At 30.5% G+C, this 72,089-nt stretch overlaps 2 protein-coding genes across 4 annotated transcripts; one reads left to right on the top strand and one right to left on the bottom strand.

Moving 5' to 3' along the window:
- Nucleotides 1-33,710: 33,710 nt before the first annotated feature.
- Nucleotides 33,711-42,988, bottom strand: Aptx (aprataxin). 2 transcript variants are annotated; one of them, XM_075369881.1, is made up of 4 exons: nt 42,207-42,988; nt 40,475-40,608; nt 38,496-38,624; nt 37,566-37,691 (listed from the first exon to the last, which is right to left on the bottom strand). In XM_075369881.1, the coding sequence occupies exons 1-3, from the start codon at nt 42,449-42,451 to the stop codon at nt 38,530-38,532; spliced, it is 474 nt and encodes a 157-aa protein (XP_075225996.1). In that variant the 5' UTR covers nt 42,452-42,988; the 3' UTR covers nt 37,566-37,691; nt 38,496-38,529. The 2 variants fall into 2 exon arrangements, with proteins under 2 accessions (XP_075225995.1, XP_075225996.1); XM_075369880.1 differs by lacking the exon at nt 38,496-38,624 and having other exon boundaries at nt 33,711-37,691; nt 42,207-42,978.
- Nucleotides 42,989-43,629: 641 nt separating this feature from the next.
- Nucleotides 43,630-71,823, top strand: LOC142327072 (putative Golgi apparatus membrane protein-like protein CG5021). Of its 2 annotated transcripts, none has more exons than XM_075369879.1 (7): nt 43,630-43,726; nt 52,387-52,463; nt 54,897-55,051; nt 58,709-58,788; nt 63,904-64,017; nt 69,107-69,238; nt 70,734-71,823. In XM_075369879.1, exons 1-7 carry the CDS (start codon nt 43,712-43,714, stop codon nt 70,800-70,802), a joined length of 642 nt encoding a protein of 213 aa, XP_075225994.1. In that variant the 5' UTR covers nt 43,630-43,711; the 3' UTR covers nt 70,803-71,823. The 2 variants fall into 2 exon arrangements, with proteins under 2 accessions (XP_075225994.1, XP_075225993.1); XM_075369878.1 differs by having other exon boundaries at nt 63,892-64,017.
- Nucleotides 71,824-72,089: the final 266 nt, after the last annotated feature.

The raw sequence follows: 72,089 nt of genomic DNA, 5'->3' as shown, positions 1-72,089 counted from the left end.
AATTATACAAAAATATTTTTAAAACAATTTGTTAAAATGTTATTCTGAATAAATTTCAAGCCTGACTGATCATGATTCAAACTCAGAACCTTCTGGAAGACATGCTACCACTCTACCGCTACCGATCTTTATTAAGTGTTAGAGTTATCTTAATATATATATTTTTTTTAATAGTTTTAAAGCAAAAAGATTTAAGTATACTAATCAATATTTTTTTTTTTCAACGTAACATATATTCTAAAATAATTTTAATGTTTCTTAAAAAATGTAGTTTGTATTCAAAAATATCATCATTCTATCTAATATTTAAAAATTTAATGAACAAACGTTTTTTACAGTAATTCGTATTCTAAGTATAGAAATATTTTAATTCGGGTAGCAAACTGTTAATAAACGTTCTTTTAACAGTATATTTTTCTTTTTTTTCGAGTGGGTGATAAATAAGGAAGAAATGTAGATACTCTTTCCTACATTATACTGACGTCAACTGAAAGGTTAATCAACCGTCTTGAAGTTGTGAAAATGACTATTTACTATTACATTCAATTTGATACAGTTAAAAAAAAGCAATTCTTTTGTTGATACAAAGTGTAAATACGACAGTAAGAATAACAAATGAACGTGTATCATTTATAATATTAAATGACAGATTATAAAAGAAAAACTTTTTTTAATTAAAAACAGGTTTTATATTTGAAAAATTTCAGTATTGCAAGTCAAGAGTATTTTTAAAAAAATAAGACTACCCAAAAAGGAGTTTAATGTATCTAGGCTGTATATATGTTTGTTCCACCGTAACAGCTCAACGGCCGAACCGATTTAGATGTAAGAAAACGTGTTGGAATCTTTATGTTACAGAAGGTGTCATAGGCTATATAAACATGTATATAGCCTATGATATATATATATATATATATATATATATATATATATATATATATATATATTGTGGCGCCAGTGGTAGCGTCTCGGCTTTTCAACCATAGGTCCTGGGTTCTAATCCTGGTCAGGCACGGGATTTTTCATACGCTAAATTTCCATATTCCACGAACAAGCTTATGTGGCGATATCATCAAGTAAAAAAAAAAAAGTAGTAGTGGAGATTTGCCCGTTGAAGCACAAACTTTAATGAATTGAATCAATAAACTGTGAACTGTGAGCCTGTAACACTGTGTTGTGTATCGATTGATTTGAACTGATTGATTCAAATCAATCGAATGAATAGTATCACAAAAATATTAGAATTAGATTTACGTTAAATAAAATAATATTAAATTGATTTCAAAAATTTATGTTCAATAATAATGGGTTTCCCGCGGGGGACTGCGTGTAAGGCAAAAGTGGTGAGGTGATGCGGGCTAGACCAATCATCATCATCAACCGCTAACGGGCGCTGTTTTGGGAGGTGAAATGGGGTGCTCTTATAATATATCTGCAAATAATCGTTCAATTTTCAAAATTAAAACGAGGTATTTGTTAGTATAATACAATATCACGATGGAACCAAACCAGAATAAAAACAGCAATGTTTTTTGAATTGGCAGTCGTGTTTTATAATTTTTATATTTATCTCTTGTTACCTGACTGTAAAATAAGAATGCTGACGTATCTGAAAGTCTTATATGTATTTATGTATATTTAATACTTCAGTAACCGATTTTTATGGAATACGAAATTATCAAACGATTTTTTTCAATTTGGCTGATAACCCTACGTATAAAATGAATTTAAAAAAAGATTTTTCTCGTCAGATACCAGTTTTTTCAAAATAAAATTTTTTGAAACCCAAGTAGATTATTGAATTTTAACCATTTAAAAGGAAGGAAAGGAACATAAATATTACAAATTTTAAAATTGAAATGATAAAATTTGATTTTCATTTTCTACCTTGTTAGTAAAAAAATAAAATTTAAAATTCAGTTAATTATGTAATTTTATGTTTTTTTACAGAATTAAATATCAATAATTTTTTCTTCGAAATAATAAATACGTGTTGATTGTTTTATTTGTAGAGAAAGCTGAACAATGTTTTACTCTTCTACATTTCGTTTTATTTTGGTTGGGACCGTGCAACAACTACCGATTTATGATAATGATAAATGAATCTTTGTAGTGAATGAAATAATGTCATGCCTGACCGGGAGTCAAAATCAGAACCCGGATTAAATGTGCATACATATATATATATATATATATATATATATATATATATATATATATACGAGGTGCGACAATAAAGTAATGAGACTGATGTGAAAAAAATGTTGCTTACCGTTTTAGTCATGTTTAGTGTTGTCTCCTTCAAAGTAGTTCCCCTCTGATTGCATACACTTATTCCAGCGCTTCTGCCATTGATGGTAGCATTTCTGGAACTCATCTTCTGTAATATCCTCCAAGACCCTCGTCACAGCTTTTTGGACATCTTGTGTTGTTTGAAATGGTGTCCCTTGACCGCCATTTTGACTCTTCGAAATAGAAAAATGTCGCACGGAGCGATATCTGGTGAATAAAGTGGCTGTGGTAGTACTGGAATTTGTTTTGAGGTTAAAAATTGCTGTACTGACAGAGCAGTATGGGATGGCGCATTATCGTGATGCAGAATCCAATTATCAGCAATGTTGGCACGGACACGAAGAACTCGTTTACGAAGTCTTTCTAAAATTTCTTTGTAGAAATATTGGTTAACTCTTTGTCTAGGAGGCACCCACTCTTTATGAACAATTCCCTTGGAATCGAAGAAGCACACAACCATGCATTTCACTTTTGACTTTGACATGCGAGCTTTTTTTGGTCTGGGTGATCCCTTTGAGCACCATTGCGAACTTTGGCGTTTTGTCTCTGGATCGTATTGAAACCAACCTTCATCACCAGTGATAACACGGCTCAACAAATCTGGATTGATTTCCGTTTGCTCTAACAGATCGGCTGCCACATTTTTCCGTGTTTCTCGCTATTGTTGTGTGAGATTTTTGGAGACCATTTTTGCACAAATCTTTCTCATACCAAGATCTTCAGTTAATATTAGACGAACCGTTTCACGATTGATGTTGAGTTCTTCTGCAATCATTTTCACGGATAATCTTCGATCAGATCGTACGATTTCACGCACCCTGGTCAAGTTGACATCTGTCCGTGAGGTTGATGGTCGTCCACTGCGGTCTTCATCTTCAACATTCGTTCTGCCTTCACTAAAAATTTTATGCCACCGAAAAACTTGAGCTCTTGACATAACCTCCTCTCCAAAAGCCTTCTGAAGCTTACCGTAAGTTGTAGTCGCGTTTTCACCCGATTTAACGCAAAAAGAAATGGCATACCGTTGCGCAATATTTTGCGGTTTCATTTCTGTGACGAAAGACACAAACACGTGTTCACTTATTACAGCACAACTCACGACTGAGCAGTTGCATCAATGTGCCGCTTGGACTAGAAGTAGCTTATAGACCAAGGTCAAAGATGGTGTGCCTATGCAAGTTGCAGGGTTGCCACATCTTGCAAAGAAAAATCAGTCTCATTACTTTATTGTCGCACCTCGTATATATATATATATATATATATATATATACATTTAATCCGGAGGTTCTGGGTTTGACTCCCGGTCAGGCGTGGCATATATATATATATATATATATATTTAATATTAAATATCTAATTTATTTTTTTTAGAAATTTAAAATAAAAAATCTAGATTGTTATTAAATGTATAATTAAACTTTAAATTTATAATCATTAAAACGTTGAAATAATAATAACTTCCTACTTTAGCCAAGTATGTAGCGTCTCGGCATTCCGTGCGGAGGTCCGAATCTCGGTCAGACATGGCATCTTTCCTTACGGTACCAATTTCCAACGGACTAATAACTACAGCTGTTGGTGCCCGATCTTTTATAATAACAATTAAAAAACATAAAAACTTTTTAAAAAATATTATGGTACTGAAAGATAAATATCGAGTTTTGTTACTTTCTAACAGCGTCAGTATGTTAAAATATTAAAATAACTAAGAATATTTTCTGTATGCCTGTATCCGCTCAACTTAATTTTAAAAATGAACCAAAAACATGCAGTAATATAATGCTACTTTTTATTTTTTATTTATTTTTTTTTTTTGTAGAGGTGGGGAATCCATTTTACAGACGCCGAAGCAGTGTCGGGTCGCTAACAGGTCCCGCAAGGTTTTAGGAAGAGCGTATGTATACACATTACCGACTAAACCTCAACCCCTGGCTATCCACCCTTCCACGCATAGTTAAAAACGCATTCCATCAGGTAGGGGGAGATCACCCACACACACACAGTCATACGTCATATAAGTTAAAAACACAAAACTTATTCTTATATGATCATTAAATAGTCAGTACAAAACACAATACAAATTATTCATGATACATGAACAAATACAGCTAACCATATTCAACAAACAACGTAAGTTGTTTTTTTTTTCTAAAAGTAAACATCATATTATCATTCAGAATAGGATACATACATGTTATATAATACCTAAAACTAAAGTATATACATACTAGAAGATAGTATATACATACTAGAAGATAAAAACAAAAATACAGAATATGTCACACCAGAAGCGCAACCCACAGAGGCTGTACACAGCTGTTACTCATTTCAAAGATACAGTAACTACCTAAAATACCAAGCCACCCAGGCTGCCATTCAACATTTGTGCGAAGTGCCCGCAGCTTCATCGCGCCAAGGCGACCCCCACGCGCCCGGCAGGCCCCCTAGGCGCTCGGACGAGGGCCTGTTCGCCCACGTGTCCTCCGACGCCTAGCTCTTATGCGGGTCTCCTCCCAGGTAATTAGGTAACGCAGGACTGTCCTAGTATAGTCAGCGACAGCCTTCCAGTTCGTCTCCGAGTGCAATAATATATCTTGCACTTCTTCTGGTGTGAACATATCCTCTTTATGTAAAACATCTAATAGATCTTTTTTCTCACGATCGTATCTTGCGCGCTTAAAAAACACATGGTAGGCGGTTTCCTCCTCGTGGCAGACATGGCATTCATCGGAATGGTCCAGGCAGAACCTGAACAGGTAGGACCTAAACCCTCCATGGCCCGTCAGGAACTGCGTTAAGTAATAATCTAGAGAGCCGTGGCGTCGGCCGCTCCATCGCTTGACGTCACCAAGCATCCGATGTGTCCACCGTCCCTCCTTGGACCGGTCCCATCTCCGCTGCCATATGATGTTCATCTCGACCGTTATGTTATTATTTTGCTGCCTTCTCTCTTCTGGTGGGAGAGCCCTTATCTTCCACATAATATAATGTTACTTAAAAAACTAATAACGAAATATCTTAATTAATATATGTATCTAATTTATTAATAAATTAGATATAAATTAATAATAACATAAATTTAGTTTCTTTTTAATATGCATATTTCAGAAAAACCGTATACAATTCATATGTTACCGTGAAAGACCGATATCTGGCAAATGTCAATGTTCTCCAATGAATGTCGCCACATACCAAATACGTCAGTGAAAGACCAAAATATTCGCTTACATTATTATATAATCGAACCTTCGCCGGTATATATGTCTACAAACAGAGATAAGCTCTGGTGGTGGTCGAAACGGTAGAGATTAAAAAAATTATCTAATACCAATATTTGGTAAATTGATTACGAGAAATTCGTAAAAAAAGGGAAGTTTAATTTTAAGCCAAATATAACCTTCACTTGCTAACCTCGTCTAATTAAAGTTAAATATATAAATTATATTTATTATTTTTCCAACGTTGGAGACGATTAATCAAATTCACCGCATATATAAAAAAATGTAATCAAATTTTCAGCATTTTATAAGTTGAAAGGGCCAATCAGGATATACAGAATATGATAACTGAATGGATGAACGATAATGATACAAATAAATGGTCAGATGGTTTGTCCTTTGTTCAGTTTTTTATAAAAAGTATATTTATTCAATTTTCACCATCAGTGCGTGCTGAATGCGGTGAATTTGATAACTTGTCTCAAGTATTGGAGAATAATATATATAATTTGTATATTTAACATTAATTAGACGAGGTTAGCGAGCGTAGATTATGTTTTGCTTAAATGTAAACGCCGTTTTTTTACGAGGGTTTCTCGTAATCTGTTTACGTTAGAGATTGGTAAAGGGTAATTTTTTTTAATTTCTAGTTATAGTTTCTATCTCCACCGATCGAAACGACATATACTGGTGAAGGTCCGAATGTATTATTATACCTTCGAATATGTTTGTCGACATATACCGGCAAAGGTCCGAATGTATATTATAAGAAAATATTTCAGTCTTTTACAGAAGTATTTGTAATGTGTCGACGACATTCACCGGAGAATATTTGACGTTCTCTAATTTCGGTCTTTCATGATAATATATAAATACTGATTTAATTTTTTTCTGATGAATTAATTCATCACAGAAGCTTATAAGGAATCTTGTACGTAAAAATTTGGAAATGGAAATTCGTAGCTTACGAAAAATGTCATGTCTTACCGGGATTCAACCCAGGACCTCCGGATGAAAGGCCGACTTCCACTTCGCCACAGATATCGGCAAAATAATTTTAAACCGAAAAAACTTTCGTTCCGCTATTCAGAATAGATTCATATAGAATATTTTTTGTTCTTCAACGACCTAACAAATATGGCATTCATTTTCCTTTAAAACATCTATAGATTTTGTAGTTTTCTTATACGTGTATGCATTTAAAAAATCTGAATTACAACGGACACGAGCTGCTTTTTCTAAGAATAGTGATGCTAACTATACAACTATATGGCGAATAGAATACAAGTTTTATAGGTAAAGCCAAATACCATCTGCATTTCGGTAGGTTTAGTTATGTGATATGCGATCGTGTATTTGGCTCAAAGAAAAAAGCTATCTGGAAATCAATTCACTTTTTATTAGTAAGCCTGGTATTGGATGCTTATAAAAAGGTATGAAATTTCTAGGAACGACTTGTTAGGATCGTTTCTGTTAGGATCGTCATGTCAGGTCGTTTACACAGCCGTTACGATTGTATCACTTAACATACACATCTACAGAGATACTGTCGACGAATGATCTAAACTTTGTTTTCAAGGCATTATCAATTCATTTTTCTAAGGATTAGAAACAAATTATTTGTTATGGAAAAAAAAAATATATATATATATACTATTAATTTTTTTCAAAAAATAAGATTGAAATTAGATAGCTAAAATTGATTTGTAAAAAATCCAAAAGTTTATATTTTTAAAATCCCAATCTAATTATTTCATTCATAAATTATAAAGTGTAGATGTCATGCATACTAATGCCCAAACCAATATTTTAAAATATTAAATAGAAATTGACCCAAGAAATTTGAAAATTAAACAATTATTTCTGTTTTTCTCTTACGATTTATTATTATCTTTTTATTGTAATTTGTAAACTATATGCGTAAACATCCTTTAACGTCAAATTTTTAAAGATTTAATTTTTCTTTATTTATTTAATTTTGAATAAACCTAATTATATATAAAATAAAGATGTTTACTTTATGGGATCGTTGGGGATTATCAATCGACCTACGCTAAAACTATAAAGACTGCTGACGTCAGAAAGATTAATTATTAATCTCTTTTTAATAGTAAAATACGTCAGAAAGATATAACTTTGTTTAAAAATTCTTTGTTATTTTCATTAATTAAAACGTGATATAAAATTAAAAAGTGAACGCTAAAAAAATTTAGGTGAAGAGTTGGCGTGAACATTCTAGCCTTTATTGGTCTATTATAAATTCATGTTGTTTACGGATAATAATAGCTATTGGCTATTTCGAGCCTTTAAAGAAAAAATAATAATGTATTTCCAGAACCCACTTAATTATCACTAAGTTAAGTTAGTTATAGCTCAGAGCTAAATTATACACCCTTACAAAAATAGTTTCATACAATAAGTATTAAGCAAATAATGAAGAGTAATGTACGGTAAGGTCCGATTACTACTACTTTCTACTTATTACATCATATTTAATGTTCGTTTACTTATTTATTTATTATTTTATCTGCCGTCTAAACTGTTCTTTTAGAATTCCGTAGTATTTTATCGGGCTAGTCTTTATGTGGATTTGTATATTTGCTTTTATAACAAATTTTTATACGCAATGAAATTATATAATTAGTTTAATAAAATTCTGTAGTTAGTTTATAGACTGAATTGTTGAAAGTATTATTTATTTTTAACCTTTTTATTCTAATCGATGCATAATATAATCCATTATATAGATAACATCAGGATTGAGTGGGTGTTCTATTCAACGCATAAAAAAAGGAAACTACTCCGGATTTTCCTGGATGGATCAAGGAGAAACCGGGATAAAACCATTAACACAAAATACACGTTAATAATAAAATAAATAATACAAGTGGTTAGAGTAGTAATAATGTAGTTAAAATAGTACTAATAATTAAAAGTAACAAATGCATGAAATAATAGTGAATTAAATAAATAAAATAATAAAAATAAATAATTCAAAAGATGTTGAAAATTACACTGGGGAACAAAAAAAAATTGTTTTGTTTCAGAAAGAAAAATATGTAATTCTGATAGTATTCTTTTCTCCTGAAATTTAAATATGATATCGGTTTTTCCTCATCACGGAAGGTTTCTGAGAGACAGGCATTTATAATTTTAAACATTTTAACACTTTCTGCATTCTTAACTACACAATATTCAAACATTTTACTCGCCTAGAAAGTAAGAAATGACGATTTTCTGCTATATTTCGCCTGTGGAGGATCCCTCTTGATGGGGTGGAGTCCAGAAACGACATAGTCATGCTTGGATACCCCGCCCTAGGGGTTATAGGCAGGCAATGAAAAAATCTAACCGGCGGACTGACCTACCGGACTAGACTTATGGCCGGCGAACGGGGAGGCCCATTTGAGTTGACAACCCCCTGGGCTGTGCTTTGTTTTCTTGTGGATCCGGCCCGGGTGGGTAGGGTGGAAATTTTTTTTTTAATTTAATTATATTGATTTACTTATAAATTATTACCCTCTGATGGTAAAAAAGTTTTTATAATAAATAATAATTCAATAATAGCAACAACAAAAAATCAGAAGTTATTAGTGATATAAAATTTTATGTAGTTTTCTAATTATTAATATATCAATATATTTAAATTAAAATAAAAGTTAAAAAAAATATATGTATATGAAGTCGGATTCGAACAGATGTATGCGTGGTTACGGATCTGACACGTTCTCACTTACACCACATAACTACTTGAACGTCCCCTTATCACGATTTGTTAATCGAGCGTAGAATTATACAAAAATTGTACGGTAACATTTCTGTATCGACAGTCCGGTCGCAAAATATAATTCCTGCTGCTCGATTCCAGAAACATCATATCATAAACCGAATTTCTCATCGTGAAATGGACGCTCAAACATCCGGTCTGGATTTTCATTCGTCCTATATCTGGTGTCGAGCGAATTAATATGCCCGGATAAATAAAACCGTGCCTCGATTTACATGAAATAGAGGATCATCGGATCTGTTTCTCCATCGATAATGTTTTTTTAAAACCCGGTCAGAATAATTAAAACTTTTCAGTTTCCTCTCAAATTTTTGAAAAATTGTTAAACGATACGATTTCAAATTTAAATCGTGAAGAATCTTAGGGCAATATCTGTATTTTATACCGCTTTGTTGTGATAACTTAAGTAAAGATTTTTTCGACCTGCAGAAATTCTTCTTGGAATATCGGCTTTTGCTTCCAGAATTCTAACGGAAGGTAACTTATTTCGTTTCATCTTATGTATAAGATTCTTAGAAACATAAAGGTAAGTCAGTTTTATTGAATTAAATCTCTTGAAGAGACTTGCAGAGGTGGATACGAAGCCGAAGAACTGCAAAGAAGACCCCTGTACCGCCGATCCGGATAATGATGTCTTCTTAAAACTAAAAGTTCAAATCAGGGTTTGCTCTTTTTTTACAATCATAGGCAATCTATTTTCATGAAACAACATGAAAATAAATTAGAGGTATAAAAACATAACAGATTTATTGCGAACATATTAAATAATTCAAATTGAAATTATTTCATACTCATAATAATCTTATTTAAAGAAACAGAAAAGAATTATAAAAACTTTTATTATATACTTTAAATAAATTTTAATATCTTATTTACTGATTTAATTCACTGATTTTGAGCTTGCCCTGATTCAAACAAAACAAAATAATGTTGCAGAAGTACAAAGATGATGATTGAAGATCGCCGAGAGGATAATAAGGGCCATGGTGGACCCCCTTTAATGAAATAGTATATATTAAAAGAAAAAATAAATTAAATAATTTTCATTAATTACACTAATTTTTTAACTATTTTCTAACTACCAATTAACTCTAATATGCAAAATCTAAATTAAAAAGACTTTAAAAAAGCAAACTTAGTATCCCTCTTAGTCTCTAAGATATGCCATGTTAAACGCCAAATATAGGGTCAAAAAACACATTTTTTTACGTTTGACGTACAATAACGTTGTTAAATTGGCAATAAATCATACATTTTTTAAATATAAATTGTAGAGAATTTAATTATAAGAAGATTGATGTAAATAATGTCAACAGAAAACAAATAAAATTTTAAACATGTCGACTTTTATTAACAACGAAAGAGATTAATTTTTAACAGATTGAAAAAACTTTTTCGTTGTGTACAGTAGAAAATAACTGGAGGAAAAAAGAATAATTACTGATTTTTTATGATAATGATAAAATTCTGCTTACAAGTATTATTTCATGTGGTTTAATAACTTTCAAAAATGCCACTGTTTTGTTCAATGCACTTTTTAACGCGTTGTACTAGATTTTGTGTTGCCAGTCTAAAGGTATTTTTGCGTTCCTTGACAATAGCTGCAGCGTTGAGAATGCGAGTTCATCGCGAGTGTCTACTTTTTGCTTGTAAACCTCATTTTTCAACCATCCCCACAAACAATAATCCAACGGAGTGAAGTCTGGGGATCTCGGTGGCTAATTAACCGGCCCTCCACGTCCTATCCATTTACCAGCAAACTTTTCATCAAGACATTGCCTTACTTCATTTGTGAAATGTGTAGGAGCTCCATCAAGTTGATAACACATTTCAATTCGTTTTGCTAAGGGGATATTTTCCAGCAGTATAATAAATTCATTACGTAAACATTTCAGATAATTTCTCCCTGTGACACGATGTTGTAGTATGAAAGGACCAATTAATTGGTCATCTATGATACCACACCAAATATTCACTGAAAATCGTGGCTGGAAATATTTTTCCAGTGTAGCAGTGTAGCATGTGGTGTTTTCTTCAGACCACCGATGCGCATTCCGTGTGTTGTTTATTCCGTTACGAGTGAAAGTAGCTTCATCCGAAAATAGTATAAATGGAATTAAATGTTGATTCCTATTAACCCATTGACAAAACTGCAGCCGGCTGGCGTAGTCATCAGGCTGGAGATGTTGCACTTTCTGAATATGAAAAGGATGCAATCCATTATTATTTAGTGTCCTCCATACTCTACTTTGTGAAATATTGAGCCGTGTTGCAATTAATTGTGTGCTCGTTGCCGGACTACGTTGAACCATCTGCAGAATGTTTTCACCTTCATCAGCATGATTTGCTTGTCGTTCAGATGAGATATGAGCGCTGGGAAATGTACCATTCTCACGAAGATTATTAAAAATTCTAATAAATACTTTACGATTTAGTACAACACGACCAGGATACCTATGTCGATATTCCGGAACCGCTGCTGCAGCACTTCCATTGCAAAATCCATAGATGAAAATCATGTCGGCATATTTTGCATTAGTGAAGATACGCGGAATTTTTCAAAACAAAACTAAACAGAATTTCACTTTTTTTAACAGACTTCACTTTTTGTGCACTACAAAATAAATACAAAATTACACTTCTTAACAGTTTTCTGAAATTTTTACGATAAGAATTCGACGTAATACTGCAAACACGATTGATCAGCGAAAGGTTATTTAACACATTACCACAATTAACTGACAACAATGTAGCATTTAAACAAATTGTGATGAAAAAAATCAGTGTTACCAACCTGTTTTCCGTAGGTCTAAAATTATTGTACCTACTAGACACATCTGTTTTCTTTTTTGTAACATTTTTTTCTAAGTTTTCGTCGGTTTTGTCGTTAATAATAGTCGACATGTTTAAAATTTTATTTGTTTTCTGTTGACATTATTTACATCAGTCTTCTTATAATTAAATTCTCTACAATTTATGTTTAAAAAATGTATGATTTATTGCCAATTTAACAACGTTATTGTATGTCAAACGTAAAATAATGTGTTTTTGACCCTATTTTTGGCGTTTAACATGGTAAATCTTAGAAACTAAGCGAGATACAGTTCTGAGACCTATTTTTTCGATTTCCCAGCTCAAAAACCATAAGAAACAATTGAATTTGCCCCTTAATTGACCTTCCCAGAATTTCAGAAAGCCTTAATTTACCCGGAGGAACTGAAACTCGAGCGAAATCTTTCACTCTGTATAACTCGCTAACGAAGCGTTTTCGGACCTATGTTTATATGAACTTTTTTCTTATTTTTAGCCTCTAGAATGAGTTGTCAAAATGTTGCCTTATCCTCCTGAATCACTCTGTATATTGTAATATAAAATATAAAAAACATGCAGTATATTGAGTGATAGTACAAACCCAAATGATATTTCATTATTTGTAAAGACAGCAATCAATATAGATTCAATTGATGTTTATTCATCAAAATATCAATTATTTTTTCATATAAAACAAAATAGTATAGTTTTAAATTGGTCGTATATAAAAATCAAAACGTTATAGTATTATTGTTTTCGATTTATTAGCGTTAAATCAAATTCCTTTACATGAATTTTCTTGGAATGAGAAACTTCAAGTATATTATAGATATCGTAAAAGTTTGTCTTTCGTACGACAGTATTACAGTAAAACACATATAATTTTTAGATGTGAAATTTAATCGTTTTTATTCAAATAATAGCGTATCGTATAATTATATAAAAACAAAAGGTTTATATAATGGTACGTGTTTTAAAAAAATTAATGCATACAAATCAGTAGATACAGATAAAAATAAATATAGAAATATAATCTCTAAAAAACACAGGAAAGTCGAAATAAGACACCAGAAAACAAATTATGTTACAAATAACTTCTAATGAAAAACAAATTTTGTGAAAACGTTATAACATTATCAATACCGGATAGTTTATTGTTTACAGATTTTAATTGATGTTAATTAGACTGTACTTAAACATTTTAACATCAATCTACTGTAACCAATAATGTATTTGATAAAAATACATTTTATATATATATATATATATAATGTATATATATATATACATATATATATAATACATAATATTATATATATATGTGTGTGTATTTAATAATCTTACACAATCAGATTTGAATGAAATTAATCAATCTAAAAATCTTTATATTTGTATATAAAGATATTGATGTTCCATATTTAGATAATGTATTAAACGGAGATTCATAACTTTGTTACATAATTGCATTGTAGTTGAAAAAGTATAAAATAAGATTTAATTGAAATAACAAAAAGTTTTATTTTTTCCGCAATTACTTTTTTAAAATGTTTTGTTAAATAGACACTTTTTTTGCTTACTTGGTCCGAATAGATTTCCTTATAATAGCAGATTTTCCTTATAATACAACTTTCTCTTTAAATTTGGAATCCAGCCTCTAGATTTCAACAAAGGATATATGCTAAAATATTTCTTTCTTTAAATAGTTTATTACACTTAATTCATGAATTTTTCCCAATTTCTTCGGTTGATCCTGCTTTCTTAGTTTAATATCAATTTGAGTGAATGAAAAGTCTTCATCGGTTGCGATTTAGCCATTTTATATGCCAGCTACCACCATGTTTTGTAATAGTATTTTCATTGGCATTCATTTTCAAAACTCATCCTTGTGTGTTCTCATAAAAATTTGTTTCCTTGTCTAGTACCTGTTACCTATTACCACTTTGTATCAGTTCTCTGAATGAATGTAGGTAAACTTGTTTCACGGCTGTATGATAGAAATTAAGAGCCATTAACATACTGTGAATGACAAGATACTGTGAACTTGAAGGTCAGTTGTCACTTCCACACTTGTTTCCGGTTGTGTCAATGAAACTTCTTTTTGTTTCTACTCTGTTCTGTACATGTATTGCTGAAGATAATCAATCTTATTTTTGGCAAATTTGATACAATCTGATTCCTTCTTGCTTATTTTTTTTGCTCATTGTTTTCTTGCTTCCTAACTACAATTTTTCTATCTGTAATGTTGTCATGAAATGATGAATTTGATTTCTGGAGGTGATCTCTCTTGTTCTGGGGACAAATTTGTATAATTTCAAGCAAAACCTAAGACCAACTGGCAAAATATTGCTATTACTACCCATATTGCTATATTCAAATGAAAATGCGGTATTGACAGCTAAGTAAAAAAGGAACAGCATTATTACTGCACTACACATTTTAAACTGTATAGAAATAATCGTGGTAATCTTCTAGACTGACTGATTTAATGAAAAACTAAAAAAACCCACAGAAGGAAGCAGCTACATTATATATTTCTTCACCAGTACTTTTTTAAAGAGAAAAAATGTTTAACTTATAAAGCATAAATGCTTCACACTTTGGTCATTAATTACTTATTTTTAATGATTTGTCTTGCCCCTGCTATCCCATTTGCACAGAAAGCAGCTAAATTTAATGTAGCTGCATTATTAAAGGCCACAACAAAATTTTTTGCCATTGTGCAAAAGGACAGTTTTTAAATTAATTTTCAAAGAATCGACGAACAATCATCTTTCTGTAACGTTATGTTCATTATGCAGTCCATCCATCATGACACAAACATTGCTACAGAACACTAAACTATTTTTTTTCAGGTTATAAGTCTTGAAAGTCTTCCTGGCAATCATGAAAGAAACATATTTCATGTCAGTTTGAAAAAGATTGCAGCCTTTCAGCCTAGATACCAAAAGTTGGCTTGTTTCTTAGAGAAATTCAAATCCTGTACAATGTCATATAACTTATTTGAGCTATCTAATAAGATTCAGGGGAAGAGGATTCTGCTTTAAAAGAAGGATTTTCTTGCTCCTCTTCTCAGACTTCAGTGGCTACCTCACATTCCGATTCATCTTCTAAAGTAAAATGTGTTGGAGGATGCAGTACTGGTAAATCCTCTCCATGAGGTGCTCTCCTAATAGCAGTTAGTGTATGTTAGCTATTCTTTTATTTTGTAAAACAGAAATAATTGTCCAACAATCTTGTAGTTCATGCCACATATCAATATGTCAAAATTCATGTGCTAATTATCCCTAGCCCAGATTGTGAGATGTTTCAAATACGGTGAATATTTATATATTCTCTGAACGCAACACACATAATACAATAACTGTAAATCACAAAATAGAATGAAACCATTGTATGTGCATAGAAAGTGAATGTTTAAACAATATAGGTGTGTTAATTGAATCACTCTGAAGACTGCACTGTACTGGTGTGTTAAAACCTACTGTACAGGAATCATCATACAAGTGCAGCTGTTACTTTCATAATATTATATTTGTATCCACCCTCAATTAGAAATCATTTGAAATATTCTTTTATGTACATAAGTACAAAAAAATACATAGAATTCCCCTTAAAAAATATGTAGAAATATATTATTTAGAAATACATAAAAAATGTTATCACATGTGGATGATGGAAAAATTCTGAGTGCGTTTCTTTAATTCAGCATAAAAATTTACATCAGAAAAACAATAAAACTTTCATTTAACGAACACTGTGTTTTTTAATGCAATTAGATCATGATAAACGTTATGTGATATTTGATTTTTTTTATTAATCATTCTGGCAAACTCTCTTAAACCATACAATATGCTACTACATTACTGTATACATTAACATATTTATCCTATGATGCATATCTCATACCTTATGTACGAAAAGACATCATTAACTATATGCACTGCTTTGACACATTATTTAATTCTAATCAACTTTTACCTAGGCATTTATGGGCTGCTTATGAGTCTCTCTGGTAGTATTTAGTGAGCAAATGTAAACTTTTATCTGAGAATTTACTTGCTAATTTCATCAATAAGTTAGTTTTCGTTCTTTACATAATGAGTTTCTTGAACTGTTAACTTACGGTTTAATTATTAGTTTTGTTATAATGATTAACAATGTTCTTTTTAATTAAGTATTTTGGATAAATGGTATTATTTTCTCAGATCAATAAATAAATAGATACACAAACTCTTTTAAGTTGCTATTGTCCTCACCTTTAAATCATAAAATTGAATTATAACATTGTTATAGAATAGCTATCAATTAGATAGTATGGTTTTTCTTAATGCTACTAAATAAATAATTTTTTGTTACTATTAGTACATGTATAATACTAACACTGTTCTTTTTATGTTTTGTTGCATGTACGACAACGATTACTTACATAGGTTAAGAATGAACAGCGTTAATGTGACTTAACTAATTAATTGTATAATAACAATTAAAGGGAGGACTACTTACGTTGTATTGGTGCTCCTTTTCCACTAGGATTAAGTTTCTTTTTCAGGTAATTATATATTCTTGTTTTCTTTTGTAAACAAAACAAAACAACATTTAGATGACATGAGTGAGTGTAATTTAAAATTTAAATTACATGAGTGTAAAACGTCATGTTCACATTTCTTTTACAAAATAAGTGAAGGGTTTCTTTTTGTAAAAGACAGATTTAATTTTTGATATCATAAATGGTAAAACAGAATGTTGCATTTGAGTTTAAATAGTTTTAAGTATAAATAACAAGTATAATTAATTAGACTTATTTATTAATAACACAGACTTGTAAAGATTTTTTACTACATGGGACATTTTATGTGTCTGAAGATGAATCAAAGGTACTAGTTTTAAATTGAATTTTTTTAATAATTATTTGTAAAGATTTTGCACAATACTATATTTTAAATGTTGTTACTGTTACCATATTTTTAGTAGTAAAAGAATTGATGCATTCACTATAGACACATTATATTAATTATTTAAGAAAGTTAAATCTGCATTTGCCAAAGTCTAGTACAAGTTTTATTTTATGTCACATTAAAGATGGGCTCTCTTTTTTTCTGTTTAGCTTTTGGAACCACCGTAAGGTATTACTTCAGAGGATGAATGAGGATGATATGTATGAATGTAAATGAAGTGTAGTCTAGTACAGTCTCAGGTCGACCATCCCGAGATGTGTGGTTAATTGAGACCCAACCACTAATGAACACCAGTATCCTCAATCTAGTATTCAAATCTGTATAAAAGTAACTTTCTTTACTAGGTTTTGAACTTTAGAACTCTCGACTTCAAAGTCAACTGCTTTGCAATGAGTTATCCACTAGACCAGCCTGGTGGGCTATTAAAGATGGGCTGCTTTCTACCAACAGCACTGTTAACCTGGTGGTAAGTTAACTGTTATTTAGCAAACTCAGTGGATTCCCTTTTATAAGTAATCTGTTTCAGTTTGCATTCTGTTACTTGAATTTTGTTTGCACGACATTGAAAACTGCTAATCTGAACAGAAGGCTGAGCAAATACTTTGGACAGTGTAACAACTTATACCAGATAGTATAAGTGGTTGTTAATCAGGTAAAGCAAAAAGAAAAATAACATTGTCCCTCTTGTTTAGAATTTTTGTTGGTATATTTTAAAATGAACTTGACAAATAAAGAAAAAGCATGGGCTTTGCATGTCTTTTGTATATCTTGTACAGAAAATTTAATATAATACAAAGGGATTCATTCATCTATGCTGTTTGGTATACAAATGGTAAGGTGAAAAACAAAATCATTTCAATTTTTTGTGTGAAAAATATCTGTAGTTAAAAAAAAAGCTATTCAGTTCATTAATCTGCCTTTGACATTAAGACCTGTGCTTCATGGACAGGATACAACTATTTTAAGACTTCAATCTGTGTTACCAGACAACTAAATTTCATCCACCTAGCATATAGAAAAAGTTGATACAATTTCTTCAACGGTCTTTGAGAATTAGAATCTATAGCCACCCAAAGATGAAGGATTTTGTACACAATTTGGGTCTTACTAAAGAAATTAATAAACTTTTAGGATCAATATTAAAAAGAAAAATATTCTAGTTTCTGGGTGAAATTTTACTGATAGAGATAATGGGAAAAATTCTAACTGTTCAGCAGATCCTTGTCTTGATCGGTTGATCATTTAGAAATAACTTTTGATCAACACATTATGTTTGTTTATTGACTCAAAATAGTCTAAGGATATTCTCCTGATGGAAACAAACTTACTTCAGTATCAACTGTGCATTCAATATCCATTAAAGAAATTTACCTTAACTGTCTTACCCCACACTGACTTGGAAAATCTACCAGGTTGTTGGATTCGCCTGGCAATGTTAAAAATTAATTTTATATTTTCCATCCTCCTAAAATACATGAAGCAATTTTTTTACTAAATTAGTTCAAATCCTCCAAAACAGAATAATAATAATTAATAACAAACTTTGAATTCTACATAGATTATTTATTACTGTAAATTATTAAAAAGAAAATTCATAATATAATTAGAAATTCTTCTTTTTTTTGCAGGATTTTAATTAACTGGATTATAATATTTTATACAATCAAGTCAGTATTTCTCTATGAAGTTTATTTAAACTTATCAAAGAATTCTTTTGTAATTTGATAAAATGTACTACTGATGGTAAGATGCAATATATGTACTGAAGAACAAAGATCACATGAGAAAAAAAAATAGTGTGGACAAACAAAACTTAGGAAGACGCATCTAAACATTAATAATTTTGTTATTAACATAAAGAATCATTCAATACGAGTATATAGAAACAAACATTTTTAGTTAAAAATATGTCTAAATAGACATATTTTTAATGTGTGTTCTTAGTTCAGGTGGGATATATTGGCTGGTTTTTCAACGTGATCGTGGTTGGTTCGCATGTGACCAGTGAGAATTTTACAGTAAAATATCGCAGGACGGCTTTAGGCTATGTACAAGCCTGTCTAGGTCCCCCATTTGTGGGCAGGCTGCAGAGGCACCTTCTGAGGAGGGTGGTCCAGTTGAATTCCAGAGTCAGCACCTGGGGAAGAAGTTAGTGGATCCTATCTCTCTGTTCTGCTGAGAGAGCACCTGGTGGATTGTTTGGAAAAACTATTCCCAAAGGCTGATTGGGTGCCTTGGCGGGAAATCGCTCTGGAAGGTACAGTGCCTCTGTTTAACTGGGATGAAGTAACAACTGCCGCTATGCACGTTAGCCCAAGAAAGAGCACTGGACTGAATGGCTTTACTGGTGATGCAGTGCAGGTCCCGGCCATCATGGTCCCACACAAGCTACAAGATGCTGCCAACTATTGCTTAGCACATGAGTTCGTGCCAGATACTTGAAGGGTTGCTCGGTTAGTTCTATTGGACAAAGGGTAGGGACCAAGAAGGTAATGTCACTGGCTACTGCCCTCTGTGCCTACTGAGTACACTGGACAAGCTGTTCAAGCACCTTCTCATGGGTAGATTGATGACCGAGTTGGATGTTGGGGTAGGTTTAAGCGATAATCAGTATGGTTTTCGCAAAGATAGGTCCACAGTGCATGCTTTCGACCGAGTAATGAAGCTGGTCGGTGAGGCTGCCACTGGTTCCTGGCATACCAGAAGGATTCGGATTGTTATCCTCCTGAATGTTGAAAATGCTTTCAATAGCCTGCCCTGACGAGTGTTTCCTGACGAACTGGAGAGACGTGGTGTGAGTGCGTATCTCCAGCGGATTGTAAATCAGTACCTATCCCGTAGGTATGTAGTTGCCAACTCGGAAGAAATGCAAATTACCCACGAGGTGTAGTGTGGTGTACTGCAGGTCTCGGTTCTCGACCCTCTGCTATAAACGTCGCATAAGATGGTGTACTGAGAATCGGGTATCTGGAAGGGGCTGTAGGCTTAGTAGATAACCTAGCCCTGGTAGTACAGAACATGAAGTAGCTGAATAAGGCAATGCAGCAATTCGCATGGCAAAGGATTTAGGATCATTCGAGTCAAATGATCCTAAATCAGCAGAACGGAATACGGTGGGAGTGGTCATGGATGGCAGAAGAAGGCTTAACTCCATCGTTTTCCGGGTCAGTGAAATTTATGTTGCGACCTCACCAAGACCCGATTCAGTGAAATTTATGTTGCGACCTTGGTGTTTGGTTGACAGGCAGGGGACTTTTCTTCAGCACATTTGAGAGACTGTTATAGTATGAGCTAGATTAAAAAAATCAAAAAACTGAACCTTCAGAATTTTTAGCTAAGTATAAACTGGTGATAGCAAGAGTGCCCAATGCTTCACTGCTGTTGGTAGGCTTGACACAGATAATCTGCTGGAGATGATGTTGACCAGTGAAATTTCATGGCAAGAAGTGGCCACCTTGGCAGAGGGTATCCTGAAAACGAAGATGGCAGAGGAATTATTGCGTGAGGGCTAGACTTCGCATGGCAGATGGTAAGGGGACAGCCTGTACAAGGAGGTGGTTGGGGGCCCCCCTGAGGTCGTCACTACTGTCAAGGTGTGCAGGACTCTCCAACCCATCTGCTTCGGGCCGATGATGACCTCTGCTTGTTTCCAGCACATCTGTAGTGTTGCTGTCATTGGACGTAGACTGTGACCTCCCCTCATTGTGGTTCTGTAGATCGAACCCCAAACCCGTACGGAACCATTTGCTCTACGGGTGAATAGTCATAGAGAGGAAGAAGTAAATGTAGGCTCCATTGACCATGTGTTTTGCCGGACCATGTGGGGTGGACGGGATAGGGATAGTCTATGCATGGAGGTGGTTAGGGGCCTTTGGGTTGCTGCCACTGGTGATATATGTGTAGGACTCTCAACACCACCCTGTGTGTCTCACGGAAGAAATAGCATGGCCTGAGTAATGCCAACAGGCGGGTATCAGAGCATGCTGTCTTAGGAGGAAATTGTTTAGCATGTCCTCATCTCTGATGGGAAACCTAACACACCCAGTGGTGTGAACTGCTGTGTGTCTGGTCGCAGATTTTCCTCCTGCAAAAAAAAAATATAAACAGGTAATCAAGGGATTTCTTTTTAAAATTCATAAAAGAAATTTTATATATATTTGTAAAATCCATTTAAAACAAGACTATTTTAATTATTAGTTGGGATTTCCAAATTAAATTATGGAATGTAAATTACATCCATGAATAGACACCGATTCTTACCACAATATATTTGTGTCTAAATTAAGGTGGGGTACATAAAAGAAATAAAAAATGGGATAATAAATACCAAAAAAAAGAATGACATGAAATAAAAATTGGGACAAACATAAGATCATAAATATTACAAGAAACAAGATTTTGCAAAAACTGAATGGATAAAATTAACAGAGGAAATAATTTTAAGCAAGAAAGTTACTTCAAATAGAAATATGTCTTAACAGGATTACATATTTTACATTCACGTTTGAAATGTTTTCCACTTAACTTTAGCAATACAACTGATAAGCATGATGAACACTTTCCTCAGGGTATGTTAGAGATGGAAACATGCTTCCAGGGAAAATTGTGCCTAAAGATGCTTCCCAATTACTGCTGGAGAATGGAATGAAAAAGGATATTCCTAAGGATGATTCAGAAGAAAACTAAAGGAAGCAGATATTAGGTAAGGTAATATCATACTTTAGGCTATATAATTTGTTAATGAGGGTTTTTTTTAATTTGGTTTCCTAAATACCCTGCCCTCCGACTTAATTTTGGTTTGCAGATTTGAAATCGCACAAATGTACTATTCACCTTTTAAATGCATATAATTGGAATAACATTTTTTTTTTTAAACTGTGGGATTGGCAAGTTGTTGATGGTTATTTGTTTTTAATTTGTGCCGACTTAAAATAGTTAAAATTTTTCTTTAAATTGAAGAATATTGTTTTTTGTTTAATTTTATTTGTATTTTTGATTGTTTATTTTATATAACCACTAGAACAGGGATGTATGTATTTAAATAATTTATAGAACTAAATATGATGTAAAATCAAGTCTGTAACACTGTTATTGAATGCTAGGATAGAAATTATTTGATTTGCACAAAAAACACCTGGTATTAAAACCATTTTTCTGTAGTGTAATTCATGGTAACATTTTTAACACTACATAGTGTTGAAGAGAGCAATTTGTGTTTTTTTTTGTGAGGAAGGGTAAATATAAATATAATTCTCTGTTTATTTAAACCAAATGTAAGATTTTTTTTTTCTGTAATGATTATTTGACTTTGTCAGGAAGAATGAATTAAGGTGATTGATATCTATTATTAAATTTCACAATATCTGACAAAAAAATTATTAACTTTTGTCGCCCTTATGCTAAGGGGTTTAATATACTTTTTTTTTATTTACAGCCATGTTTGCCATGATTTCAGCTTTTCTTGTTCATTAACTTTAGAGAGAGGAATCTGAAACAATGATTAAGAAATTTTCACCAAGTATAGTTAAATTATTTAATATTGTATGAGTTCTTGTAGAAGGCAAGTGCATCGTTCTGCAATCATAAGTAAAATATTTTTTAAATTTAGAAGGAAAAAATGTTTTATTTTTCAGTAAAATTTTTTTAAAAGTATTGTAAAATTGAAAGTTTCTCTTTGAAACCCGGTCATTGGTTAAAAATAAGTAGTCTCTCCATGTTTGTGTAGAATAGTTGTAACTAGAAATATAATGCTTATTAATAAATATTTTTTTTCTGAAGTAGTGACTAAGATTGCTAATGTTAGTGGAAATTCTTGTTAGATTTACAGTCCTTTTTCATATTTATCTTAATTGAAATCGGGAAGCTATGTATGACTTATTATTATACAAACACTATGAAGTGTTTATATAACAATTATGAATTTCTAATTTCCAGAATTCATAAAGATTCTCTTCAAACTTCAAATAAATTGAAACTCAACAATAAATATGCACAAAAGAACAAGTATAATGTATTATATCACAAATTTACTAGTATTTATAACTTGCTTGTAAAATTTAATGGAATTGTTTTGGTTATGACACACTATAATTTATTTTCACCTGTCTGATGGCTTAGACCTAGTTTAAATTACCCTCCCGTTTCCAAGCTTTTTGACACCTTTATTTTACCAATCGGGGTATTTTGACTACCCAATACAATTTTGTGATTTAGTGTAATATTTGTTTTTAGATTCTGTTATTTTCATTGAATAGCTTCATTTAGCATTAAAATACAGTTTTTCGTTTAATTAAAAGTATTCAATCTGAACATAGATACAAAGTATAATGAATTACAAGAGAAATTCAATATTGGACACCTGTAAAATTAAAAATGTATATATTTTGGCTGTCATTGCAGTAAACTAGTACTTGACCTCAAAATAACAGATAACATTTTTGAACTGTTCATTCAGGTACATTTTTGCACAACATGCACTTCACAATAACAGTTTCTTCTCTGTGTATATTACAAACAGGTTTCTTGCACATTACACAACAGAATCTTGTTTTACAATTTTCGTTTTCTTGCAATCTTGACATCGCTGTGGTATTGGTAACTTGAAACTCTGGGGTTGGATCATTGCTGTCAGAATTTCAATACCACATGCTTTCAGTACATCTTGCACATCCTTATGAAGACCATTGATATACCTTTTTCCTACATGTTGCCTTTGCCGAGTCCAAATGCCAGCTCAGTCATGAAGAGTTTCCGTCAGCTCCAATTATTCACCTGCCCCTCAGGAAGTCTTTGTGTTTACATAATATATGCATTCAATGATGCAATATCTACTATCTCCATGAAAAGTCTTAGTGACCACTGCCTGGTTCTTCTAACACAGCTGTATTCCTGTATTCTGTTGCCATTTTATCTCCATTATCTATGGCGTCTTTAGTTTTGCTCTAATGAATTATTATTCCAGGCTTGTATTCACTTTCTTTACCACTCACTTGCCTCTCATGATGCTGAGTAGACAGTAAGATTACCTACCAGCTTACCCCTTTTTGGAACATAGGAAACTACAGTTCAATCATTTGTGAAACCAAACATTGAAAAATGAACTTCTTTCTTTCTGTCATTTCTTATTGGAACACAGGGTACCAACCAGTGTCATGTTTTGTTTTAGTAGTTCAGCAGCCAAGAGAAAACTCGTGAAAAAATGATCAGTTGTCATTTTTGACAAATAAGCAAATAATACATTTCATATCAAGTGGGGTACTCTCACAACCTGACCAATATATTCTGCCAATAATAACTATAAAAAAAAAATAATGGGTCAGTCATAAGTGTGAATACAATTTCAATCATTTTAGAACAAAGTCATGAAACTACAAGTATTTATCCCTTCAGATAAAATTATTATAGGGAATAAATCAACCTGGAATAGTCAGAATACCCCAGTTGGTAATGCGAGGGTTAATGAAGTTTCTTTTGAAGTACTACTGTAATACTATAAAAAAATCATATATTAAAATGATTTTTCATAAATAAAAAAATAAAAAATCAAAGAAATATAGTATTTATTTTTTTACTTAGTATTCATTATTAGTTATAAAAAACAAGTAAACTCAATTGCAGTTATTATATTTATTGCTCAGTGTAATAATCACTTAGAAAAAAAGTTAGAATTTTTTCTGAAACTTTTCAGATTTTTGTTCGTTTGTTCCATATTTTATATTGCCCCTCAATTTCTTTCTTTAAAAGATTAGAGTTTCATTTCCAGTTTTATAAACTGGAACTAAGAAGAAACCTAGAAATTCTATAGTTTTTTTTTTACTAATGGATCACTTCTGAATAATAAATTGTTATTTTTTAAGTTTGTAAACAAATTTTATGATTTTTAAATTCAGGAATTAACATTATTTTTTATTATAGCATTCATTATTTTTAATAATTTTATTTATAATTTTTATTTTTATAGAAGCCCTTTTGTTATGAATTCAACTGTAATTCGATAACAAATGTAACTGATTCACCCAATGGATAAATTTAAAAATAATACCAACACTTTCCAAAAAAAGGAAATAGAAAAAATAATTTATTCTTTTAATTAAACATTAAAAAAACGTTAAACATTAAAAATTCAAAACAAATCGGGACAGATAATTTGAATTCTCAATACGTTCAAATTTTTGAATATACAGTATATTATTATAAAATAACATTAAAATAGAACACTAAACTTAAATATGGAAAAACAATAAATACACAAATCATTTATATATTTTTATTTTGGGTAGTAAAGAAACTTAAAGCTTGAAAAATATAAATTGATAATTTGAATAAACTGCAGAGAAATACCTTACAGCAAGCAACAGCAGAATGTTTTTGGATGGCCAAAATCATAATTAATAAACTATTAACAAAATATTTATTTTTAACAAATGGAAAGTTATTTGAAATATATGCTAATTTTTTTATGCATCTACAATGCACTTACAATTTATTACTCCAAAATTTAATTGCAGTAATCTTGTTGAATCAAAAGATTCAAACTTTTAGTACAGTAACAATCTCGACAAAAAAACATCAAGACAGGATGCAGAGAAATAAGAGAGGATCTGAAAGAAATTGGCCTTGCACCAAAAGACACCACATGTAACATACAATTAAACAAGAAAATCAAGAACAAAAGCAATTGCTTCACACTCACCAGAAAAACACACAACATGAACATTTTTAACGCTAGAAAGAGCACAAAGAACAAAATATATTAAAAAGTACTGGGAGGACCGAAAGGCCCAAACAGAACCATCAAAGAGACTTGGATAATGGACTGACTAAAATGTTCTTATGCAGTCATAAGACATTATATATATATATATATATATTTTACATATTCAAAGATAAAAACTTAATCACCAAAACACAGTAACAGAAAAACCTAAAAAAACTAATAATTTCTGTGGGATCCCGCATCATCAGTCTGAACATAATTCTATAATTACATCAAAAAGTAACAAAAAAGAATAAAAACTTAAAAATTTAGAAAACAAAACACTACCACAAAATTATTATAACACTTCACTTTTTAGGGTTTTTTTATTACTGTATTTTGGTGGTTAATTTTTTATTTTTATGAATTTAATTAGCACAGTAGTCAATATGTTAATGAATTATTTGAATTTTCAAAAAGTTATTTTATATATTATATATATATTATATATATATATATATAATATATATAACATATAAACATATATATATATATATAATATATATAACATATAAACATATATATATATATATATATATATATATATATATAAATATGTTTAACCATCAATTTTTTATTTTATAAGAATTATGATTTTTTAATACTGCTGTGATCAAGGTTTTACCACAGTTTCCTTGGTCCATACAGGCAAATTCTGACGTAGTTGCTTTTTTTAATCCACGGAGTAGCATAACAATGTATATAATGTATTATTATTTGCAGAACAGAATACAAGATTTAATTAACTCATTTAAATAAACACTCTTGGATGCTAAAGACAGTAACATACTGGAGCTTAAAAGCTAAGAGGAAAAATGGTCGTCATTAACGGTGAGGCTTTTTATGGCATACGCCATACTGTGGATTGAATGTATGGAAATTCATTCAACTATAGCCAAATAAAGTCGATTTTTTTAAAGGTAGATCCTGCCATTGGCTAAATTCATGCTTGTGACGACAATGATGTACAGACGCATCGATAATCACACATGTAAAAGAAGAGTTGTTAGCAGCAAATCAGTCTAGTCATAAAATGGGAATCTATCCCTGACGTCTTTATTTCATTTTATCAATTATAAGGTCAAATTTGGTATTTTATATCGATGTGAGAGTAGTCTATGTACATTTGACTAGGGACCAATAGGCCGTATGTACCATATTATATATTTTACACCCAAATATAAATTTTAAATATTTAACCTTAACAGTAAAATGATTGCTGACTAAGATTACATTCAGCAAGAGTTCCGAAGACCAGACTGTGGGCCTATATGTCATTAAGTAGCCTAAAGAGGTAGCAAAAATAAAAGTTAAAAAAAAATTTATTCATTACATGTAATTTCCCTCATCTAAAGTTGAAATTGATTGTTTGTTTTTATCACTCATATGAAAGGCACAATTCTGTTCATACATTTTGTAAATTAAGCATAGCAAACGATCTTTGCTCATTAAAGCACAATCATTTTTTGATTTATTTTTAATTGAAACATAAGTAATATGTGTTTTTTTTTTGCAAAACCCAGAAATACATATATGAGTATATGACAAATAACAGTACACAGGACCAAAATACAGTTTAGATTTTTATCTTAAACTGATCAGAATAGATTACGTAATTGTAAATTTATATGTGTGAGTTCATTTCTTAACTACTTTCAGAATTTTTATTTTGTTAATCCACATATCGATTACATTCATTGTAATTTTCATCTCATATTTTATAAGCCTTTTAATACGTTATCAAAAATATATTCATTATCAATTGTGAGAAGTGAAATAATATAATTGTACTTATAATGAACCATCGTGACACATAATGTTTTTTTTTCATTCTATTCTTTCTATATTCTCCTGAAGATGGGTGTAACAGGTGTACCTTTCGATATATTTTATTGATAAGACATTGTAGATCTTCTTAATTTATAATAATTTTTTTTTTACAGGGAAAAGGGATATCGGATGTAAAAGAAATTTATAAATCATAAAGATTTATTATAATTAAAATTTTAGTATTATCATAATGTATAAGTTTGTTTTACTTATGTTGCATGTCTGTAATCTGATAATGTATCATAGAGGTAAATATTGTTAGGCTGTTCTTATCAAGGTTTTGTCACGGTTTCCCTTGATACAGTAGGGCAAATGCCGGAACAGTTCATTTTGTTTTTCATGGAATTTAATCTTTGATATCCTTATTCACATTTAAAATAATAAAAATAAATATTATTTATTTATAACCTTATTTATTGTAATATTTTTCATTATCTACTTAATATCGACTTAATATGATTCGTTAACCATAAAAAGTTAAAATTTAGCTCAAACACTGCTATATACATTATGTATCGCAGTTTAATTTTTTTTCATTTTTGTAGAGGCATTATAAGATCTACAAATTTGTTTCAGTGCTATATGAGTTGTTTACGATACTGAAATCTGTCAGTGGATCATACTTAGGGGTGGAAATATAGTTAGCTTAATTGTTATAAAGTTTCTGTAATACATTTCCGAAACGTATAACTTAAATTTTTATTAAGCAGGGAAAAGTATTTCTACATAAGTTGTACAATTCTATTAAATTTTATTCCCGGTTCGGTAGAAGGGTACGGCCATATCCCTAACTAAAATAAAGTTATTCTTTGTTGGGTGAATATTAAATAAACATTTTTTTGTAATTTCTCATTCTAATTAAAAAAAGTTTCAACTTTTGTAAGAAATTTTTTTGCTAAGTGCTTCAGTAATGATTTGAAATTTTATTTTGGTCAAAACACCCTGATCCCTTTTTCCAGTTTTTGCAAACGTTTAATACATTCCCTCCCCCCTCGAAGGTAGTGCCTGTAATCGACCAAGTTTAAAGAAAATCGGTCCATGCGTTCCAGAGTCATGAGACCAAACAAAGCCAACATACATACGCACAAACGTCCGACTGACAAAAATAAATTTTTGGACTTGGGAGTATTGGAATAAAAAACATTTTTGCAGATTATTATTTATAATTTATTTAAATATTTTTTTTTTGGGGGGGGGGAATAATTCTTTTAACATCACCTTAAGGCACACAACTTAAAAAAAACTAATTTTTTTAGACTTTTTTTACCGATCTACTCGTAATTTCCCGTTGCAGCTATAACTGTTGTAGCAGCGTATTTCGCTGTAGCCGGAAAAGCAAACTAAGTTACAAATGGGAATAATTGGATTTTATTCTGAAATTCCGTTATATTTAGGAGACAGTTTACCAAATTTAAAAATTCAAACTGCTTCATGTTGAGTGCTAACGTTTGCATAAAAAGATCTACGCCGGATCATTAGGTTATCCGTTATTTTTTCGAAATTTATTTATATCTCCGGAACGGTACGACCAATTTTAAAAATTCAAACAGCGTATTTGAGAGCAATACAAGGGCTAACGTTAAGATTATGATATAGAGATTAGAAATCGAAATGAATAAAGTACCGGAAAAAGAAGTAATAAAAAATCTTTAAATTCAGTAATTTTTCGTAATACGCAGTTAATGTAAGACACGCAAAATAAATCGTCTTGAAAAAATGTTCATGATTATAAAAAAAACGGACATTTGGATTTACCTCGTGGTTGTTTGGAAAGCCGTTATAATTATTTTGTAATATTTTAGTGAATTTTATAAATAAAGTAAATATGTATTTTTGCACGATTACGATAAATAAGTCTGTTTTCAAAAACTGAATCTCCTTTTACGCTCCAAAGACCAGAGCGAAGCGATGCCTTTGGAGAGTAAAAGAGGTCCAAAGGGGAGCCTGGCTGTGAAGCAGGGCTGAGCAGCTAGCTACTCATTTTACTCATTTTTAATTTTTTCATTGCTTATTTTAAGGAAATTGTGTGAATGGTATTTTCGGATCCCTCATACCTGAAAACGTAAAGAAAATTCATTTTCACCCCTACTCCAACCGTGCGACCGAAAATAATACGTACTTTCTTCGTAAAGTATGTAAAAAATTATACATAGCTATCTATGTTAATTGTCTCTTCTGATAATATTTTCATTTATTTTTCGGAAGAGATCTTGATAATTATAAAAATAATATTTTTCATTTTAATTAATTTACTACAATGAAAGATAAAATCTTAATTTTCATTCAGTTCCATATTTCTTTTTTTTTTGTCTTCAGCCATTTGACTGGTTTGATGCAGCTCTTCAAGATTTCTTATCTGGTGCCAGTCGTTTCATTTCGATATATCTCCTACATTCTACATCCCTAACAATTTGTTTTACATATTCCAAAAATGACCTGCCTGCACAATTTTTTCCATAAGTCTGTCTCTTGGAACTGAACGCAACGCAAAGGTAGCAGAGTTTATTTATCTTCCTACAGATCGCAGAACCTGGACAAAGTCCCTTGTTGCTTTATCTTTCTTTTATCGCGCAGGTTATTGGTTGTTTAGTGGCGGTTATAAATTTTCTGTTTTATTTATGGACGGATTTGGTGATTTGCGTTCCTATCCTTATGGACCATCTTGAAAACTATTTACCGGGGCTGATCGTGGGAGACTAAGCTTTATAAGCCTCGTACTCCCGGCGTGATTCCCTTCAGTCTGTCCGCTTAAGTACTTTCGAGCTAGCAGGAATACGCCTACCACGGCCGTAGTTGTTTTGGAGGAAGTAATGCGCCCCGTTCTCCAGAGGGAGTCGCATGTGCTGGCTAAAGTAAACTGTATTTTTTTAAGGAAGGTAGCTAGTTGGTTAGGAGAATTGTAGAACTTCTTTTATAGCTGCCCTTCACGCTGTTTCTCTGCTGGCCTCTCGTTAAAGCCCAACAGGGCATGGAATGGGAGGGGGCGGTGGCGACCGGAACGTCAATAGACGGGTATCTTCCCTTACGGGGTTGGGATGTTTCTCAACCCCGTGCTGGAGGGATCTCACTGAACAGCATTTGGAAAGATGGGATAGAATTGTCAGGCTTGTAACGGGTTGTCAGATTCTTATAGGTGTTGATGCGAATGCCAGATCGCCTCTTTGGCACAGTAAGATCACGGACGATGGAGGCAAACTCATAGAAGGCGCAGCATAATTTTGAGGTCTTCAACGTGGCCGGCGAGTTGATTACTTTCGCCGGCGCGGTCGAATTGCGAAGGGCCCTCCATGGTACCAACATTGATGTTACTATTGGTAAGGAGATCCCTGGTAAGATTCAGAACCGGTCGGTAGTTGATGATTGCACAAGCGATCATCGACTAGTTTTCGAGCTGGTTAGCGGGCTGCGCGATGTCTATAGGGGGAACGTCCCTGTTCAACAGGGGCGCTTCCTGAACAGGCAGGCGGATTGGCCTAGGTTTTCAAATATTCTTGCTGCCAGACTTCGAGTCTTCACTCGAAGGCTGGACGAGGTCCTATTAAATGGCCTGGCAGAGAATTTCTCTTCTGCGGTTGTCGAAGCTGCTGACCAGTCAATGCCTTGGAGTACGGGTCGGGAGAGAGTTGCTGGATGGTGGACTCGGGACTTGACTGCGATGAAGCGGACTGTGGGCCGGCTCAGGAGAGCCGCACAGCGTGCGGTTGACCCTGATCAGCGTGCAGCTCTGCTTGCGGACTATCGTCGGAAAAGGACCGAGTATTTTCACCAAGTTAGGGCTTCTAAGCGTGATTCCTTGCGCTCTTTTGTACAAGAGCAAGGGAATAAAGACCCATGGGGGTGTTGTATATATAGTCCTAGGACATAAGCAGAAAAAAGACATTCTTCTATCGGCTCTCTCGACCCAGAATGATGTTGTTGTAGACAAGGACCGTGTCTTCGCACTTCTGATGGATGATCTGCTTCAAATGATTCGTTGGTTGGTTATATCTATATAACCTATATAATAGATAATAGTCGTAAACATCTTATGGATATGACGTTACATTTTTATTAACGTTATTTTATTAATTGACAATCGACTATAATGAACATAACAATTTTAACCTCAATTTAATTATACATAAAAAATTATGTACATGAATATTAATTTAATAACTTCAAATAATCCCTGATAATGGAGATGTGACAATGAAAGCACACTCGGATATTTACATTAAAAATTGTTGGTTAGTGGAAATATTATTTTATACAAATTGATTATTCAGAGTTTTGCCATTCATATTACTGGGTAAAAATTTGAAATTTAAAATCACTTAAATCAAGATAATATTTGATATGTGGCCAGTACAAAATAAAAAAATTTAGACTACTTAAAGAACTCTTAATGATAATTTATTAATTAAAAGCCGACAGCATCCTGTGAAATTGTAAACAATATTACTTAACTTTGGTAATTTATATAGATCATTGTATTAAATGTGGCTATGAAACATTATTCCAACATTGCACTCTTCAATTTAATTTTTACTACAAATTTTGTTACTATTATAATAATGTATGTATGAGTAACCTTAATAATCAAGAATGACCTGTGGGCAGAATGAATGGCTGTTGTTTGAAGGAACTTTGGAATAAACATCCGGGCATAGTTATTCTGCAATACTTCTATGTGTAGATCATACTTTCTTGCCACTCATCTCTTTCCTAATCCTTGAGCTTTTCTTATCCATTTTTCATTCTGTGAATGTAGATCTGTCCCTACTAAATCATGCTGAGGATTCTATAACACAAAGCCACTGAATCAAATGCTACCTACAGACTAGTCTATGGAAATTTATACCCACCCATTGGCTGTAATAAGTCAAATGAAATGCATAGGTTGAAGTGTCCATTACACAATCTTCCTAATTCTTAATTACATAGATACAGAGTATATCACAAAGTTGTCCCAAACTTTAATTAAGGTCATTAGACCTGTGAAAATAATGGAAAAAATTCATATGAAATTATGTCCTAAAATGTTTCATTTGCGAGATACAACTAGTGAAAGATTTTCTTCGTATTTCAGCTATCCCAATGAAATGAGGTCGTACTGAAATTTTTAAGATGTTAGGGACAAAATTAGTGACTTCTTATGGTTTTTGACCTGAAAATCAAATAAAATAGACCCCAGAATCATATCTGTGGTTATGTAATTGATGAAAATGTTATTAAATGTGTCTAAGATTTTTACCAGAATCATGAGCACAGCTGAATGATGCCAGGCAAGAAGGATTGTGTCTCTGTAAGACAAGCTGACTGGAAGAAAATTAATATTCAAAAAAGGCTTATCTTATGTAACTTAAAAAAATTGTACATAGCCTTCAAAGAAAAACATAATTTAAAAATTGGTTTTTCAAAATTTGCTGATTTAATGCCACTCTTTTCTTTTTTCTGTTTAGTCTCTGGAACCACTGTAAGGTATTACTTCAGAGGATGAATGAGGATGATATGTATGAATGTAAATGAAATGTAGTTTGTACAGTCTCAGGTCGACCATTCCTGAGATGTGTGGTTAATTGAAACCCAAGCACCAAAGAACACCGGAATCCAGGTCTAGTATTCAAATCCATTTAAAAGTAACTCCTTTTACTAGGATTTGAACCTTACAACTTTTGACTTCATACTGTCACAGTGTGAAAATTGTCCAGGCACTAATGAAGTGCTCAGATTACTGCAAGAGAGCTGGGATGATTTTGATTCTGAAATTATCTTCAAACAGTGGGTTTCTGTTTAACGTTGTTGAACTACTCAAATTCTTCCATTTCAAGAATACTTAGATAAACTAACTGAAAATTTAAATAATCTAAAAAGACATAATTTTGTTGCAAAGAAACAAACTAATCAACATTAAAAAGGAGAACTTGTTGGAGGGTGAATGTATTGTAATGGGAGACTTCTCTCAAAATTTTCCTTTTGTGATACAGGATGAAGTCCAGTCATATCACTGATCAAAAACTTATGCCACAGTACATCCATTTCTCATATATTTTAAAAAAGAAGGAAAATTACAAAGCCAAAGCTACTATGTGATTAGCGAGTACTTTTATTTTTTGAAGCACAATACTACATTGTTCTTCTGCTTCCAAAAGCAAGTTATAAATAAAGTAAAAACACTGATACCACAAGTTAAACATTAAAAAAAAGATATCTTGAAAACATAAATATAAGAAAAATAATTTGCAATTTCAAAGCATTGTTTCACAGAAATACTTTATTATAAAGATTTAAAAACAATCATATATTCATAAAATTGCATGAGAAAAAAAATAATTTAAATTTTTTCATGCTAATAGAATTACTAATGGAAAACATTCACTAAGTTTTATTTGCTACAAAAAAAAATCAGTATTCTAAATCAGAACTAACATAATTAAGCAATAGATGTTGGAAAAATTAGTCACAATCTTCTCAGATAATTTTCTTACTATACAATATTGATACCAACTGAAAAAAGTATGAGGTACAAAACTCAAATGTGAATTACATAATATAACCAGAAAAAGGATAGATCATGAGTAAATGATTTAGTTAAATTAAAAACCTTTAAAAGTTTAAAAATATTAGTAAAAATTGGTAACAAATTTTTTTAAATGGAAACAATAGAATACATCTATGTGTATATGCACGCATGTAAAAATGTGCCAGTATGGCGAATTGTTATACTTAATTTTAAAATAATTATACTTTTTAAAACATTAAAATTGACAAATTAAAATAAACAAAAATCATAAATACATTAAAAGATAAAATGACAAATTAGTTCAAATTTTTGTGGTATTAAGATTGAGATTTCTTCTCACAATCATCACAGTAACATATCACTTGTTTAGTTTTTTATCAGATAACATACCTTTTTTATCAGCTTTTTATCATTACTCATATTTTTATGCAATTTTGAATAGCATCCAACACATAGTGGTGGTGGTTCATCTTCTTTTTTCAAGTACCTTCCAGAGTACTGTAAGATACATGGTTATCTTTGCCTATTGTCTAGCAAGAAATTTAGACATTGATCGTTGAAACTCTATTATGGAGTAGTAGATATTAATAGTTATTTTCTGAAAATTAATCTAGAGTTTACCATAGGAGTTCCACATAACAATGCAAACATTACTTTTTGGTGCCCATTTATTTGGACTTTATAAAAACTGAGGTGCCCATCTGATTGCTCATGATCTATGCCTTTTTTGTAATGTACAAGTCACATTTGGATTTTTTACTTTTCCTTTTTTTTTACCAGTAGGTATTAATGTTGAACTGCATGTGGGATCAATTGTTAGCATTAAAACTAAACGTTTATCTACCTAATTCACAATTTTAATTTTATCTTGCTACTTTTTTCAGTCTGTAAATTTCCAGGAGGCATTTCCTGTCTTTTCTTATAGTTCCACAATAAATAATTTTTCTTTGTACAAGTCTGACCCTGACCAGAAATTGTATCACCTCGTTCACAATAAACCCTCTGATTATATGTTCATCCAGCAGTTGTGCAAAATTTGTACAATTTAATCCCATATTTATGAACTTTTTTTGCTGGTACTGCCTAAATATTAATCTTCCTCTGAAGGAAATCAGTCTCATCGATAACCAGGTCCCTTTCTGGTGTTACATTTCCCCCCCTGTTGCCCGGGGGGGCTGAAACCTAGCGGTGGCTAGGGTGCCCACGGCAAACTATGGTCGCCAGACTATCACGCCACTCTATGTCACATGCTGCTCCCTTGAGCACTGTACGACTGTAACCAGTCTGCACTCATACCCGACCCAAGGCGGTCGCATCCAGATGGACTCTCTCAATTCTTGTTCGGATGAATATTAAGTTTTGTTTAGTTTATATTTGTTATCTTTAACGTTAAGGTATAAGTTACAAGTGTTATGTTACAAAATTATTTTAAACCGCCAAGATGGCGTACAATTAAACAATCCTTCAATAATCAACAAGGTGTTACCTTTATTCATCATTTATGAACACATACAGTCCACCCTCATTCTAAAATCTACCACAACGCTGTTAACAAAGGGCGTCGCAACACCTGGGTTGACCATTTTTTGGGAATTTTTTGTCTACAAGTTTAATGCAGACTGGGTTTTTGCAATTTGTTATTAAACTGCTTTTTACTATTGGAAAAATGAAACCTTATTAAAGTCATGATCATCACAATGGATGGTTCTTTTTCACTCTCATGAACAGATTGAGATAAAGCTAATTCAAGCAATTCTCTACTTCATGACTGTTTTTTACATTAATAAACAAAACAGCACTCATGAGAACAACAGCTACAAATAAACTGAATCACAAGGTTAAAAACTATGTGTTTTAAACACAGAAATGTGTATACATATCTATGCATATTTAATTGAACTGATTCCAAAGTTAAGAACTACTGAAAAGTAATAGTTTCATTAAAGTGGTTCTTCATGCCTCAAAAAAGTTACTTCAGCTGTCGCCAGAAACAAAGATCGTCATACAGTATTAACTTTGTTACGTAAAATCTATCCTTGACAACAAAAGAATATTTTTTTCCAGTAAGTTAGCTAATGAAAACAAAATTTTGATCAGAAATCCAAATAGCAGATGAATTACATCTACATAGTAGAGAATAACCTCCGCTTCTAATTATGTATGAAGAATCACACCATCACTAATTAACTGTGTCATTTGTGATGCCTGAGACAAGAGCCATTGCTTAAGTGTTAAGACTGATATTCTTTTATTTACTTTAATCATCTAAAATAGATCATATAACAATTTTCTAATATATTTAGCAATAACTGCCAAATACAATGAAAAATCAAGTTAATTAATTTTTTTAAACTACATTCTCTCAATTTTTTTAATAATTCATTCACTATTTGATTATTTTAGATACATTTCTTGTTTATTTATTATTAATTAGAAATATTTTTAACTGTAATTACTCTTAAGTACCAGTGAAATTAATTACAATTTAAATAGGCAAACGTTGGGACAATAAAGATCACCATGTTACTTACATAATAAATGTAATTTACATTTTACATCAAAGGTTGTATACATTCTTAAACATCATGTAATATACAATTTAAATAATTAAAGATAAATCATTTACCAGTCTATAGTTATTCATAAGTTAATGCATAATGTTTCAAAAATAGCATAGCATTATTTTTTTTTTGTTTGAAAAGTTTACTTCTGCTTAATATTCTGCAGATTTAAAAAAAAATGTATTCATAAGTTTTAACTTGACTGGATGATGTGTATTGAAAATAAACCCTTCCTGACAACATTTAGTGGAAGGATTGACTTTTCAGCTTGTGCAGTTTACACTGTTATAAGCCATCATCCAATAAACATATATGTTCAGAAGATGACCAATTTATATCAATTTGTCACATAGTATGTTCAGTTCAGTTGTATGTTCAGTTGGCATTTGAGCCAATACGCAATATTTGTATCGGATAATAAATGGCAAGATTCACCTTGACAGATTAACATTTTGACTGATTGTGTGTTGAAAAATATGTTTGATCATTTCACCCTACCTTACATATCAAAAGTATCACTTGTTTTATTGAATACTTCAATTACACTATTTTACAAGGAAAACTCTTTTATAAATTCTCTTTCTCACAATAAATACCATTATATGATTTCTCCTACTCCCCAAACTTAGAGGAACACTACTATTCTATTAAAGAAACTTTACAGGAAATTAAATTTTACATACTATCTTCAGTCTTTTTTTTTTACTTTCAATATAACTTATTTTAAATTTGCAAAAGTAATACTTTTTAATTTATCACCTTCATCAATCAGAGTGGATTCCAGTATGGTTAAGTAATCAGAAAATTAAAATAAGAAAAAATGTCTTAATGACAATCATTTAAATGTTGCTTTAATGAAGGCATATTGCTAGGTTTAAAGCTACATTTGTGGCATTTAAGCTTAGTTTTTAGGTAGGCTTCACAAACAGATGGTTCAGGTAACTGAACAGATCCAAAATCTTCAATATCTTTTATAATCTCTGAAAAAAGGAAAAAATTAAAATTATATTGCAATAAAATACTGTATTCCTAGCATATTGTATTTGCTGTTACTGGAATAACATATTTAATTTTTCAATCCATTTCATTTGAATATTTCAATGGACAATCACCAGTAAACAATGGTACTGTTTAACTAATTATCTAATTCATGCAATATAAACATTACATAATGTTTATGTGTAATTTATACTTTAATGTTTACTTTATACTTGAGTTAATACAGAATAAAATTAAAGTGACATTGTTGGAGAATGGTTTTACCTACTAAGAAGAAAAAAACAATAGGATCCCGATCACATTTTCTGGATACCATGCTCAGTAAATAAATAAATAAAGCAAGTTTTATATTATAATCAGCATATAGTGTATATTATACAGATAATGTCATTATAAATATAAAAACAAATTATGGAATAAAAGATGTGTTTAAAGACCAAATTAATCATTTAAATACAAACATAAGAAATAATATTAAGATAAATACATTAAATATAAAAGATTACAGCAAAATAATTCACAATTCAGTTTTAATAAAGTCTCAAATTTGGCACATAATGATGTGCTCAAGTTATGTTGAATGGGCTGCAGATAAATAATTTTTTTTTAAGAATACCATTTATGATTTAAGCTTAGTTTCCATGTCGATTTGAAAATCAACACAGTAATTTGTTTCCAAAAAATAAAATCTTTTAATTGTATTTTCAATAAATTGGAGGGGAGATTTTTCAGATGGTTCAATAAATTATTAAAAATGACCACACAAGCATAATACTACAGCTTACCCTTTCTTGTAAGCTGAAGTATTATTATGTTGAGTTATTCAACAACAGTTGTGTTTTCTGGTTTGGTAAAGGTTGATATGTTGCATTTCCAAGAATAAGTGGCCATTCTTTTTAATAAAGATTGCACATCTGTAAGCATAAAATGAGGATCAGATTCAAATCAGAACATACTTAATTCTCTAAATATTGATCTATGTGAATCATACTTATAGACAGCAAAGAATGACCTGTCAGCCCATTTTTTAATATTGAAAACTGGTTCTAATTTTTTGTGAGAACCTTAAGAGATAATTACTTACAATCACTTACATACTTTTTTACACTTTAGATGGGAATATCTGTAAGCACAATTAATTTTTAATAATGAAAAGCTGAGCATTTTATTAAGTTGCTTCAAAGCAAAATTGTACACTTTCATTTTGTTAGAAAATAAAACCAATTTGATCATCCCAACAGAATTTGTCATGTAACTAAATACCACGAAACTTTGTTTCATGGACCACTAAAATACTGTCATTATCATTAATCGTAATTCTATCCACATGATCAGCAATGTTATACATCTACCTGAGAAACCTATTCCAATCAAAGCAAGAAACCAAGATAAGTTCCTCGATGTGCACCATTCTACATCTTCAAGTGATTACCTAAATTTTACACATTATCAAAAGATGAAAATTTAGCTACTTGTTTATGGTTGGTAAGGTATGACACTTTAACCAATTGCAAGCAGTTCCTCTGATACCATATCTGCTAAGTTTTTCATCAGTAAAAATTGTGGAACTAAGGATATTTAGGTTCCACTTGCTATGCAGGCGTCTTCATTTAACAAAATATAAATGTCAATATAATTACAATATAAATGCCAATTTACTTGCCATTTTTCACATTATAAAAAACACATAAAAAAAAGTTAACTAATAATCTTTTACAAATAGTCTACTTCTCAAGTTAAACAAAAATTAAAGAAACATAAAATTTGAAACAACTTTATACAATTTTTTTTTTTAATTTTGATCTTACATTTTTATACATGTGTTTTTTTAATCATGAAACGCCATTACAATAGGACAGCACTGAAATGGTATATGAGGTGCCTCAGTTTGAATAGGTTAATTATAGGTGTTAGCAAGTTTGCCACAGTAGGTTCTATTTTGTAAGATATGCTACCAAAATCTAATTACTCTAACTAGAATCGCATTATAAATTAGCAGTAAATTATAAACTTAATGATAGATAATAAACTAAGAATAATATTTCAGTCTTCTATCAGTTAACAGAATTGGAATAGCACTTATGAGGATAGTTAGAAATATCTCGGCCTGATGTACATACAGATGATGCAAGTATGATCAAATATAACTATGAAATGACTGTCAAGTATGATACTGTAGATGGTGTGCTGTGAAATTTCAGATGCATGTGTTTAGTTGTTTGTGACAAACAAGTTTTGACATTTTCTGAATAATGAATAAAATTGAAGTTCGAGCTGTTATAAAATACTCTGTTGTGAAAAGTATAATCCCAATGGATGTACAAAAATTGTTAGATTCCACTTTAAAGGATTCTTCCACTATTTTGTGGCAAAAAAATAGGTTGTGTTATTCAAACATGGTCATAACATCATATTTGTAGCTCACTTCAAATTTGTAACACACGTAGTAATCTATTATCACTCACAATAATATTATCGTAAACACAACACAATCTTCAATAGATCTTTGTACTATTCTCATCTTACATTTTCATTAGATATGTGTTTGTATAGCTTAAAATGCACAATTCACAGAATGGATGGCAGATGTGTATGTATAAAATTATACACTGTTGGTGGCAATATATACATGCACCATATAGCTGCTATTACCATCTTATTTTCAATAGCCAATTATGAAATCAATTTGGAGTATCCCTTATTAATAATAATTTAGTGGGAAAAAAAAAAGTAATTTATAGAGAACTTTTGATAAATCACTTACTAGAAGATGGAAGAAAAAAATGTGTAGTAAAAGAATTCCAATGCTTAGCTGTTTTTAGTGCAGTTGATTTAAAGTCATCACTTATTAAATGTAGATGTAATCGTTGTAAAGATGGAACAGCATGATAACCTAACCTTATAAACAAATACAAGTAATTGAATGTTACTTATAAAAATAACGCACTGCATTAGCTAAAAGATAAGCTTAGATATAGAACTCAATTTTCTTTTTTTTTAAATTAAATACTTTACCAGCAATTTCTCCAGCCAGTATTTTATCAGTACACAGTACTTATCAGAACCATAATTGTTTAATTATATTATTTACATGATTTTAATGGAGATTGGCATATAACCTTAAATGTCCACGAAAATCAATCATTTAATTTTTAAGTGTTTTTTTTTTTTTTTTTATAACTTTGTAACTCTTTAGTTCCTCATAAATATACTTTGAAATAAAGTTACATACATCAGATCAGAGGTCATTTCAGTAAATGCTGTTCCTTTTCTTTCATTTCTAGATGAAATACTACTTAAATGATATTAGATGGGTTGTCTACATTATGTTCAAGAAAATAAACAAAAAAAGCCATTATATTCACCAAAGTAATTTACTGCAGAACAGTACACAAACATTCTTCATTTTGGTGGATACAAATTATTTATATTAAACATATTCTATAACAGCATTTAATTACATGCAACAATCTTTAATTAATATAACAAAAATAAAAGCTACATATCTATGGAATTTATGTACAGTATTACAGTTTATATATTTTGTGAATTAAATTATTAATTACTATCAAAATATAATAATAAATTAGGTTTTTATTATTTAATATGTAGTAGAATTTTCAAGGGTACACTCATTATCAACAGTTTACCCTTAAGTGTAACACACTATTTATTACAAATAAAATTTATTTGTTATATAATTAAGAAACTCTTCCAGCTTATTTTAATCACAGTTTAAAATACCAAAAACTCACTTTATAATAATTCCAATGGTGGTTATTAATAATAATTTAATTATGATATATATAAAATCTTCATAATTCAATATTGGCATATACATACTTGTACTATATCTAAATCTTTTGGTAACAACTCAATCCTTAACGATATTAATCTATCATTTATATAACAAACTTTCTGTAACCTTTCTATTTCTCTCTTAAGATTTTCTAACTTTCCAATCTTTAGTAAAGTCTTGACATTCCAAGTTACCATATGCAATTGGTCCTTGTAACTTCTTTTGTTGCTTCTACCACTGATTTGAATGAGAAGTTATTTTAACTTCAGAACATGTAATAGAAGCCAGCATCATAGCATAATGTAAGGATATATCGCTAGGATCTTTAATACAATAGTTTGCAGTACTTTTTTATTCTTAATACTGTTGACTTCAGTATAAGTCATAAGTATTAAACTTGGTACTTAGGTGTGATTAATAGTAAATATTTAAAATAAATAAACCATCTAGTATCAGAGTAAAAAAAAAACATGGTTTTAATTATTAATTGTTTTAAACATAGTATATAAGTCACATTTTTCCCCCTTTTTTTGATGGACAACCTGATCTACTTTCTCCCTAATGAAAATCCTGAATCCACTGTACACTCCTGTTCATTAAAATAAAAATAACTTTAAAATATGTTTAGGGAACTAATAAACACGTTTATTTTTGATAAAACTAATAGCTACCATAAAGAAATGGAAAGATTACTCACCAAAAAACTAATCCTTCATAATGTTCTCTTAAAAATTCTCTTGCTTTAGTATCCATGTATTTGAGTATTGATAAATGAGAAGAATTTAATAAACGAATACCACTAATGTTTTCTTTTGGTAAAACTAGGTAATGATATTCAGATTTAGGATACTTATCTTTTATTATAACTATTTTATCATCAGTATATACTTGCAAAACAGGGTCTTCCATAGACTTGACAAGACTGAATTTCCACTCGCCCATTTTTATAAATTATTTTCATCACTAGTTAGGAATATCGTATGCTTTTTTTAATACATCATATAAAAAATAGAAATAACAAATTATCACGACTAGGTTAGGAGTGCTTAATCTTTGTTTACATTAATGCAGTTAATGTTTGTTTAAACAGTACAGTTTCTGATTTGACATTTGTAGTCAGCTGCTCATACAGTATCAACTATAATCGTTCTCAAACTGGGATACTAGATCATTTAAATTTATTTTAATTTATAAAAAAAAAATAAAGAACCACTTGTATCTTTCTGCTGCATTTGTATATGTAATTATTATTTATAATTGCAAGCTTTGAACTTGTCATTCAGTGAACCTTCCATTCAGTCCTTGAAGTAGATTTTTATATTATATTTAACAAACCAGACATTTCTTGTGTTCTTTTCATTACATGTTATTACTTTCTTTTCAGTTTAGCCTCCGGAACCACCATAAGGTATTACATATGAGGATGATATTTATGAATGTAAATGAAGTGTAATCTTGTGCAGCCTCAGGTCGACCATTCCTGAGATGTGTGGTTAATTGAAATTTAACCACCAAAAAACACCGAAGTTTAGTATTTAGGAAAATACACTAATTTAAGTTAGTAATTTTGGTAATCTGAACCTCAAGGTAACGCTTCATTCGCTTACATGAGTATGAAGTAAACACACTCATTATATTGATGTGAAGTTTAAAACGGTATTTTGTACTTTTATACAAAATCGGAATTTAATATTTACTTCTAAAATTAATGTTATAGAAGTGATTACACTCATTTAGCTTGAACAAGCATCAGAGTACTCGAAAATGTATCATAAAAAATCAAAAGTAGTTGTTCTGGATAGAAATCCTAAATTTAGAGATATATGTTTATTCTGCAATATTATAATCGAGTAAAATTATTTTACTTATTTACTAACTTCCTAGCCTGAAGTAAAACACTTCTCATATATATATATATATATATATATATATATATATATATATATATATATATATATATATATATATATAATTATTTTGGTGAATAAAACATAATGATTTATTTTTCTTAAATTGTTATGGGATTATAGCAAAGTTTTTTTGTAAGTATGTAATGTATATTGAACACTGATTAGGAAAATAATTTCAAAATTGTTTTATCAAGTAACGCATACAGCTAAGCAACGTTGAATTTAACGTCAGGTCTAAGTGATTAATCAGCTGTGCTTCGCTATAGTGTGTTTAAACGTATGATGGTCTGCTATGGCTTCTGCAACGGTACGTAATATTTTATATTCATATTTGGTAAAATATTTTCATCATTATTTGCAATAGTTTCATGTTTAATTTAATTTCATGTGCATAATATTTATGGCTACTGGTATTTTTGTCGTTTCAACAAATCATGTTCTTACAAAGTTGTGAAGAGTTCTGTGTTTACGTGTAGTTTATTTTACAATTTTTTTCGCCTTGGTATTTATATTTTATGAATTATGTTTTTATTGACCGGTCCCTTTTGATATATATTTATTTATTGATTTTAATGGTTATTATCTTTCGACAAATTAAAAAAAAAAATTATTTATTGAATGCTTTCATGTTGACAAGTACGGTATTTTAAGTACCTATGTGAAGGTTTTTTCATTAAAAAAATTATTTTTTCCATTGAATTACTTTAGTTTATAAATGTTGTTATTCTTGTTAATTTTTTTAAACCCTTGAAATTGTAGTAAGAAATTGTGTTGAAAAAATTTGTAACATTTTGCTTAACCTAACTTTTAAGTGTTACAGGTTTAAAAACGTCGAAGTAAAATTTGACTGCTAGTATAAATTTTTTCAATTTGGTCTCCTGCAAGTAATGTTTTTTGTTTTTATTTTGTTGTGATAAAGTTATCATATCAATTGAAGATTAATTTTAGTTAATTTGCATTAATAGTAGTTTTCTAGCGTACTAATGTTAACTGGTATTGACATAAGAGTTTTTTTGCAGCTTTGTTCAATAGTTAAATTATCTCTTTATAGTTAACAGATCATTTTTGAACATGGCACCTCACTTAATTTGAAGCTAGTTTTATTTGTTGGCTTTCTGTCATGATGAATAACCAAAAAAAAAAACCTGCGTAATGTAAATTGCATTCATGATACCTTTTTAATCCCCACAGTAGATATGCTTTATGCAGTTACGTCTGTCTCCACACATATTCTGCACACAATCTCTGTTACTGTATTAAAATGAGTGATAATTATGTTAAGTGCATTTCAGCTATTCAGTAATATTTTTGAAGTTATTTCTAATCATTATTTTTAAATGGTTTCTTACTATAAATTGGCCTGCAATTTTTATAAAAGTGTCACCAAAAACAGCTTAAAAAGTAAAATTTTTATTTCTTCACATTCTCTGCAGGTATGATTTCCATTTATTTTTAGTTTTTTGTTAATAATGCACACTTGTTCTGCATTGACACCAATATATGCATAAATAATTATTACCATTATTTTTGTAAATTTCTTGATTTTCTTCTATTAAAACAGACCTGGAAGTTACGTATTGTTGACATGTGTAATATGTACACTTATGTTAGCTCGTAAGGGCGTATGTCAGGAAGACTTAAATGGCCATATCAACAACACTCAATCTTCTAAGTATTGTGGTGCTTTTTTCCAAGAAAATGTAGCTGTCTGCATTTTCATGTAACAAAGATGTAGCCGCCATCCTTGGTAAAATATTTTGGAGGTAAACTAGTCTCCCGTTTGGATCTCTGGGTGGGGATTGCTAAGGAAAGGATCACCAGAAAATTAAAAATAACATTGTATAAGTCAGTGTGTGGAGTGTTAGAAGTCTAAAAAAAGGTTGTTAGGTTAGAAAATTTAAAGAGGGAGATGAGGAAAGTAGGTTAAATGTAGATTTAGTAGGAATTAGCAAAGTTCAGTGGGAAGAGGAAAACGACTTTTGGTCAGGTCATTTTAGAATAATTAACTCAGCATCTAATAAAGGGCAGGCAGGATAGGTTTCATGATGTACAAGAAGATATGGAAGAGAGTAGCGTATTTAAAAAAGCACACTGATAGAATCATTGTAGTCAGGATAAAATCAAAACCTAAGCTGACAATGATTAACAACTTCATCATCATAGGCATCATAGTGTCTATGATGATGAAGTAGAGTGTGAATACAAAGAAATTGAAGAAGCAATTAAACACATAAAAGGGGATGAAAATATAATAATAGTGGGAGATTGGTGTGCAAGCATTGGAAAAGACAAGGAAGGAAATATTGTGGGTGAATGTGGTCTGGGCAAAAAGAATGAAAGAGGTGACTGTCTTATTGAGTTTTGCACAAAATTTAATTTAGTAATTGCCAACACCCAATTTAAAAATCAAAATAGAAAAATGTACACATGGAAAAAGCCTGGTTATACTGCAAGGTGTCAGATAGATTATATCATGGTTAAGCAAAGATTTAGAAATCAACTCGTTGAATGAAATGTAGATTGGGGTTTAAAAACCTGAAGAAAAGGTGTCAGATGAATCGGTGGAATTTAGAGAAGCTTGAGGAAGAGGAGGTAAAGAAGATTTTTGAGGAGGACATCGCAAGAGGTCTGAGTAAAAAAGATAAGGTAGTAAATGTAGAAGAAGAATGGGAGAATGTTAAAAAGGAAATTCTTAAATCAGCAGAAGCAAACTTAGGCGGAATAAAGAGAACTGGTAGAAAACCTTGGGTTTCAGACGATATATTGCAGCTGATGGATGAACGTAGAAAATATAAGCATGCTAGTGATGAAGAAAGTAAAAGGAACTATCGGCAATTAAGAAATGCTATAAACAGGAAGTACAAGCTGGCGAAAGAAGAGTGGATTAAAGAAAAGTGTTCAGAAGTGGAAAGAGAAATGAACATTGGTAAAATAGACGGAGCATACAGGAAAGTTAAGGAAAATTTTGGGGTACATAAATTAAAATCTAATAATGTGTTAAACAAAGATGGTACACCTATATATAATACGAAAGGTAAAGTCGATAGATGGGTGGAATATATTGAAGAGTTATACGGAGGAAATGCATTAGAAAATGGTGTTATAGAGGAAGAAGAGGAAGTTGAGGAGGATGAAATGGGAGAAACAATACTGAGATCTGAATTTAAGAGAGCATTAAAAGATTTAAATGGCAGAAAGGCTTCTGGAATAGACGGAGTACCTGTACAATTACTGCGCAGTGCAGGTGAGGAAGCGATTGATAGATTATACAAACTGGTGTGTAATATTTATGAAAAAGGGGAATTTCCGTCAGACTTCAAAAAAAGTGTTATAGTAATGATACCAAAGAAAGCAGGGGCAGATAAATGTGAAGAATACAGAACAATTAGTTTAACTAGTCATGCATCAAAAATCTTAACTAGAATTCTATACAGAAGAACTGAGAGGAGAGTGGAAGAAGTGTTAGAAGAAGATCAGTTTGGTTTCAGGAAAAGTATTGGGAAAAGGGAAGCAATTTTAGCGCTCAGATTAATAGTAGAAGGAAAATTAAAAAAAGCATACCAACATAGATAGCATTTATAGACTTAGAAAAGGCATTTGATAATGTAGACTGTAATAAAATGTTCAGCATTTAAAAAAATTAGTGTTCAAGTTTAGAGATAGAACAACTGCTAACATTTACTAGAATCAAACTGTAGCAGTAATAATCAAAGAGCATAAGATAGAACCAGTAATAGAAAAGTGAGTCTGACAAGGATGTTCCCTATCCCTTACTTTTTAATCTTTACATAGAACTAGCAGTTAATTATATTAAAGTACAATTTAGATTTGAAGTAACAGTGCAGTGTGAAAAGATAAAGATGCTATGATTCTAGCTGATAATAAAAAAGAATTAGAAGAAAGAATGAATGGCATAGATGAAGTCCTACTCAAGAATTACCACATGAAAGTAAACAAGAACAAAATGAAAGTAATGAAATTTAATACCAATAAAGTAGAAGGACCACTAAATATAGAAATAGGATGAGAAATGAGTGCGATAGAAAAATTTTGTTTGGAGAGTAGAATTACTAAAGATGGACAAAGGAGAAGCATATAAAATATCTTGAAAGCCATGAAAAGCTTTTGAAATGTGGTACTATAGCAGAATGTTAAAAATCAGATGCGTGTATAAAGTGACAGATGAAGAGGTGTTGTGGCAAATTAATGCAGAAAAAAGCATTTGGAAAAATATAGCTAAAAGAAGAGACAGACTCATAGGCCACATCTTAAAACATCCTGGAATAGTTGCTTTGATATTGCAGGGATAGGTAGTTGTGAAAAATTGTGCAGGCAGGCAACGTTTGGAATATGTAAAGAAAATTGTTAGGGATGTAGGGGGTATTCCGAAATTGAAATGATGGCACTAAATAGGGATTCTTGTAGAGCTGCATCAAATCAGTCAAATTACTGAAAAACCCACTGGGTTGGTCTAGTGGTGAACTCGTCATTGCAAATCAGCTGATTTTGAAGTCGAGAGTTCTAAGGTTTAAATCCTAGGAAAGGCAGTTACTTTTATACAGATTTGAATACAAGATTGTGGATACCATTGTTCTTTGGTGGTTGGGTTTCAATTAACCACACACCTCAGGAATGGTCGAATTGAGACTGTACAAGACTACACTTCATTTACATCCATACATATCATTCCCATTCATTCTCTGAAGTAATACCTTACAGTGGTTCCAGAGGCTAAACAGAAAAAGTAAGTCAAATGACTGAAGACTAAAACAACCAAGATTTCTGAAATAAACAGTTTGAAAATTTAAGGAAAATTCAATCAAAACAGTTGAATCATAGTATCTAATCATGTATGACAATAGTATTATGAGCACAATACTTAAAGAATTAACAGCACTATAGACCACACAAATTAAAAAAAATATCATTACATAAACATACCTAAAGAACAACATCTATATTGTCATACATAGGTTGTATACTCGCATTAAATATAATAAATAAATAATGTATACTTCCAACAAACACACCACCACACTGTTCATTATTGGATGAGTCCTCTAAACATATTGGAGTAGAATTTCCGATTCTTACAGTTGACCTGAAAATAGAATTTTATTTAAATCTTGAACTTAAGTTTATATATATTTTGCTGAGATCTTTCTTCTTTATTCTGTATATATTTTAAGCATATTTATTTATGTATTTGAAGCGTTCACAGGAACTGAAATTATTTATCAGTATTGTGGCAATTTAGTTAATTGAAAATGTAGTAACAGAAGTTAAATCCTCTGAACCAATCTGCTTTAAAGGCTAGCAAGCCATACCAGTGTCTAACCAGTCTCTCTTGTAGCATTATATTCTGCTTCCATTGACAGTAAGACCACAAGTCGTTGTAATTTGCTTTTACACATTACAAGTTGAACAAAATATTTTAGAATGCCACTCATAGAACATTGGATAAATCTGTTTCCACCAAGGACTAGCTCAGTGAATAATGCTTTTTTTTTTCTTTTTTTCAATTTAATACCGACAGTGAATGCTTTTAGTCAGTCCTTTCACTTAACCAAATTCTTTTAACTAAATCAGTTTGTGTTAGGTTGTTTTGTTTTTTTGATGCAATGTTAACTGCACCTTCAGGTTGTGTTCAAAGAACATTTTACTTACAATCATTCCCTGGTAATTTGTATACATCATGAACTATAGATGAATTATCTTCTGGTTTATAGAGAAAAATAATGATTTGACATCCATCATATTGCATACCAGCAGTATCCTTGCTGCATATGAAACTCAATTAATATGAATATTTCCTTCAAACCTTGCTATTTTAGACCAAGCACTATAAATCAGCTTTATGCAATAAAGCTGATTTATGAATAAAAGAAATTAATTTGAAAATAAAAGTTTCCACACATTAAAAAGCTCTAAACATTAGTCCATCAGCTATATTAAATAAAATAATTTATTAAACATAAGTAGGTTGACATCACTCTCTTTAGATAATTAGTTAAGCTACATCAATATTTTGTTGCTTAATTTACTCCCTATAGACTATAGTTAAGCTTTCAGTATTAATTGAACATCTTTGTGGTTTCATTAAAGTATCTTGTAGATAACCAATGATGGAAGCAAATTTTATAACAGACTCCTTGATGAACAAATTTTGTTTAATATATTCTATAATGATAATATATTATTATTATAATCCAATAATACAGCCCTTGTGATTTTCAAATGTGCAACAGAACTGAAGATATTAGTACAATCAAACACAAGGAATTACCTAAAGAAATCCTTGGGTATTTCTTTGAGTAATGTAGCTTTAGGATGCTGGTTTTGAACTGGCTTATCATGGTAACATACTATTTTTTTTTTTTTTTTTTTTTTTATTGTTTAGAATCTATGGATTCCCTTCTTTTCCACTACCTTTTTGAGTAATTATTATTGACATTTTGGTGAATTACATATTTGTCACATTAAATGTCTAGAATATTTGTCTTCAGTCCTTCAAACATTAACTGAATTATTAATCATTTTCAGTTTTCATTCTTGTTTGTAATGTTTATGAGCTTCACATCAGTTTTTCTAGATTGTTGTAGAATTTAATCTTTAAACTGAAAACTCTGTGGATATGTACAGACATTATTTCAGGAAAATATGCACAATCACAAAGTCTGGAAATTTAACTGTGTAACATTTTGAGAATTGTAAAACTTCCTATGATTTCTGTTGCTGTTAAAGCACAACTTTCAGTGAATAATATTTTGATCCAAAGATCATGAGATGATCAGAAAGGATTAAGAATCTTTAATTTTAGTAATTCAATTCAGTATGTGAACAGTTCAAGTACTGCTTCACTTACAAGAATTTTTTAACTGAGATTCTGATTGAAGGCATGATCAATCCACATTGTAGAAAATTCCTTTTGGTATCAAACATTTTTTGTGAGGGACTGAAATTACTTAAGGAATGGAAATCACCATAATGTAACACTAGTAACAGAAGAAAAACTTCTTGGAAATTCTCATCATACACAGTTGAGTTCATCAAAATCAGTGTGTATACATTAGAAGAGATTAAGGCCTGACTGTTCTCAGGTTTGTCTCAATGGCAGGCTGGGTGTTTTTTGTTAGCCATAATGAGTTGAAAACAGAAGCTGTATAAATCCACTCCCCAAGAATACAGTAATCTTATTTACCTCTCTTTTCCACATCCAATGGGTACCTAAAACCCACAAAAAATTAATCAAAAGACATCAAGTACAAAAGAAAGAAGTTTGTAATGAAAAAAGGGATGATTTACTTGTTGAAGAGTTACTAGATGAGACAAACAAACCAACCCAAAGGGGGTGCTCTGAAATTTCTATAACAACAGGCTTTCTGAGGAACCTTTCCCATAATTTTCTGATGTTTAAAAGTATTAAGCTGGTAGTAAATACTATTCACTACTAAGTTAAATCAATATGCCGACAATCACAGTAGTTAGATCTAGTTATCACAATCATGATGGTAAGAAAAAACTAAAACTATTATTTATGAACTGAAATCTTTGAACTACTTGGAATTGCTTGAATCACCAATATCTGTTTATGAAGATGGTTAGAACTAAATAATGCCATTCTGAGTTAAATTCAGAATGTTTTTTTTAGGTGAACCCTGCTTTATTTCAGCTTGTGTTAATAACCAAAGCAGCTCAGAAACAGAAGGATCCTTATCCATAAAATTATATGGCTTGAATTTTCAAAAAGTTGGCAAGTGGATGTTTGCATCTTACAACAGAATTATGGGATGAATTTATTTTGTTTAACTATAAACTCTGAAGTTTTCATCTTTAACATCTTGTATATTATTTTTTTTGTAAGTTAGATTTCAATAACTGACAATCAGTTTATACTACAAACAAATTAATAGATATTTTTTTGACTGATTTCCTAACGTTTCCATAATCTCATTGCCATATCATAAATTATTTTGAACTTGCAACTTTGTTATTTCCTAAACATATCTATACATTACAACAGTCTTAAAACTAAATTAAATCCTGGAATTACTACTACTATTGCTACTGGTAATATTGGACAGGAACTGTTGAAAGTTGTTTTTGATATCATTTTAACCAGATATTTAAGATCTATGGAAAGCGTTTCAAGAACATAATTTTAAGTATGAAAAATATCAGAATAGCGGTATGGTAGTGCATGTTTTCTTAAAATATGGATATATTTATTTAAATGGAAGACAATGGTCTCCTCATTTCTTCTTAGTTTTTAATTATCTGTTACTTTAGTCATTTGAATTTTACAAATATTTTTACACATGTAAATTATAGAAATTTTTCTTTTTTTAATTGATAGATATAAACTTTTTTAATGTAAGAATAAGTCAGGAGAATTATCTTATGTAAATGAAATCTTCTTATCAATTGAGAAATTTTTTTAATTTAATTGTTATGTATTGAGAAGCCGAAGGCTGGTCTAGTGGTTAACTGATCATTGCGAATCAGTTGGTTAACAGCTTATTATCAATGTTAAAGTTTCTGAGGTTCAAATCCTAGTAAACGTTAGTCACTTTTATACAAATTTGGAAACTAAACAGTGAATACCAGTGTACTTTGATGGTTGGGGTTCAATTAACCACAAATTTGAGGAATGGTCAGCCTGAGTCTGTACTAGACTACACCTCACTTACATGTTATACATATCATCCTAATCTTGCTGGGCCATGGGGAGTTGCTTATTGTTTCACTAGTTGAGCAGATTGGAATGTACACATCAGGAAAATGAAAAATAAATAAATATATTAAAAAAATATATATATTTTACTAGAATTGTAATTTTTTTAATCACGTACTTAAAGAATAATTAACTATTCACTTTAATCTATTATTCTATCCCTGTGATCCATTATTGTTATTATTATATGACTTATTTTTACTAATAAATAAATCACATTTTTCTAATTTTAGGTACCTCTGTTAGATGATGATGATACTTTAGCATTCGGTGAAGAAGATGATCAGATTGCTACGAAGAATAAACTTAGGTAAGTTAATCGCCAATGTAGAATATTTCAATTTTATTATTAATCCATTAGTAATTACTAAATTCTGTTGAATCATTTTTAAACAGTTCTTGTTACTGTGATGGAATAATATGTGACTGTAAAGAATTATTATTTATCTATATAACTAAAATTTATAAACAAAAAAATTTATTAATATTTTGTTATCAGTTTTTTATTTTTTAATTAATAGATTAAGTCAGGTTACTAAATTTTGGCTCTGTTTATTTTTGTAATTTGCAATTACTTTACTTAGAATCCTATTTAACCAGAATAATGAGAACTGATCCTTTTCCAGATAAGCAAGAATTCTGTGAAATAAATTAAAAATAAGTTTCAATATAAATGCTGTATTAAAATTATTTTAATTACATTACTGTAAAAATAATTAAATACTCAGAAATATGCAGTTTTACAAAAATGTTTAAATTTTATGCTGGTATTTTTAATTACTATGAGATTTTTTCAATTTTCTAATAAGCACCAGAGGAAGTTTACAGGTTCTGAAAACACTGCAAGTGAAAATTACTTATTAATTGACTTGTTAATTTTTCTCACTTTGCTGAATGAAAAAATAAAGAAAAGTAGTTCATTTAATGATTCACGTTCAGCTGACTTTATTTCCCATTTAGATTTTGATTGATTAGAATTTGTAACAATTAATTTATCGTTTGATTCTTAGTAGGTAAAAATTTATAAATGAATCCTTGAACTTTCTTAAATTTCGTGAAAACTAAGTGGAGTTTGAAATAAATCATTGAACATGGGTGGAAAAATTACAGCTTATGGTTATTTTAATTCAAGAAAATTTTTAGATTGAAATAGAAATGAGAAGTGTAAAATTAAATGTGAAGAATTTTTCATCTCCTTTTAAGGAGCTTGAAAGTTTAAATAACAATGTTTACCAAGAATGATTACTACCTGATGAAGATCTAGAGAGATCAAGCCATTCAAAAACTCAGAAACAATTTCAAGATGGAGAAGAAATTTATTTATTCAAATGTAAAAATCTTCATGAGTTCTAGAAAAAACTATAAAACCTCTCTGTAGCGTTCTCAAATGAGTTAATCCATTTGAATTGTTCTAAAAAACAAGCTGGTTGCTTGACCAATTCAAAAATAAAATGAAACTTACCCACTTGTTTCCTACATGTTTCAGGACCTTAAAATTATTATTGTTTTTATTTTTTTATATAAGCAGTTTACCTGTGATGGCCATTTTTGTTATGGTGGGTACACCTATTTTTGTGCTTGTAAGGGTTTGCAGAAAAATCATAACTAAAAAACTATTGGTCTTGGAAGGATGAAAGAAAAAGAAATTTATTCATATTTACTCGAAGGTAAAAGATTGGTCCAGTGGTTTATTTACCTATCTCTCTTCTTTCTATGAGAAAATTACCAGTGAAGTTGAACATAAAGTTTATGAGTTTGTTAAAGTATTTAACTAGGATTTTCTTGTTGTCTTTATTGTTCTGGGGCAGTTTACTGTTTTCATTCTTTATTAGTAGGGTTGGGTGGGGAGTTCATATTTTTGAAGTTGATTTTTTAAGGGTTAGTAGTCTCTTGACTATTTTATTGAATTTTTCTTCTATTGACTTCAGTATGTCTTTATGGTGTTGACTTTATATTCTCCTTAGGGTTCGGGTGGTTTCTTTTCTTTGTTTTATTAGATTTTGGAAGGATGTTTCTGATTTTTGGTATTTGTGAAATAGCTATGCTTGATGCCTTTTTTCCACTGTTTCATCACATTCGCTGTTCCACCATTGATGTTTTTTACAGGAACTTATTGGGGCTAATTCTTATACGATTTGTTTAAGATTGTTGACTAGATCTTCTAGTTTATTCGAGATTGTTATTTTTTCGGTTGCCTTTTGGTAATTTTCATTCTTGATTAGTTAGGTTGGGTCCTTTTTTCTTTTAGTTTTAGCAGCTTCGTTTTGTTGCTTTCTATGGAAAGTAAATTTAATTTTAATTTTGACTACATAGTGAACTGAGCCTGTGTCTACTCCTTGGAGGACTTGAATGTTTTAGATCCCCTTGTGGTGGTGTTTGTCCATGAAGACATGGTCTAGTTGCCATTCTCCTTTAGTGTTGTCAAGGTTTCCAGGTTTTGAGGTTTCCTCTTGAAATATGTGGATTTCAAGATTAGGTTGTGGTTTCTACAGAGATTGATGAGTCTGTCCATTTTTGTTTCTTTTCTTTAGGTGGGCCATTTTCCAATGATGTTGCAGTAAATTCTTTCTCTGAAGTCTCCTATTAATTGTTTAACATGGTTTTTGGGGGTGTTATTTATAGTCGGGTAAAATTAATATATATATATATATATAAAACCATTTTTTATAATATAGTATAATTATTTCAATATGTGTGTTTAATAGCAGCTTGTATTTTGTATAACTTTTTTTCTTTTTCTTAGACATCCGTATGTGACAGTCTTTCATCTGGTATTTCGATTTTCAGCTTTATTTTTATACGTATTTAGTACTGTTTTCATTGATGGATTTATTACTACTTTTGTAATAATTGTACTACTACTTTCAATGGATTTTTGGACAGTTAAAAATATTACAGGTAAATAAATTAATTTCATCATTTTATATGTTTTTCAACATTGCACTGGAGCCATTATATGTAGATAATAATATAATAATTATATGAAGTTTCTCTACAGCTACATGTATCATTTCATAAAAGTTTGGTACCTGACTTATTTTAAAGTTGTGAATGCTATTTAAAAATTCAGAAAATTTGTTACTGATAAAAGAAAACCTGCTAAAAACAATCTACTTTCTGGAGATCATATGTAAAACTATTTATATGGTCTATTTTGCAGTATAAAAATTGCTCAAGACACTTAATGTTCAAATGATGACATCCTGTCAATATATCATGATATTGATATAAGAGTTTAGTAGGACGAACAAAATTTTTTTCAGAAGGTTCTTTAAATTTATCTCTCTCTCTCTCTCTCTCTGTGTGTGTGTGTGTGTGTGTGTGTGTGTGTGAATTTTTTCTTGTAAAAATTAATTTGAATCTGTTTCATTTTGTGTACACTTAGGAAACTTTAATAAGGTGGCAGCTTTGTAAGTATCTTCCAAAGTGTTTTGGAAGTAGAGGATAGAAATGTTTTTTTTCTCTTTTTAATCCTGTACTAGAAAGCTGTAACTTTGCTAACACTAAAAAAAACCTGATGTATGGTCTCAATGATAATCTATTTGAGAGATGTAAAATTTTCTCCTTTGTTAATTGCTAAAAGTTTCCTGAGTTATGTATATAATAAGTGTATTATTGATTAATAAACTAGAATAGAAGTAGTTTAAAAACATCTATTGTATCAAATTTTATAAATTTTCACGGATGAACTGAGTGGTTCTAATACACAATTTAATTTGTTATTGTGTACAAAATTAGCTTTAAAATCAAACGTTTTTCATTTTCCTTTGTTATACATGTTGGGGGTGGACATAAAGAAAGCTGTTAATTGCATAATTAGTGATTATTATTGATCTGTTCTGTGATGCTGCGTGTTCCAAGTTTAAACCCAAGTGCATAAGTCATATGTAATCATAGTTTTTGTACAGGTTTGAAGGGTTATTTTAGACACAGATAAGGAAGCTGTACTATTAGCAGTGATAGATTGGAGTAAAACAGATATGATCACCTTAGTGTATGCATGAATGTGTCTTTCTGCAAGCAGCAGAAGCTTGTCTCCTGTCATGTGGATTCTTATCTTTCTGTGATCATTTTAAAATCATTTATTGGTTAAATTTTTATGGTGTTTTATATCTTTTAAATGTATTTATCAATTTTACTTTATATATGTTTTATTTTTATTTATTTATATAAAATATAATGCAAATTTTTTTTGTATAAAATATTTAGTCTCCGTACAATGTCTGGTTATTTATAATAACCATACATGTAAAATAATTTAAAATTTAAGTACATAAATATTTATTAAAATGGCTCAATCCTATCCATTTAATCTTATTTCTCAATTTTGCTCTCAGATGATTCAGGTTCTTCATCACTACTGTTGCCATCGTTCACAATTATCCTTTTAGATTGCATGTTCATAGCTGTAATACTAATCTTCTAAAAACATAATTACAACACTTTTTTCAAAATTTGCTATCTGATTCTCTAAATATTTCTCATTCATTATATTATATATAACAGTGTAATTTTTCATTTTTGCCCAAATTTATTTCATCAGATTTTGCTTTGGATGGTAGAAAGATGATCTTAGATCAATATTTTATGATCTGTTTGAAATATCTTTTTGAAATAATATTCTTTATGTCTTGACTTGTTCTTTCCACTGGTTCATTAATTTTTGATCTGAACATGGAATATTAACTTAGAGCATGGAATACTCCTTTCTCTTAGCTACTAAAATGTGCGTTTTCATTTGTTATTATACAGAGCCTTATCTACCACCAAGATTAATTTTTCGGGAAGTTGTCCTCTTATCTGGCTTCTAATTCATTTATTGTAGTTCTCCTCATTCATTTGATTGTGATAGACCCATGTTTACTACCCTTTTAAAACCAAAAAGATGCTTTTCACACCTCTTTCCTCATTACCAATCTGAATTATTATTATCATCCTTAATTCTTTTGAAATTTTCTTCTAACACTCGTTGATGGATTCATCAGTTCACTCATTATTGTTACATGTGTTGAATGAATGTAGAACTCATCATAAAATGTGTTAGGTCTTCCTTCTTTCCTGTATTCCCAAATTGTGTTGATTGAAGTATATATAATGTTTTTTGATAAAAATTCCTGTTGTATTCTTGATGCTGGAGCATCTGGAATCAACAAGTTTTGAGCTCTAGCTTCAAAACTCTTAACCTGTTTCTTAAAGTAGGCAGTGTTTGATCGGTTTTATAGAAATATCACTTTACTTACTGCACATTTTTAGAAATTATCAATATTTACTGAACTGACATACTGAATGTTCCATTTTCAACTAATTGTTCTTCTTTTGTCAATAATTAACTTAATGTGTAAATTGATACTTTATAAAGATTAGACATGAAGTTCTGAAATTCCAAACATAATTTTCTACGACTCAGACATGTTTTTCAGTACATTCATATTAATGTATTTACTTTAGCTTCTGACCACCACTTCTTTGCCTGTGGTGTTGATTTCAGTCACTGAAACACTGTGGTGTTGATTTCAAAAAACACTGTTTGTAGTAGGGTAGTATTGAAAGATACTGTATGCTGTAAGTAGTTCTGAAAGGTGCTGTTTGAGTTATTGAAAAGTTCTGTTTGTTGTAGTACTGAAAAATAATAATTCCTGTCAAAATTGCAATAGGTACAACACTTTCAAATAATACAAACTGGTTGAAGACTGAATATTTTCTTATATTATTTGTCAGTTCATTCCCTCCTCAATCTATTTACTCCCACTACACCTGCTCACCAATACCAACACATACTCAGAGGCAAATAAAATTAACTACTGCACATCTACCAACTATGCTTACAGAACTCAGACTTAACTGTAGGTATAATTACTGTTATGAATTTAAATTCTCATGTTTTCTGTTTACCTTGGATCACCAATTTTCAGTTAACCTCTTTAGCAGTGTGCCCTTATTGTACTATTTAATGTTTTAATATTGCAAAATACATTAATATGTATGCAATAATGTAGTGAAATTTGGTATTTCTATAAAAAAACTTGAGTAACTTTTTGTTTGACATTTTTTTACAGTTAAAAGTTCAAAATACCTTTATACTCATATTTCATTTTCTTTGTTTATAGCCATTAGTTTCCTTGAAAAAAGTAGTAATTAGGTCTTGATTGATTTTAAAATATTTTTATTTTACTATATATTGTTGATAGAGCATTTTAAAACACAATTAATAGATTTTAACCAAATTTTCTACCAGAAGAATTGACTACATTTGCAAATTAAGAATAAAAATTGTAAGTTATAATGCTCACATTTTTATAGGAATTATCAGTTATGATGCTCATATTTCTTTAGTTATTTTAGTTTTATTAATGTTATTGCTGAATCTTATTTAGTTCTTCACAATTATAATTTACATATTTCTTATTTTACACAAGTTTGTTGGGTGTACTAAATTCTGCTTCTATCACTGTACTTTTTTACATCTATTTTAATTGTAATGTTATTATTATTACTACTAACAGAATTTATAATGATGAAACTTTATTATAAAACAAATTTGTTTTTCGTTTATAGGAAGATTGATGGTTGGATTAAGGTGGTGGAATTATGTAGATGATGAAGGTACATCGCATTGGGTTTTTGAATCAAGAAAGGTGGGTTTACTTTTTGAACTTCATTTTATACTTAAAAATTCACGTAAATTGGCGCATGTATTCTAATTGTAATATAAATATATACTTTTTATATAAATGAATATTGTACATTTAAATTTGGCACATGATTTTTTTTTTTTAATTATTTTGTTTGCATTACTTTCTATTTACATTAACTTTAATGTCGCGTTCTGTGCTTTATTTCTTTCCGTTGCTTAACTCTCACTTTCCTCCACTATAGATACACATATATTTGACATACAAATGCATTTCCTACAGAATTTCTTATAAAATTTCTTTTATCAACTTATATGAGGTGTAATTAAAACATTAGCTACATTTAGCCAAGTTTTTTCGTAAGAGATATCTTGATGAATGTTGTTGGCAACACTGATTACACTTCCATTTCTTCATTTTTAATAATATTTTATATATTATAGAATTAGTTAGCTACTTGCTTCCTGTGGGCAAGGAGGTAATCCTTACTGTGATTAATCACTATTTGAGTGAAATGTATGGTGATGTAACAATTTTCTACAACAGGTAATCACAAAATGGTGCAAGCTTTTCAAAAATTGAATTGAATTGTGTGGATGTTGAGGACATTTAGTGGAAGGGAAGACCATCAACTTTGATAATGAAGGACAACATTGAGAATGTTGGCAAATGTTTCCTTGTAATAAGTGATGTATAGAGAATGATATTGGGTTGATTTAGATATTTTGCAAGCAAGTATGCACAATTACATCTCTGTGTGTCTGAGCTGTCAAAAGATTTGTGCTTGGTGGGCAATTCATTTATTTATAGAAGGACACAGTAGAAGATATTTCAAAAACTTCTCTCTGTTTGGATCATTGTGAGAAGGAAGGAATAATTTTTAGACAAAATTACGATTGGAAATGAGTATTGGCTACATCATTTTTCTAAGCTTGCTAAAACCTTCCATCTCTTAGAAAAAGTGATACTGACCCTTCTCTTCAATAAATAAGATGTGGTAATTGTTGAATTCATACCACTGTCCTTTTTAATTTGCCTCCACTTTTGGCCCACGATTGTTATAATTAAGCATGTATCAATATGTTTTTTTGCTATTGGTCTTTATACAACTCAATATACACACATGAAGTAGCTATAACTGTTCTGATTACATCTGCTCGTATCAGTGGCATACGCAGAATTTTGTTTAAGGGGGGGTCATTATTAAAATTATTTACAATTGACATCAGTATTTTAAATTGTATGTGTTATTTTGTTATTATTACATTATGTTACTATATATTTATTTTACAATGTTCAAATATAGCGCATTCATAAATATCCTAATAAAATCTTCTATAATGTATTTTTTTCACAGCCTTAAGCTACAATTTTTTTTAAAAACTTTTAACATCTATTTTATTTTGTATAATAAAAATGCTATTGCTAGTGCCGTATGACATTATTACACTTAGGCTACACAATAATCATATATTTTAGTCAACAGTTACTTACATACGATAGGTACGACACTTACATAACATTTAAAATCCATGGAAGCTATCAAATATAATGAAATAAATTTAATTAAACACATTCAATATGGAACTCACAAAGGTTGAAGAATAAAACTGGCACTGATGAATCTGCATTCTATGAAGGAATTTGAATAGAGAATTGAATACAGTTGTCTCAAACATTCAAATCAGTACTCTACTATAGTATACTATTGTTTTGAAAAATCATTGTTTAAGAAGAGTACTGGTAGTTAAATTAATATAGTATTTATAATGCACGTAGCCTATGGTATATTATGTTACTATATTCGGAAATTTCAGCATTCACAATACAATGTCCGAACAACGTTTCTTTTTGATTAGTTCATTTAACACATTTTCTGCAGTTGGAGTATAGTTCCTATGTATGTCGAGGAGTGCTAATCCATTCAAACATGTATTTCCAATAGAATAATGCAAATATGTTTTTAGATGGCATAATATTGAGAGACATCATTCATTTGTGAATGAGAATAGAGAAGCAACTGGAAGCGTTAAGTTCTTTCACGAGATTTTGAACAATCAGGTCGTTGCATGCTTCAATTATTTCATTCTATATTCTAGGACTGGTGTACTGCGCATTTCCAACACTATAATTGCCCCAGTGAATGTACAAGCTTGTGACGCCGTATGCTGACATCGCATTATATTATTGTTTTCCAAAACATTATTTTTGCATGTATTTATTACTTTTATTTCATTTTTCAACTTATAAACAATATAGGCGCCCAAACATTACATTTATGTTGGTGTGTTCAATTCTTTCCACTTGAGTTGATTACATATATAAAAATGCTTAATGACTCAATCTTATAAACAATATGTAATATTCTGACTGAGAATTTAAAGGAAAGAATACGATGGATTTTTAAAAAGATACTGAAATATATGAGTGTAAATTTATAGTATGTTTATTTTATATAGGCCTAATATTAAGAAGTACAAACCTTCAAGGGGGGTTCAAACCCGGTAACCCCCCTTGCGTACACCCCCTGGTTTGTATTATCAAACTGGATTATGATTATTTCTCAGTCATATCTTAATTTGCTTAGATAAATTATTAGGAAAAGAGATCATTACCACCATACTAGGATTCTTGTAATATCTGGTTATCGTCATCCCCATACATCTATCACAACCAGTCAGTCATTTATTAATTCTTTTATCATCCACTGTTTTTTTTTCTATTGCTAGTAACATATAACCATTACTTTGATGTTTTCATAATCAGTCATTTTTATGTAAGTTTACCATTTAATTGTAATATAAAATACAAGGTGTCGATAAAGTCTTTCCAAGATTACAAAAATTTATAACAAAAAAAGCTTTACAGTTACAGCTGTGCAGTTTGTGGCAAAAGAAAGAAAAAGTTATAAAGTTTTTTTTTTATCATGTCAATAAACTTCAACATGGTGCGCCTTTTGTTACTTGCAGAATATCCAACCAATAATCAATTTCATGCCATGTGTTGGTCAACATTTCTTCGATAACACTAGCAACAGTTTCAGTTATTTTCTGTGTCAATGTGTCCAGATCAAGTGCGGTTGTTGCATCGGCTCTGTCCTTAACATAACTCCAGAGAAAAAAGTCTAAGGGAGTTATGTCAGGTGATCATGGTGGCCAGGGAGTGGTACCGTTGCACCCATCTATCTGCTATGAAATGATTTATTCAGAAAATCTTGAACTAGTAATCCCCAATTTGGTGGTGCACAATCTTGCTGGAAAACCACCCTAGGTTACAAGTCATTTAGTTGAGGTATAGTAAAATGTTGCAGCATATCCAGGTAAATGTTAGCTGTTATTGATCGCTCAATAAAAAAAATGGACCAATGATTTTGTTGTGCATCAAATCGCACCATACATTCACTTTAGGGGAGTCAGGGAATTTTCCCTGATAAAGTACGGATTTTATGAGCCCCATATTCTTACATTATTCCTGTTTACTTTCCCTGAGGTGTAGAAAGTTGTCTTGTCTGGAAAACACACACACTGCAGGTACACATTGTTGTTATCAATCCGTTGCAAAATCTCGGTCTCAAAGGCAGCACAACGAGGACCGTCATCTGACTGTAGATGTTGCATAACTAAACTTTATTCACATGCAACCTTAGTTTCTTGTATAAAATTTTGTGCAGTGTTGACCAGGGAATCCCTAGTTCACATGATGCACAACAGGTAGACTTGGAAGGGCTATGTATTAATGTTTGCTACACAACCTGGGAACCTTCTCTTCACTAATGGATGGCCACCCAGTTCACAGAAGTTGACTACATTTCCACTCTCCTTAAACTTTGCATACCACGCAATGATACTCTTGCTGTCAGGTGCTGGTCTTCCGTATTCCCTTCTAAAATTTCACTGCACAGTAATCAATGATTTCAACTCGTAATACCACAACACATATTGCGCATTGTCCTGGATTGACGCCATTTTATAAAAAATTGATCACAGTACCTTCTACTCTGCCTCTACCTGCAACAAATCAATATAAAAAACTTCATAATTTTTTATTTCTTTTGCCATAAACCGCACATCTGTAACTGCAGTAGGGTTTTTATAATAAATTTTTGTAATCATAGAAAGACTTTATGGACACTGTATAAGCATTTCATTTACACTACCAACTTACTGCAGGAAATTTTATTTCATAAATTAGTCACATGTTGATAGTCTTCCCAGAAAATTTTGTTCCATCATCAATAGCTACTTTTGGACCAAATATTAAGTAAATACTTTTGTAATGAAACCATACTCTTAGAAAATATTCATATTAACCACAATCGTGCTTAGTTGAAACAGTTTCATTTGTAATTTTATATAACAAAAAATCAACATTTTTCAGAATTTTTCCCTTTCCTGAGAAAGGCTTTCAAAACAAATTCTTTGCAAGAAACGCATTTTTATAAAAATAAGAAAAGGAACACATAGAAATGATATAAGAGTCTAGCATCAAGCAAGCATAATCCAACTAATTAGTTAAGATTAGTTTCCAACTAATCTCTTCTATTTAATTTTTTGATAAAAAATACTTTGAATATCAGTTTAACATGTGTCTATGTAAGATTATGTCACTACAATCCAATTCTAAGCAATGATGATGAAAATATCTCTCATTTTTTGTACAGACACTCTAATTTTTTATTTAAAACAATTGATCACTAAATTATATGAAAAAGTTCCAACTGGACTATCAGAGTAATTTTCTCTACAAGATAAAAAAATAATCATCAGAATTCATCCATTTTTTGAACATGGAGGCTAAATACTGGTCAAATTGGAAAAACCTCCTCCTATTATTTCAAGTTAAAAATTTGTTTAAATATGTTGTTCACCAAGATGATCTTTCTAATCATTATTGTTAAAATATATCTGTATAACAAAATCACTTTACTGACATTTCAGTAGTTTTGCAGAATTCTTAGCTCCATTTTGTGTTATATTTAATTTTTCATTACTTATCAGTTCATTTTAAGTATTTATTATTTTTAGTGTATATTCTTATTTTAATATTTAGTTATCATATGTAATATGCTAATTTGATCTGAGTGTTTGAGAGTGTATCCCTGTCCAGGGGGACCAACAGAACAGGATACACCCTTCTGAGGCAGGAATATTTTGGACAGCACTGATAGGGGTTCCAGTCCTGTGGCTACTTCTCTTTCCTATAGCTCTTTTCACATTTAAATTTAAATGGCTGGTAAGTTCTGAATTTTTTTAAAACAATTAAATGTAAATTGCTCAAAATGTGTGTTCTTACTAGCTTATGTTACTATTTATATCTATTCAATTTTGTAATTAATCATAAATGATAACAAGTTTGCCTTACTAATGGCTGGAAAACTGAGTAATCAGGAGTTTTTACTGTTTATTACTTATATCATTTGTACATCACCATCACTTTCATAATTATGAAAAAACAATTTATACATTTCAAAGAATATGTTGCAGATGAAGTTTCAAAATGATAATTTAATTATTGTGCATTGAAATAAGCTGGAATTTGAAATTTTATAATATTTCTACACTAGCATATAAACTGTGTCTTCCAGCTGATGTAAATAAATTTTGAATTTTATGAAGATATGCTAAAAGTGCATTAGAAATTAAGGTTACTGCAGAGTTTATTGTTATTTCGTTTTTGGTTTTGAGAATGAGCCATGCCAATTAATTATTAGAATGAATTACTAAGTACACCCAAGAACTACTTCTTACAATGTAGGTTTCACTACACCTAGAATGTGTTTCTCGTAGCATCATGGAAGTTGAAGGATGTGAAGCAAGGATAAAATTGTAAAGTAAAATTTTATGAACGAGTTCCCCTAAATCACTTAGGAACTGTATTTATTTAATGATTAGGTCTTAGTAATAATATTGAAAGTATAGGAAGATCAATTTACAATTATGTACTACAGATTTTCAGTTCAATTATATAATCAGGTTGTCTAAAATGTTTGGAAACTTTGGAGGCCAAAATTGAAAGTACATTTATTGTTATTGGAAAATAACATTATGGACCACATGTTCACCATTTTTTTCAATGACCTGCCATTTTTCCAGCAACACCATAATCCCACCGCTATAGAACTTCTGTTGTTTCTGGTCAAAAAATTGTTACTCGTAATTTTCACAGGCCTCTTTTGTAACTAACTTAACACCATTCAGGGAGTTCTGCAAAGACCGAAATAAATGATAGTCTGACAGTGCCAGATCTGGAATATAATGTGGATGCATTAAAACCTCCCAGTCAAGTTCTCTCAATTTCTGACGGGTCGTTAAAGATGTATGCGGTCTGGGGTTGTCAGCGTGGTATACCACACCCTTTCTCTTTACCATTCAGGATATTTTTTTTTTAATTTCTTGGCACAGTTGCGCTAATTGTTAACAGCACAGGTATGAGTCTATCGTTCTGCCTGGCGGTAGCAGTTCATGATGCACAATGTTCTTCCATTCCCACCAAACACAAAGCAGAACCTTCCTGGGGGTCAATGTGGTCTTTGCCACAGACTGTGGAGCTAAAAAAAAAAAAAAAAAAAAAAAAAAAGCTTCTCTAGCTTCTCCTTGCTTCAACCAGTCTTTTTCACACATTGTTGTTAGTTAAACTAACACAAAAAAAACTAAAAATCATATAAAAATAACATCTGTAGGTTATATTCAGACGTAGTTATATTCCTTCGTAGATGTTGAAGAGTCACGCAGTATTAGGCTGCAGTGATGGTCATGCCATGTTCCATGAATACCACCAAGAGAACTCCAATCCAGTCCCAGAACACAGTAGCCATACACTTTCTGTTGGAGAAGGTTTGCTTGAACTTCTTTGGTTTACTGGGAGAATGAGAATGCATCCGCTGTTTGGATTTTTCTTTTGTTTCTTCAGTTTCGAAATGAACTCATGTCTCATCCCCTGTGACAATTTTGTTCAAAAAATCTTCTCCTTCATTGTGGTAGCACTGGAGAAACATTATGGAGACGTCCATTCTCATTGTTTTGTGATGGTCAGACAGCATCTTGGGAACCCATCTCGCATACAGTTCCTGAAGTCTCTCACTCACAATGGTGTAGAGAGCTGACCTTGAAATTTCAGGAAACGAATCGCTCAATTGTGAATCGATGATTTTCTTGAATCGCCTCATCCACTCCCTCAATGAGATCATCGGTTGACACTCGCTTCCTTCCCTGACCGTCTGCATCATGAAAATCTGCACATTCTGCTTTGAAGTTCCTGCACCATTGTCGCACTTTGCTGTCACTCATTTTAATTTCACCATACACATTACTTATTTATCGATAAATTTCAGCTGCTTTACACCCCTCAGCCTGAAGAAATCGAATTACCGCACGCACTTCACACTTGACGGGAGATGCTATTGTTGTAGACATGTTTACGTGCTAGCTGCGTGTTCAGAACTAAACAAAGTGATGCGGCGTGATTGAAGGTCATACTAGAGACGCTGCGCAACACATATGCGCAAAGGTTCATCCGGTTTTTGCACGGGTTGTTATTTTGCAACCAATCGGACTTGAAAAAAAATAAACCTTGTATATAAGCGTGAATTCAGCCTTATAAATCTGCAAACAGAATTTGATGGGGATATTCTTATTAAAATTATTTAAGTTTGTATACAATGATAAGATATGATAAATTAATAATTATTGTATGTATACTTTTTCATTCTTGACTGAACAAATATTTGTTCTAATTTATTTTAAATGTTTTTAAGAAAATTTTTATTTTAACTAGCAGTTTTTACAAAATGTAAATAGCTAATAGAGTAATGTGTAAATGTAAACACTCTAAAAATTTATAAAAAATATCACTGAAGATTGGGTTAAGCATGAAAACGTTATGATATTTTTGTAACAAATGATATCATACATCATTGTATGTATAAAATATTGAGAAGATGAACTTCTCAAATTTCTGTTTGATTTTAATAATGTTATTTACATTAGTTTTCTAATAAATTTTCTGCAAAATTATTTTTAAATATTTTATTTGTTTATTGGTAAATAAACAAAGTTATTTTATTCCAAACCTAAAAAAGTGTTTTCCGACTTAACTTTTTTTTTGTGGTTTACCCTGTTTTTCATAAAACCTAAGTAAGGGAGAGGTGTGGAACCACTTTTTTTCAATTTCTTAGATGAAAAACCACAAAGCAGCAACAAATTTACCCCAAGAATTTTAGTATGGTTTAATTTGACAGATGGAGAAGAAAGCAGGGTTAAATGTTCATGAGCTGAAACTCACTAACAAATCATTTTCTGATCTATGTTTATATGAATGTTTTTTCTTGTTTTTAATTATAAAATCATCTCCTGACAGATTCCAATGATATTTGGAATCATCTGTGTTTAAATAGATATATATATAAATTCTATTAAATATCATTTAACAGTACAGAGGAATAATATTAATAACATGAACCTTAAAAAGATAAATTTCAGTAATATATATTATTTTTTGCATGTTTTAAACGTAGTTTTCAATTTAGTTTTAAGGTAAATTTGAGGAAAGAAGTTGTATGCCAGGATCGTCAAAGCAATTTTTTTGTATGTGTGTGTTTATTACTATGTGGATTCAGTGTTTGAAATTCTGTCGATTAAGTGCCTGAACTGAAATCATTGTAGATGATGTGAGGAGAATGTTTCTTATCACATTGCTTCCAAAAGTGGTGCAACTCTTTTCAAGTATTAACATACATTTTTTACTAGGCAGATTAAAGAAATAAGATGCAAATAATAGTTTTCCATTAGATACTTTGCTGAAATTGATTACAGAAATCGATTTCTTTTGAACCTCTTGTAATTAAGGTGCTTTATCTGTATCAGAATAGGTCATAATTTTGTTATGCCAACTTTTGTTGTTGCCAACTTGAATGTTACTTGTGTTACAATAAGTGCCTAAATTTGGCTGAGGATTAAGTTGAAAACTATCATTAATTCCATTGTCATTGAATAACTAATCTTTCTTTAGTCATTTTTCTCTTGATTTATTAAACGATCATTGCAACAACAGAGTCTTGGCCTCGGATCTGTAGTTGTGCAAGTAATAACTGTGTTCATTATACAATACAGCTTACTCTTCAAATCAACAAACTCCTGTACACGTTATCTGATGACTCGCAGAAAATCATACGGATCAATTTTTCAATGTGTCAGTTGTAAGAATGTCATTGCAAAGTGCATAACCATCAGTTGTAAGATGTGTACTTTACTGCCTTACCCAGGGCCACCTGTTGATCATTGATATGGTTCGGTTAAATTAAACTAAAACACATACTCTTAACAGTTCATCTTATCCGATTAAAATTGTAGTTTGAAATTTCCTTATTCCACTTTCAGTCATGACTAATAACACAATTTTTTTACACAACAATTAACTATTAAAATATATTTATATATTTTAACTGAAAATAAATTAAGAAATTAATTAGTAAATAAATAGAATATTGGTGATTTTTTTTTTTCATTTATAAGGTGTAGTATAAAAACTTATATTAAAATAAAACTTTAAAATTAAATAAAATAAATTAAAATAAAAACTTGTATAAAATACTTGAACACCTATTAATTCATACAGAAAACACCTTTTAGTTGCATTCCTGCTTGAGATGTGGCATTTATCAGAGTGTAAACAGTCATTCACTCTGACAGATAAAATTATATTTTGTCTTTAAATGATACAATGAGTATTTTATGTAGGGCAAATGAATATTTGCCTTGGGGAAAAAGCACAATATCAGTAATGAAAATGGTAACGTACTTTGTCATGAAACAGATCATTATATACACTGATATATATTACTATCATATAATATTACTGATAATATTATCTATCATGCTGTGCTACTGAGTAGAAGCAATATGTATAATGCATTATTTTCACCATAAAGGTTACATTAATTTGTTGCAGTAAACTATTTCTCCCACTCTTTTTTATGTCTGCGACTTATATAAAGCACCTGAGATATAAAAGGCATCATTAAGAATTGTTTTCTCAGAAAATGGCATTTAACGAGAATTCCTGTGGTGAAGCTTTAAGGCTGAATTTTGATGAGTTTGGCATGCTAATTTACGACAGTATATTTGGGCTCAGTAAAGAAGGTAGCAAGGCCAGCTTATTTGTGGCTTTCCCATGTAAATCTGAAGGGGATGTATGTTATTATTTAAAATGATTGTAATTTTTTGGTATTTAGTTTATCTCATGTCTGGTTGTTTATAGCAATGTTAATTTATGTTCTTTATTTTGATCTGTTATTTATTTTCCATGTTATTGTCTTTTTTTTCAGTTATTAGTGTGTATCGCATTGGCTCTTAATGGAGCAAATCTTTATGGTTATACAAAATGCAAATTAGGAAGTTCAGGTTCTTCCTTTTCATCGTTTACATCAGACCTTTTTAGAAGACAAGTTATACAAAATGTCAGTATATTATTTGTTAACTATTATTATTTTTTTACATGTAAAGTTTTATTACTTTAAACATTATTTCACCTTGAAACATTTTCATTAATTACACTTGAATGAGTTCTTTAAAAAAACAAATATTGATCTCCTCATATTCCAACAAAAATATTCTTGGGGGAATCCAGATGTGATTGATTAACCCATAGATAGATTGATAGTTCTTCACATAGTAGTTTAATTTTGTTTATTTTTATTTGCTGTTGGGAAGTATATATATTTGGCATGTCTGACAAAACTGCCATATTTACTGTTGAGCTTTATGCAGTACTCATTGGCTTACATAACTGAGAATGGATCCTGCAGTGCACTTCAGACACATTCACTTCACATCCAGCAATTGTTTTCAATAACTATAATATATGTATCAGTTTCTTCCTAGCCACATGGGAATCCAGACAATGAACAAGCCAATTTGGCTATATGGAATATAGCCAAACTTTTATGGATTGTGTAACAGGTTTTGATTATGCAAAGTGCTTTGTGAAACTTCAGTTAAAAATGGTATGATAGAACAGAATAAATTGTAGAGAGTCAACAGTTAGTTATTATAGCATGAGACAGCTGCTATGAAGAAGTCGTTCTTCTTCACCAACCTGCTTCAAATACATTTGATATTTCAGAAAAATTTAAACTAGAGTACAGGATTGGGAGCAATAATATGAGCAAAAAAGGATATTAAATGATTATTAATATTTTGAAATGCAGTTCACAATGTCGAATTTTAGTCTATTTTTTATTTTTTATTTTTATTCTTTGTTGGGATAGAAAAAATGCATAACTACTCACATAATATTTATGCAGTCATCTATAAAATATGGTATGAGTAAAATTCTGACGTATTTTCAGTTGAAATGCAATTTATATTATTGTTTATTTATTTTAAGTACATTTTGGTTTTTTAATTTTATTTGTTTCATATCTGCTCTTTCGTAATTGTATTTGCTACTTGTAGATTCATCTTGGCTTATTTTTTAGTTTTTAGTGGAATTTTTTTATTACCCCCTTTCGGTTAATTTTTTTCTATTGTAGCCTCTGCCTGCATTTTTTTTAATGTATTTTATAGCCATTTCTTTGTCAGTGATTTGTGAGCTAATATTTGTTCCAACTAAATAGTATTGTATGTTTTTTTTTTTGTTTTTAATATTCAGATGATAGCAATATTTCTTGATTGTTCACCCACAAATGTTATAAATTTATTTTTGAGTATTAGACAAAAAAGTAACATCTATGTTGTTATCTTTGCTTTTAGTTTTTTCTTAATAGTAGTTTTTTGAAAGGAGTTTAAATTAAATAATATAATATTTTTTCTGGTTTTGTTTAATTTGATCATGATTTTAGTTTTGTTTCAAATAGTCATTATTGTGAAATTAATAGGGAGTTTCTTTGTATTTTATGTATGTTCTTGAATAAAATGTTTTTAATAATTTTATATTGTTTTCTTTCTTTACAGATGTCGTCTTTTGTAACTAGAACATCACAACCTCCTACTACTGGTTCACCACCAACTAATGTTGTTTAGAGTGAATTATTTCAATTTAATTACTAAGTATTAAACAGACTGAAATTAGTGTTAACAGGACATAGATGTTAACTCTTACCATGTGTGTTAATCTTAATTGTATTTTAAATATTTATCATTAAATTATTGTTTATGTATATATATATATATATATATATATATATAAAGAAAAGTGAGTCGCTTAATGTTTTCTTTTTTTTTTTTTTTTTTTTTTAGTCACATTAAATTGTACTTGCCATTATTTCATTTTTCTTATCTTTGTGTTTTGATTAACTTTTCAACTTAAATTAATTGTATAAACAGTTTTTTTTTTTGTAATATTATAAGAATATAAAAATATTTTAATAATTTACACCTTGTATCATATATGTTCCACATTATCATGTAGATTACTTAATGACACACAGAATAGCTTTATCAATTTTTTTTTTAATACTGTATTGTAATATAGTAAACCATTTTTTTAGAGGAATGTTTTTATGAAAGAGGTGTAGTCACTTTTAATTACCTAATTATTGATATGTCTTTTTTTTATTATTTTATTTAGCACTGACTGGTCAAACTCTTTAAATGAAACCGTTTACAGTTCGTCAATCTAGGTAAATTGATTTCAAAGGTACCAGTTTATTAAACACATTTTTTTATTTACTTAATGTTTTACATGTATTTTATACACATTTCATTTTAAGATTAGTGCTATTTCTTAAAACATTCCAGGTGTTTCGAAACCATTACGTTATAATTATTTGTCTGATAATTCTTATTTGAATGAATTAGATATATTTAATTTCAGAATTAAAGATTTTGTAGAATTCTAACTTCTTTACAAGATAAAGAAATTAGAATTTTCTTATATTATTGTCTGTTTAAAAGTTATTCAATGTATGTTTCTTAATTATGAGCAGGTTTTCCTTACCAAAACATAATATGAGATCAATGTGGACATATTTAATAAATGTTTGTAACTCTTTATAGATTTATGCTTCTTTTTGTAATGTATATAAATAAAAGATGTTAAAAATATATTAATATGTTCCAGTTTGAATTGGAGTCCTTTTATATTAATTTTTTTATTAAGTAATGACATAAGAAGGAAAGAAATTCCTGACTAATTGTATTTAAAGTTGCCCTTTACAGGATACAATACAGTATTTAAATTGGCTTTACTCAAGTTTATCGCTATTAAAAAATAATTTTATTTTGAAAATTTCTTTTGATATTTTTGATGTTTTTCCTTCATCATTATTTTGCAATTCTTTTAATGCGTTTTATATTTTTTACTTTATA

The sequence above is a fragment of the Lycorma delicatula genome, chromosome 6 (genome assembly GCF_047948215.1).
Source record: "Lycorma delicatula isolate Av1 chromosome 6, ASM4794821v1, whole genome shotgun sequence".
Lineage (NCBI taxonomy): Eukaryota > Metazoa > Arthropoda > Insecta > Hemiptera > Fulgoridae > Lycorma > Lycorma delicatula.
Note: the sequence above shows the minus strand (reverse complement) of the source record. Positions and strands in the feature narration are given on the sequence as shown.

Bases quoted from the DNA above. Each gene is read 5' to 3' on its own strand.
- LOC142327072 (XM_075369878.1), top strand. The intron at 58,789-63,891 runs GTGGGTTTACTT...ATCCCTGTCCAG, and splicing joins GGGTTTTTGAATCAAGAAAG to GGGGACCAACAGAACAGGAT. The intron at 69,239-70,733 runs GTCAGTATATTA...CTTTCTTTACAG, and splicing joins GAAGACAAGTTATACAAAAT to ATGTCGTCTTTTGTAACTAG.
- Aptx (XM_075369880.1), bottom strand. From the start codon at position 42,451: ATGGGCGAGTGGAAATTCAGTCTTGTCAAGTCTATGGAAGACCCTGTT. The intron at 40,609-42,206 runs GTGAGTAATCTT...TTTGTTTATAAG, and splicing joins TATGAAGGATTAGTTTTTTG to GTTAGGTTATCATGCTGTTC. The intron at 37,692-40,474 runs GTAAGTGATTTA...TCCTTTTTTCAG, and splicing joins TTTTTTTCTTCCATCTTCTA to AGATTATAAAAGATATTGAA.